The sequence below is a fragment of the Pithys albifrons genome, chromosome 8 (assembly GCF_047495875.1).
Source record: "Pithys albifrons albifrons isolate INPA30051 chromosome 8, PitAlb_v1, whole genome shotgun sequence".
NCBI classification, from domain to species: Eukaryota; Metazoa; Chordata; class Aves; order Passeriformes; family Thamnophilidae; genus Pithys; species Pithys albifrons.
Window position 1 is genome coordinate 15,675,727 of NC_092465.1, and position 72,089 is coordinate 15,747,815.

Consider the following 72,089-nt stretch of genomic DNA (forward strand, 5'->3'; position numbering starts at 1 on the left):
GGCTATTTAGTGGCAGGAGTTGAGTTTCTGAGGTGGGTGAAAGAATAAAACACTTTCCTATGAAAGCCATCCTCTTAGGCAGGGGTCAGGAGACAGGCTGAACAGTTTGCAGAATTGTGCTGTGGGATTTGGTTGGGTTACCCGGAAGGAATTGGCTTTATAACTGGCCTGATGCTTCTTGCAGAAAGATTTCACCACTAACACTTTGCAGAATTACATCTACCAATTATTGCCTGGTATTTCCTAGCAGAAGTAATTTGTACTTGTTTTTCCCCCTTTTTTAAAAAAGGAAAAACCACTGCCTTTCCAAGGGAACATCAGCATGCTTAACCAATAAAGCATTTTCTTTCCTTCAGGGGAAAAAAATATCCTTCTATTTCTTATAGATTTTACATGCATTGCAACACCTTTTTAACTTTTCCAGGCTTAGATTACAGTGCCTGCAGTCCTGGCATTAAAGCTGATTTGCACCCCAGAGTAAAGTAAAACAGTGTCAAACTAAGAGCTTTGAAGGCTTTGACATCATGGAGGTTAATGGAGTGCATCCCGTTAATGTCAGCTCAAGGATGACTCAAGGGAGAATGGAATAATGTTAAAACTAAGCAAATTACAGGAAAAGTGATGCTTGGTAGTTTGTGAGGATTATTCCTGGAACAAATATCAAAATGTGCCCTTTGCTATATATGCTATGCATTCCTTCAATTTGTTCTGAGATGGCTAACTCTGTATTCTGCCATAACAGAATGGAGATGGAGAGATGGGGATTAAGCCTCCATGTAAATGTTCCATTCAAACATCCATAGTGATTGCTGTTCTGAGAATTCACTGAGTACTTAATATGGTCAATAAGATGACTTTCTGATAAAGGTTCTGTCATGGACACTTCAGTTTGTCATCTTATTTAGTATTTGTTTCTTGTATAAACATGATCATGTCCCTGTCTCCTGACTTTTTCACCACCTTTTATAGTTCTTCACCTCAGAATAGAGCCTGAGAACAATTGCTGGCCAAAAAGCAAGTCTTTATTAGTCCCTTACCTCCTATAACATGTGTAGTGACCTTAAGACTGAGAAATTAGGTCACTGGAGAGTGATAACTCCAGATTTGGTGAAAATTTCCTTTTGAGTTGTTGGAGAAGAGGGAGAAGAAGATTTGGAAATATTGTGACCACAGGACCTCTGTTTTGAATATGGCATTTCCATGTAAGTAGTTTGGCTGTTTCAACTGCCAGGCAATAGACATGCTACAGTCCCTATAGCTTTGATGTCACCCTCCAGTGCTGCCATTTCTTGAGTTGTGAGGTGACTGACAGCAGAAGGTTGAGAGATCCTCATTTTGATCAAAACTTCAAAACTCACGGAGCAGTATAAGGGTTAGCAAGACTGGCTACCTCTTCCTCCTCATATTCCCTAGAAGTAGTCCTAAGAAATTACTAGGTGATTCAGATATTTTTCAGTACCTTTTTTTTTTCACATTTACTGCTTAAATGGACTTGAAAACAGAGTCTAGGAGGGTATCTATGCCTCTATCTGTTTTTCTGGTATATTCCTCTTTTATTATTCATGGGCAAGTTTGTAAAGGATAAGTTCATTTCATTACTGTCAGCCAACTGATTCTAGTGCATCAATGCTGTACCTGAGCTTTTGAGTTCTTGTGGTCTTTAACAGTTTGTTAAAATCTTGCCATCCAATGGGACTGAAGTTTGTTCCATGTTGCCTTGTCACTATTATTTCTTTAGCACGGACATTGAATGGATGACCTTGGAATTGGCATGTCCTGGTCCTTAAGCACTCCCCAGACATTCTTTTGACATACTTAACATGAGCAGGAAGGTTGTAAAGTTAAGTAGTGTAAGGAAGGAGGGTTTCAAGAATTTCTGACAAAGCCTCAGCAGATGGTGGGAGTCAGATTGCTCTAGATGCATCAAGATTATTGTGAATTTATTTTCCTCCTAATTTTCACTTTATAGTGATTAAGTTGGATTTGTCTGGGACCAATTTCTTGCAGATGAGTCGTACATACATGTTTTTGTTCAATTTCACTTTGATTCACTTCTTTTCTGTTTGCTCTTCATTAAATATTCTAGCAAATGATGTTTGATCCTGTGTTTATCCAATCTTAAGAGTTTTGGCATTCTTTTATGTGTTGAAAGGATGAAACCTATTTGAAGCTGGAAAATAGTGAATAGAGAGCACTCACAAAGAGTGAATTTTAAATTAATCATATGACCAAGTTGCCCATTGAGAAGAGACATAAATCCCAACAACAAATTGCCCATGACCAGAGGAGGGATGGATGACTTCACAGCTGAACTCACATAATATGTACATTTGAAAGCAAAAAATGAAATGCAAGTCATTGAAGAAACAACCTCCTATGAATCATTGACAAAGAAATGTACTTGCAGCAAGGAGTCTCAAATAGCAAAATTCTTGCATGAGGTAGCATGTTTCAGATTCAAGTCTTACATGGGACCAAGACTTCGGAATGGACCCTTACTGTATAATGCAAAAAATAGCCTCCCATAGCTTTGTACTTCTAATGGTTTATATCTTTTGGGCAAGACATAGGGATTAAATCCCTCCTTTCCCTGATCTGTCTAGTGACTTTTTTTGAATGTTGATGGTTTTGTAAAATGGATGTCCTTTTCATCTCTTGGAGAATGTCTGGGCAAAAGTGACCAATGCAGTACAAGGAGTGCAAGAAGAATGACTAAAATCCTGTACATAACTCTGAACACATCATCTAGGCTAAGTCACAGAGCTGGCTTGCCAAATGGGCATGAACGAAAACCAACTTCTCTTCCTGCTGGCAGCCAGCTTGAAGGAAAGATGATCTGTTTAAGTCTAGTCTCTTTCCTTGGGCCGTCCCTTGTTCAAAATTAAAATTAAAATACACCAGTGTGCCAATATGTTTACTGAAAAGCCTTACATGGTGCAAGCACTATGCTGTCCAGGTGACTATCTGCCAGAGAGTCTGCATGGAAAGCCACAGCAGAGTTTTCCAACACCATACACTTGCCTGCATGCTTCTCTTCTAGAGTATCTGTGCCTCTGCAGTCTATCGTGCTCCAGAAGTGATGGCTCTATAGACCTAAAAACTTCCAATTTAGATTTCAATGAAACACATTTCTTCCAAGAAAGCAAAATATGGAGCAATTCACAACCAGTTTATCCTTTTCCATTCCTTTTTATGGAGGCAGTCTGTCTGGCAAGGGCAACATAATTCAGCTTGAAGGAAGGATAGGATAGAGGCTGAGTTTTATTTCAAGTCCATTTCTAAAATCTGATCATCACTGTGAAGCTCAGTATGGGTTTTTTTTCTTCACTAGGAAAAAGTACTGGGGTTTTTGTCCCCAATATCTTAGAGGACTTTTCTGGGAATGAGAGGACACTGGGGTGAAATGTCAAATCTTTAATGGCAAGTTACCCAGGCTTTTTGTTAGGGATATGCAATATATTTGCATATCTACAGAGTATTTGCTACACTCTTCCATGAGGCCTTGAAGCCAGGCTTTTGAATGCTGAGTAAATCTTTATTCCTTTCACACTCCCGGTTTAATTCATTCCATCAGCACTGACTACATAAAGACATAAATCTTCCCATGGAACAGCACAAAACAACCAACATCAATTTGTAATTTGCAATGATTGAGCTGCAACTGCCAGGTGGCCAGGAGTTACTGTGTTTCATCTTTTCCTTAGTTTTCATAGGATAAAATGAATGATTGGGGTAATCAATTTGAAAAAATCTGTTTTGCTCAGAGAAGAATTTGGGGAGTAGAATCTACTGGTTAGAGACAACAACATCTTGGTTAGTAAGAGGACTTGATTGAAACAGAAACAAAGAGAGGTCATGAAGTTCATGGAGAAAGCAAACCTGTTGAATGTTCAGCCATCACTTCAGAGCTTCTGAATCATTTGTCTCTGGAGATCTGCAGAAAGATGAGGTCTCTCCCGAGTTTTCAGCTCCACCGACGGGGTACTGTGACAGAAAATCACGGGAAGAATCAAGTGTGATCCTTTCTAGCCCCAGCCTTCAAACTTGGCATAGAGCTATTTTCAGCAACTCTGAACATTTGCTTTAGCAGAGTAAGATTTGAAGAATTTAGGATGTTCAAGGGAGGAAATGTTTCTAAAATAAGCATCTTAGCAAAAGTGCTCTTGAAGTAGTCTGGATTATCTTCTTCCCTCTCCTATTTCATGTCTTCCTATAAGAAAACACACTGGAGGGAGCAAGCCTGTACTGGGTCTGGCTTCTTCATGGTTTTCAAACAGTGGCTGTGGGTAACCAGTAGCTTGAAAGAGTGGAGCCCATTGATAACCTGCTGAGAAACTAATCCATATTGGATGCAAGAACATATTCAGAGAGTCCTCTTCCCAGCAGACTCAACAAGCTGGAGCCAACCTTACATTAAACTTGGGTCTTTAATTACTCTAAGTAAAAGTGCATGCTAGTGAGAGAAAAGATGGTGTGGCAGAGTGGGAACAAACCTCATGCATCAAACAAATCCCACTACTTTGAAAGTACATTGCTATCTGACATGTGAACTGAAGGAGTGACTGGCAGAGGTAGTATGTTGTTATTATACAGAAACAGATGGTTAAGGGAGATGTGATACATATATGTCTCTGATAGCCAGAAAAAATATATATGGATATTCAAAATCCTGGCTCTTCTTCCTAATTCTGGGAGAAAATGTGGCCTAAGCCAGTACACCCAACACAGTCAATCTCTTAGATTTAGGATGCAAGCTTTCTAAAAGGCATATTGTCATAGAAGGGATCTTAACTTTGTACCGGTCTTTTAGAAAACCTTTCCATAAACTTGTATTTAAAGTGTATGAATGGTCTCTGTCTGTCTCCTCAGGCAGTGATATTGCGCTGACTTAAGTAGAAAACTGAAAAAATGAGGAGTTGAGACTAACAACTATGACCCTCCATGAGACTGGCAGCTCATTTCACTTTTGCTCAAAGAACAAATAGTGTTGTGACCACCTATACTGCTGGTTTTTGCAGTTATGCTTTCTATTTAGGATTTCAACTCATCTGCCTGCCATGTGGAAAGTTTACAGTACAGACTGGCACTTTTTAGAAGTGCAGAGACTTTGGTGTCTGAACCATATTCAACTTTTACAAGCTCTAAGGACCACATGCACATTGCCATGTCCATGGATTTAAACCCAACATAAAAACACCTCCTTCCTTCCCAGTTCATACCCTCTCAGGTTTCCTCCTGAAAGCCTTAAGATTTTAGACTGTTTCAAGAAAAACAGTTAGGGAAAAAATGTCTGGTTTAGAAGAGTAATTTATTTTCCTCCATCTCCTTTTTCAGAAATGGCCAGACTGTTAAAACATTAATTACAAAAAAAAAATGGCCACAAAAAAAAAATCCCTTCCTCCCCACCCCCAAAAAGCCAGTCTGAGGCAGAGCATGAACATGGAAAATTTCAGTCCAAATGATTAAAATTTGACAAAGCTATCAATCCATGAAAAGAAGAATTTACACTGGAGAGCGTTAAGACAAGTTTAATTCCCATAATATTATTCTCAATGTTAATTACATAATGCATTAATAAATGGGTAGGGGTTGTTATTCACAGAGGTGGATTTGGCTTACTGCCCCTTAGGAATTCAGTCTCTCATAGCAGCTGCTGAAAGAAATGCTATCTGTTGGGCAGACACTGCTGTGTTGTTTGGAACTGCCAGAAAGGAGTAAGATCCCATGTAAGGTTATGAACCCCTTTTCACCTTGTGCTATGCATCATCAATCTTTAAAGATGATGTTCCTGTTCACATTCAAGCAAATACCATACTGCCATAAAAGTCTCTCAAAAATATTATAAAATCATGAAACCAGTTATAAAAGTAGTGAATAGAGAAGATGTTTCATTGTAATAAGCTCAAATGAGAGATAATGATCCAAATATCTTCACATTTTAGGAAAATGTGCACCTGGAATCTACCCAGGGCTTTCACAATGGGCTGAACCAGCTCACTCAGACTCTGGGAAAGTTCAGACCCACATTCCCACTCTCTGGCTCGGAACCATCTCAGCTTTGATCTTGTGCATATTTCACCATGTTGCACACCACTGCTTTCCTATTGTGGCTCAGGTGGATTGCATCATTTTCGAAAAGTGCTACAAAAGGTGTGGGGGAAAAAAAGTATGTGGGAGCACTTTTGGTCCCCACTCATCACACAAACACACATAAAGTAAGAAAAAAAAATATAAAAGAAAGAAGAGAAAGGAGAGAGAGAGAGAAGTAGGAGGTAGCACATGATACCATGTGAGCCATTTTCCATATGATGCTTTACTGCAAGGGTGAAATGCTGCCATCACGACATTTACTGACTCTCATTGAGAAGTCATGGGCCTGAAGAAGGATTTTCCCATGAAATTTTTTGGCTTGTGTTTTGCAGGAAGACCCTATCAGTTTTAAAGGAGACTGAAATCTTTAAAGGTGTTTCAGCAAGCTCACAAGACACACTCACAGGAGTTTCACTGAGCAGGCAACTACAACTTAATCCCAGCAGATGGATACTTTCCAATGGCTTCACATTTGTTAGGGCAAAAATCAAGACACGGGCTCCTGGTTCCTGCCTCAGACTGGAACCAGTCTGAGTCTGTGATGATGCTTCCAACAACATATTCGCTTGGTTTTCTCCATGAGCTCAGCGTGAATTCTACTGATTTGGAAAAGTGAGACAGAGCAAATGGCCCACCTTGGGGGTGTTTGCTAAGGGCTGATATGAGACACAGAGAGACGAGTGCACTTGCCTGAAGGAGCACTGACACCATGAGTCTTTGAGCAAATTTGTCTACTATCTGTTCGGGGCACCAAGACTAAGTTTGACAAGTTCTAGACACAACCTTTACATTGCCCAGTTAACCTGGACTTAATCCCATCATAAAAAAAATGAAAAGAGAAAAACTCTCTTGAATACCTTACATTGTTTAACTCAAGTGGCTCTTAGTTCCAGCTGCCCAGCTTACAATGTTAATTATGAAATGTTTTGTGTCAATATTTTCAATGGACACCAGAAGAGATGGAATCTCCACTGGTGAGCACTGAACAAATGAAACAGTTCTATCTGGACCATGCCTCTTCTTCTGAAAATGCTTACTAATCTTTATGGAGCTTGTGGAGCTATGAAGGGAAGTGTCACAGAGAGCAGGAGACCTCCTCTTCCTTGCTTCATTCACCTTAATCCCTTCATGGAACGGTAACTGAGGCCAATACACTCCTTAAGTTGTGATTTGAAAGGAAGGTAGTCCTACATCCATAGTACAACCTGGCTCTAATGACTCCTTTGTAAAAAAGCAACAGGAGTTTCTAAGTAGTAAACAGTATTAATCACCATTTCCCATCGCTACAGACTATTATGAAGCAATTAAAGACTGTTTACAGGGAGGGAGGGAGGGTGTCATGACGGTGGTATTTGCTTTGGCAACCATTCATTTCCCAAAATCCCTGGGAACCATATTCCTGGTTTAATTACATGGAAATTTCTGAGGTCAAAGGACTGAGACAAAGCATAATTTCTTTCTCACTTTCTTGTGCCACAAACTCCTTTCTCTGCTTTCATCAGCCAGTGTAAGAAAGTGACACTGTCTGCAAAGAGCCTTAACCTTCTCTAAGAAGGTAGTTGCTCTCCAGTGATGGGGATCCTGTGCCCTGTGAGAAGGTTTCGGAATTTGGGTGAATATTTAGTTTACCCAAGTTCATTTAGTTCTTCTGGCTTTGGGCACAATCTTACGTTTCTGCCATCACTCCTCCGTTCCTCAATACAAACATTTTCAGGCAGTTTCTTTGTAGAATAAAATGCCTAAAAACCATGCAGGTATGTTGCTTCATACCTGGCAAAATTCCAACAGCTAACCTGTGGCCTACTCATATTTCAGGACTTTGCTTAAATAAAATTAATTTTTGCTGATGTGGACTTTTATTATCAAGGCAAAAATATAGGGATCAGAGAAAAATAATGATTAGAAATAAACAGAGCCAAGGTGATTATTAATCCACTTTACTTGTCTTTGGAATTTTCTGGTTGCTGCAATACAGAGTGAAATTGATTTCCCACCCTTCCCAGACCTACATACATTTACCTTGTTGCAAATATCACAGCTCTATAGGTGTTCTAAAAAGAAAAAAATTAAAAGCACAAAATTTCTTTCTTTTTTTTCCAAATATGAAATATAACTGTTTGATATTTGTGGCAATATTTGCCACTTTTACAGGGGTTTGGCAGTAGTGCTTGTAAGCAACTTGGTATAATCAAGACTCTATGAAGACTATACCACAGTGGCACTAGGATGTATTCAGAGGAAGAAACCATTCACTGGGCAGAAGAAGCTGTCTTAGTAGGTGTTCTGGGGAAACAAAAGGAAAAAGAGAGAAAAAAATGCTGTTTTAATCTCACAGAAGGACAAACAAGACAGGGATGGCATATAAGATGTTTGAAACAGAGTTTAAATACCATAGTTTAAAACCTGTAAAATTTGGAAAAGACATGATCCACACACCCACTCTTCCTCTATGATCTCCAGCTGACAAGCAGGAGCTGAAGATAGACAGCACATTGAAGGATTTAGCTCAGACTCTCCCTGCAAAGCAAAGTGGGTTGAAATTGAGATTTGTAATACATGTTCTACCACTGCACAAAAAGTGCTGAGAAAAGTGCAGTACTGTGCTATTTCCAAGTCTTGTAGAGAGCACCTTGCTTGCAGACGAAAAAAATGTGATTGGGAATGGGAGCAATATGCAACATTAGAAAGAATTAACTGCAGGGATAAGATTTAATGGTTTTTTAAAGTTTCCATCACTCAGGCATAGGGAGGGGCTTTTTTAACATAAACCAGTGACAAATTGCTGCAGAGAACAGGGCCAAAGTAATGGCTCTCTTTTAACATCAGGAGTTAATCAACTCAGCATAATCATACACTTTGGTTATATTTATCTAATATAATTCACTGAGAAAAATTCTTGAGTCAAAATAGCAGGTTTTCAGAGTCAGTCAGGGAGCCTGTTAAATAAATACCATGTTTTAGGGGAAATATATCAAAAAGAAGTTTCACTTTTCTCAAGTGAAAGGTCTAAGCCCTGGCATTTTTCTTTCTGCTGTTCAATTCCATGAACATCTGAATTAAGACAATCTGCTTGCCGGTGAAAAGTCCCAATGAAACCAGAAACTGAGGGAATACCCCCAAAAGAAAATACCGGATGCTCAGGCAAGGCACTGCACAAAAACTGCCCTGTGCATGGCTACCTTCTGAATTTCTGCTCTGGCAAAAATTTTAATGCCAAATTGCTCAATTTGCAGTTGTCTTTGCTCCAGATAGGGCAAACTAGGGATATGAACAATTTTAAAAGATAAAATTGCTTAGGTAAAAAAGAGTGTTCTTTAGATATTATTCTGGAATGATAAGTTTATGTGCCCAAACGTCTGCTCTTATATCTGCATCTGAGGCAAATCAGCTGCTTCTGAGGAAAGCTGACCAGGTCCTGGCAGAATTATTGGAGGGGCTCTAAGAAACCTGGTGTAATAACTTACACTTGCTCTCAGGTACGTGAGCTGGCATGAATATCTCATTTCTGCACCAGATGCATATGTAAACTTCAAGTCTCCTTTAATTCAGACAAATTTTTAGATAAATTTTTCTTCAAGAACTACTACCAAAAGATGCAGAATAAAGCAAAAGTCCTCTGTACATTGTTAATGTAGGAGAGCACCATTCTGAGAGCATTTTGGTGGTTATTTGCTTTCCATTACGTAATCCACTGAAGTGGGCTCATCAAGATTGCTATTCCATCAGTCCCTGTGTTACCCGTGACTGAAAGGGCGGGCACATCCAAATATGTGAACACTCCATGTGGCTTCTCTTTCTCTTACTCCTTTGGTAAACCTCAGCTTATGACCAACTTCAAAGACTTCTTGAAGTGATTTAGGGTCATGTATCTTTAGCTTGGCTATTCTTGTGTTTTTATGAATAAGCTCTTCTTGAGGATGGCAGAGAAGGAAAGCACCTTTGCTGGTATTTCTGATCTAGGGCTATATTCAAGGAGTATTTGAAGCTGAGATGTTTTTATATAGGTACTAACTGAAAGAGTTCCTGAAACATATATCTTCCACCTTGAATCCAAGGAAGTGCCTAAAATTTGGACTATTTTTCTCTGCTGGTAATGAATACAGTCACTTGCACAGAGCCTTTTCTAGAAGCAATGCAATTGTAAGCTAAGCAGATGATTATTTCCAATGGTGGCGTAGATTTTGCATTAAATGGAATAACAGAGGAAAAGGAATTTTGGAGAGATTAGAAAAGAGGTATTGTGAGAGGCTTTGAACGAAGACAAATGGAGTGGGGAAGAGCGCTATCTGGGAGACTGACAAGGATACCAGAGGGGAATGGAAAACAAGAGAGCTGGCCAAAACAAGTAACAAAGAGTGTGTGAATGATGATCCAAGGACTTTGTTAAGAGGCAGCCAAGGTCAGGGAGACATGGAACAAAGGGACCCAGGGAAGACCCCTCCAAAGTGCTGACAAGGAGGGAGAGAGGTCAGTAAACGGAGACACTCCTGGGAGCCTTGCCTTGGACCCTGCAGTGAAGATCCAGATGATGTCTAATTTGAAGAGATGGAAGAAAACTGTTCTGAGGGAAAAACTGTAAAAGAGGTTTCTTCAAAAAATCAGGAACAAAATTTCCTGAAAAAAAAAAAGAAACAAATGGCTTTGCCAGAAGGGCCCCTTGAAAAACTTGCATAGAAAACTTGCATAGAAAAAGCTTGCATAGAAATTTCTGCAATGAATTTTTTCTTTCTTCTGGACTCCTACAAAGCATGTTCTGCCTAGGAAGCTCTCTGCAAACCAGCCGTATCTCTTTATTTTCACACATTCTGTGGTTCTGTTCCCTAACACATAGCAGAAGCAAAGAGTGGAGGACTGGGCTTATCCCTCAGACTCTGGCGAGTATTAATCACTCTGCTTGGCCCAGCTTGGTGCCAATGGCAAATGAAAAAAACACATTCATCTGTGCTTGAAGGAACTGTTGGATTTAACACTAATCTCTTTTGATTTAAAGTTCTTCACGCTGCAGTGGAGGTAAGTGCATTTTGACAAAACTAAGAAACACTCTGCAGATTGGAGAAAAAGCTGGACCATCTTGAAACAGGCAATCTTTATTTTTCCAAAACCTCTAGAGACCTCAAAGTGTTTTCCTGGGCCCTTTACCAGCATTATTCTAATGGGTAATCCCATTCTCCTACCTGGATATTGTTGAGCTATTGTCCCTTCCTAATGTCCACACTTCTAGAGAAAGATTGTTGGGGATTTTGCAGAATTCTTGCAGCAACTAAGTCAAAGAATACCTTCATAGCTCTTGCAATAAGGTCTGCTCATCATCTTTGTCAATATACATTTCCTTTGGTAAGAAATCAACATTTTCTCCTCCCCTCCTCTTGCTTATCTCAGTGGATTTATTGTTGTCAAGGGACTGAAACACACCTTTCTATCTCTACTTAATTTTACATTTGCTGTGATGCTGCTTGAGAGCTTGTTGCATCAGTAAACATTTGAGAGTCAAGGAGCCTTGATGCAAACTAGGTCCATTACCCTTTTTTGTTTATGGTAGAGATCCATGTGGTGTGCTAAGGGTTACCTAGGGAGAGCTTTCCTGGTTCACACAGCCTCCTCCTTTAGTAAATGCTGCAAAGGGTTAAATACATAATAAACCCTGCAGGGAAGAAGAAGAGAAGAGAGGGCTAGCCAAGCTGTTTCTTGTGCAGCAGTGCCAAACTGGTTATTTATAGCATCCTGGACCAGCATCTGCCATTTTCTTTTTTCTCACTCCCTGTGAGGTGAGAGGCATTTTCACTTTCCCCTGCTCCCTCTCTCACAATTCTGGCAGCTCGTCTCCTTGAACTTGACCAAACACAGCCAACCTCAACACAGCTGTTTGATAAACAGAAACAGGGGCAGCAGGCCGGGCTTTGAAGAGGTTTTTGCAGAGCAATAACTGAAGGTTTGAATAATGGTGCACAGTTGGCTGAAGGCTCCTCTCATTTGGAAGGACATCAGGCACAAGTAAGAGTTTGTCAACTAATTAACAAAAATGGAGAAGAGAAAGATGCCAAGACAAACAGGAGCTTTGGAAATGGTGCTCACTTTATGACCTCTCCTTCAAATATTCAGTTATACATATGCACATGCACACATAACTAAAGGAATCATCTCATACATGTGTGCTTAAGCTACCTAGTATCATGCTGAGGCCTTGGAGAAAGCTCTTGACAGATCCATGCAGAAGAGAAAATAGGATAGAAGTGAGAAAAATTGCCCACTTGCGCAGAAATCTGAACATTTCCCCCATCTTTCTTCTTCCACATTTTGCCTCCCTGTATACAATTACTGGTAAAAAATGGGGTAATGGTATTAAAGAAAATAAAATTAGTAAACATTCAAAGTTGCAGGAAAGTGAAAACAGTAGACAAACTATCTGCTACTATTTGCAAACCCCCTGGAAATACAAAACACTGTCAAGAAAATTGCCAACTTTACTGTGCATGCACAAGTTTCCATCCTCTTATCTGGCAAGTGTTTTAGAAAAAGAAACTCCTTTCAATGGGATGGGCAGAGGAAAGTACTGTCACATTTTCAAATATGTTCCTTTCCTTACCCGGGCTTTTAAGCTTTTGGGATTGCATCAGGAAGTGAAAAAGGTTTAAAAGGAAAGGCTGGTGCTCTCAGAATGGGTCAATATCCACATTCTAGACATCTGGGACATCTCACACAGAGATCAGTTGTAATTTGCTAAATTGGCCTTTTGTGTTAGAGTTGACCTTGGACATCTGGTAGTAAAGGAGTTTCATCCCTGCTTATTTAGATATCATCCCTTAAAGGGGAAAAATACCTAGTGAAACTGAAAGCTCATGTTAAGACATATCACCTTAATGAACACTTGTTCTTACTTTTGTACATTGTCCAGTCATGTTTTAAGTATCTCTGGAAGTGGATTTCCATTCTCCCCCTGATAGCATTACCCACTGATCTGGGAAACACAACACCAGACTGTTTTTTCCCGTCCACCTGTAATTTTTTTCAATGGAGGGGAGGAACAAAATAATGAAGGACCATCCCATGACTATATTTTTTCCTCAGCTTCTAGAACAGACTGCACTTTGAGGTTCCACAAGCAGCTGGAACAATTGCCTTCTGTGAACTCGACAGGGGATTAATTTTGTACAAGGTGTTTCTGAAACCTTCAAATAATTTCTAAATTTCAGTGTCAGTAGTGCTTCTGACAACAGGTTAACAGGAGTGTCAAAGACAGAAGGCTTGTCTTTCTTCCACAGGCTGACACAGTATGGTCATTTGCAGTCCTGGCTTTCCACCGACACAGACCTGCCCTGGAGTTCTGGCTCCATCACCTGATCACCCCCAGTCCCTTTGAATGTATTTATTTCTGCTCTCATATTGGGTCATGACAGATCTGTAGGACTCTGTCCATAATGCAAACATTTTACTTAGAACCCAGATTCCCTCTGTATCGTGTTAAGTGCTCCCCTTACTGAAGAAGCAAAGAAACATGTTAGTGTACAGCAGGACCTGGGGTCAGACTCTGCATGGATGAGAGCTTTGTGGCTGGGCTTTCATTTGCTCCAAGCAGTGATATTTAAAGGTGTAATCAGACCTTGAAAATGTTGAACCCAATGGGATTACAGGAGAATTTGTCTGGCACCATTTGAACTGTTAGGGGAAATGTAGTATCCACCATCTGCACCAGCGGCATGGGGCCAGGAAAGGGTTTTTTGGGTGGTACTCAAGAGAAAGACAAAGTTTTACTCCCTTCTAGGCCTCAGCATTGGATGTAGACACAGGCTGTGCTGACAGAAGGCAGCTTTTACTAACACGACAGGTTGTGTAGCCCAGGCCTAACACTGGCAGAAAATATCCAAATTAGTGCCAGCAACAAAGGTGTTTTTTGGACAGTCATCTCAAAGGAAGAGGACTGGAGTCCAGTGATTTGCTGAGCAGCCCTCAGATACTAATCACTTTCAGATCCTCTAGATATGAACTGAATTTAGGCTGGCAGTTTCTGAAGTAAAGCACTCCAAAACCCATCACTCCTCTCTTCACAGTCCCACCCATAAAGGTCAGCCTGATGTGCAGCCCCACATGACATACAAGAAGGGGCTGCCATTTTAGAGTCATGGCAAGTCTGGTAGTGCCATATTCTTGGACTGTCTCTTTGAACTTTACAGTGGACTAGCAAAAAATGTTATCTAGGTGTTTTCCCTCTTTTCAGGATTTATCATGGGGACAAATTGCTTCATCCATAAAACCCTGCGGAAACAAGCAAAATTAAAGTGTAATTTCTCTTTTCTATCTTCTAAAACCATCACTCACTGTAGTGTGGCAAATGTCTTTGCCACACCGTTGGTGTTATTTTTGGGACTGCTTTTAGAAGCAGCATTCCCTTTCAGAGCAGGTGCCATACAGTGCAGAATTTTCAATGTGTTTTCTTCTTTCTCTTGGCACAAGGAAAATTTCACTCCAGGTACCTACAGAGGTCTTGATCTGCTTTCTCTGCAGTGCATAAAATACCAATCCTCTCCAATTTTGTTTTTCAGGTGTGCAAGACCTACTTCAAATCCAGTTCCATTGCTGAACCAGAGGGAATTACAATAAACAGAGCAGTTGGGAAATTTGGCTGAAGTGAGGGAATTCATGAGCAAAACCATTGGACAGATGTCTTATCACTAGCAATGTGCTAGCCTTTAAGCCCTCTCAGCAGGGAACAAAGGTAGACACCTAGAATATACTTCTTTCAAAAGGTATTTTAGAGAACCAATAGGTAACTGTCAGCTGTGGAGGACAAGTGTAAAACCCTCACCTGTCCATAAGTCATGAGGTGGATATGTGGTATTCAGAACTGCCAGGAGACCAGTCTAAGTGTGGTTCTCTGTTTACATACACAGATGAATACATATCAGAGTCAAAACACTATGCAAACATCATGAAGAGACTCTGTGCTGTCTCCATGTGTGATCTAGTAGCTGCAAGGTAGGTAGAGCTTTTCACTCTTAAAGTGTTTTAGAACCGACATGGTGCAGCTTCTGCAAAGTCACAAGGATTGTCAAACAGCTTAAATCAAACCTCTGTTTGTGTCTCTTGCAATGACTGAGGTGGATGTCCTCAACACAGAGGTTTGACTGCTTATGGGCAGCTCAGAAGCTTACTGAGAAACATAGCAGGGACACATTATTTCTGTCCCAGGGGCATGACAGGTTCAGTTCAAGAGGACACTCTATAAAATGCCATGGTAGGTAATGGACAACAAAACTTAGGCCCAGTATTGTTCCTGGTGGCTTAAGATCCAGGATAAAATGCTTTGGCATTTCTCTGCCTCCATGCAGGTTATCTAAAAATGCCAGATGGTAAAGTAACCCTCTCTAGAGGACTGGAAGCATTTGCTGAATGCTGACTCATGGCTTCAGTTCCCTGTTGACAAACACACAACTCTGATTCCCACTGTGTGAGATGAAAGCAGCAGAGATTTACACTGTGGCTACCTCTTTGACTGAGTCAACTAATAATCCAGTCCATCTGTGTCTTCTCCTGTGGATAAGACTAAACCATATTAATAAGCCATTATTTTTTGAGTAATCAAAACCAGCTAGCGTCTTCTGTCCCTCACTGACCTCTGTAAGAACAGTGATTCCAAATATATGCCCAAATCTCACATAACAAACATGACCAGGCAGTCTCTTGATGTCATTCCTGGTTTATGTAGAGAACAGAACCATAGCAATCCATTTCTAACCTGTTTGCAACTGATCTGTATGCTCTACCTTTATAGCTAAAGATTCTTTAAAGTGACTCTGTGTGCACGCAACAAAAAATCACGTAGTAGTGCAGCAATATATGTGCAGTTCTGCTGCAAAGGACCTGATAGATGCTTTTGTGTTTGGGATTGGGGTTTTTTTGTGATTTCAAAAAAACCCCTTCCCCAAGACCTAAAAACTGAAACAAAAAATATTCTGTGTTATAGGAGAGATATGTAGCAACCCATTGAAACTCATGGAGTGGATGATGGAATAAAATTGCTCACTTTTGCACTTTGACTAGTCTAGCAGAGATAATGTCATTCTTCAAACATGACCAGCACTTCTGTGTACCAGACGAAGCCTGCGGCATTGGAGCCAGAAGGGCTGGGTTGTTCTCCCAGTTCTGGTGTTGGCTTGCTGCTGGATTCTGGACAAGTCCTTCTTCTCCTTTTGGAAAGAAAAAGCAAAATAATAGCATGGGTATGGAGAGTTTGGAAATCATATAAAGTAAGAGGAGCTGAGTGTAACTGCTAAAAAGCAGTGTCTATGGAGCCACTGTGGTATGTTTGCATGGGCCCAAGCCCATGCGTGTGGGCATGGACATAGGCTGACTGCCAGGGAAGGAACTTGCTCATTGCCTTAAATTGGGCCCAAGCTCTTGTCCATGTACATCTACACAAATGGGAATTGTAGATGATGCCTTAGGCTACAGTCCATCCCATCAAGACTTATTCCAAGTTTAGCCTGTCCTAAACCCAAGCACAGACATTTTAATCTTCAGCTGCAGCCAGCAGTGTGATGAAGCTGTAAGCTATAGGGTGCTTAATTCTGTTCTCAATCTGCTTTTCACCCTGTTGTGTGCACCAAACTTACTCAGAGACCATTGTCACAGAACATCTGCAGGAGACTCCCTCACACCAATGGGCAGAAGGAATTGCAGAACACAAGGAGGAGTGTATGAGCGGGGAGAGCAGCTGTGCAACCCTGGCCAGCCTGGCAGTTCCTTCAGGTCAGCAAGGAGAATATGCAATGTGGTCTGAAGACCCACCATCTGGGCTGTCAGTGGTTACTGACAGAAAGATCTGTGCATAGTGTCAGTCACTCTGCTCCACTATAGGTCTGCGGGCCATAGAAGCAGCCAGCCTTAAGCAGTGTCTTCCAACTTGCTGTTCAGCAGAGCCAGCTCTTGGAGCAGAGGTTTTCTCAGATAACACCCCTGGCTGGGGAAATTTATCTGATTTTTTTTTTGCTTTGGATAAACACTGAACCTGGGTTTCAGGTTGGAGGACTTGTTTCCCATTGTATTTGTTCTCTCTTGTGCTTTCCTACAGGAATGACATTGCAAAAGGTACCTTTTCCTTCTTTCTCTTAAATGCTTTTCCAGATTTGCACCATCCCAGCCCTACAGGCAGTCTGCCTACTCATGTTTAAAGGCACAGTGCACAGAAAACAGAATTACAGCTGTGCAGCCCACGCACTCATGTCTACAGGACAAATGTGCATCAGTAGCGTACAGGAGGCAATGAACAACCTTTTTCCTTCCTTTTGTTTTCTTTCAGGTGCTATATGATGAAATGGAGATATGTAACAACCAGAGGAAGCATTTATTATAAGTACAAGCTAATGTCATGAATGTTATTTGCATTACATGACAACCCAGTAAACCATGATATAAATAAGGAAAGGAAAAACTAGCGTTTTCCTGAAGGGTAAATATCTCTGTTGCTTTCTCAGGTTTCCTATCAATACCAATTTGCATTTCCTTGCAGACCACTAGGGATGTCAATAGGTAATAATGAGGGCACAGAATTGCAAGAGGGCTTGTGAGTAGATGCTGACATATTTTTGGGGGGCAGGAAGTGGGTGGACAGTAACTGAGAAAGTAGGTGTTGGTCTGGCTGATATATATTTCGCTTGATGTATGGCTGGGAATTTAAGTTCATCAAAGAGAAATCAGTTTTGATATCATGAAAACAATGCTCTCTTTGTTCAGCTGCAAAAGAAAGACAAGCAGTCGAGCAAAAGCAAAGTATTCTGGCACAAATACCCTGCTGGCTATCAGGCAGATAGAGAGCATCAGGCAGAGGATAACTTCTGTTTCAAATGGTCAGTGTCCTGGCAAATATCAGCATGAGTGACTAGAGTTCATCAGCCTGTACTTAAAATTGGATAGAGAATGCTCTACCCAGACACGGAGTGTTATCTTGCATTAAGCTCTCAACCACCTGAGCACCTCAAGTGAAGTGTAATTAAGTGTCCTGCTGACCAGCTGGTCCTTCCAGCTGAGAGTAGCCTGCTTTTCAGTAGTGGGTAAAAATCACTTACATATAATGTCAAGTTGGCATGCTGCCAGAAAATAACCACACGTCCTTTTGCTCAGTGAGTCACAGATCCTGTCACAGCACCTATGGCTGGGTGGCTCACTTGGTCTCATCTGAAAGTTGCTGCCTCCCAGACATGGTTCTGGAATATCACCAGCTGATTCGGTCATAAATTCCTGCTCTCACTTGACAGGATTTCTGTCACAGCTTGCCTGGTTGTCTGCTTGCACTTTCTGCAGCTTCACTCAGGCAATGCCTGCAGAGGAGATGTGGAGATCCCAAGTGGCTGGAGTCTCCATAAGGAGCATGGAGAAAGTGAGCCAAGAGAGGCCACCAACTCTGCTATATATCCCACAGTAGGAAGCAAACTGGAAGGCCCAGAGGTACCTTCAAGAAGTCACATAAAAAACTGGAAGGTGAGTTGGTTGCGTAGGGCATAGGCAAGTAAAAAGTGACCTCTCAATTGATATAACTTGAGCAACAACCCCTTGTTCTCTCCCTACAAGGGAAAGGCCACCCACGGAGAAAAAGAAATAATCATTTTCATTAACCACAGTGCTAGTTTAGTCTCTACTGTTCAAATTGGATGACAATTTCTTCTGCATCCTAAATTATAGAGAGGATGTAACTTTTGGATTAACTGGGTTTTGACATCCCCACCCCATTGCTCACCCCTTCCCTCCAGGCAAGGATGACAGCAACAAGCACCACCCAAACCCTGCATTAAGGGTTATCCAGTACAAGGAACTTCAGTGGCTGTGTGAACGTGGTTTCTATGGTATGAGAGAAGAGGCCCATTTAGATTCAAGCCAGAGTCAACATGACTCATTGGCTAATACATCCTTCACTGCAGGGCTCAGGAGGTCACTGCAGGTTCAAGTCTCACGCTGGGACTTGGAATGGTACTTCACACTGTGGGGAAGGGAGGGGAGATGCTGAGCTCCTAGAGGTGCTTCCTATTGCAGGAGAGAGAGATTTTAATCTGAGATTCCTGCTGGCAACTCTTCCAAAGGGGAATTAATTACACCAGAGCAAGTTCATCCCTAGTGGGGGCTCCCTTAACTTCAATGTGGCTCTCATGGGGCTGATTCTCTTGTTATTTTGGAGGAGCACTGTGTGCTATTTCTTTCTTTTTGTTGTTGTTCATTTCGATTTCTTTATTATTTTTCAGGGGGTTTTGAGTGACCTGGTCTTCTGGCTCATGTCCACTCTGGCAGTCGAACTGGTTCCAGCAGCCAAAGGTGTGTGTGTGTTTATATGAGCCCTTGCAGAGTTGTTGCACAAGCTTCTGGCCTGGCTAAATCACTGCTTTGTTGCTTTGTAGACCTTTTTCTTTCACCTTTCTGCTGGAACTGGAGCAGTGGGGAAAGTTGAATACAATCCACCCATGTCTCCATTTCCCACCCCTACAAATCCCTAACACAGAATAAGTGATGGGAGTGTCACTTCTGTGCCCCCTTCCCTGCAACTCTATTTACTGCTTTTCCATCAGCAGTTCTGATTTTAACACTGCTTTCTCTTTCCACAGAAATACATGAAGCTGCAGCAACCCGGGTAGCCATTCTCAAACAAATACAGGCTCAGCAGGGGTCAAGAGCTGATCAGGTAAACCCTCGCCTACTGTCATTTCAAATGTCTTGCTGCAGCTTGATTAAATGAGCAATGATAACTGAGAAATGCCCAGAAAAGATGGAGAACTGTCTCAGCAAGCTCTGATGGCTTAGGCTTTTTTCTTTTCTTTTTTTTTCCTTTTTTTTTTTTTATTAATGAAGCAGAAGGAATAATTCATCCCTCTAGATCAGCTCAGTTGGCAGTGAAATGGAACCAGCTCAGGGTGAAACCCAGGACTGTGTACAAGGGAGGGATGAAAGTTCTCATTCCTGTGCTAAAGAAATGACAAATTGAAGGGAAAGTGAATGTCAGCGTTGTCTGATCACAGCTGGGATACTTCTGCTCTGGGAAAGGAATCTCCATGGAGTTAATGACAAAAGGTTTGCAGTACCTGATCTTAAAGCATCATCTAAAAATGATATCTCTTTGTAGAAATATGTTGAAGTATGAAACAATTTTCCTTACAGGCACAACATCTGGGTGTAGAGTGACCAGTAAAAAGTATCCAAGCCCTCAGCTTCTGCTGCTTCTCCCTCCCAAGTGGCCTCTTTTATCTATCCTCTCAAAATGATCCCAGTGAGCTGCTTCTATGAACACTTTGAATTTTCTTACTTACTGTTTTTCAAGCCAATGGGAATTACCATTCACTTCATCTGTTAGTCACCCACTAATAAGGTTGAGTCTGTCCACTGATCAAAATTGACAGAGGGTGAAAAGAAGTATTGCGTTCCTACTACTATTAGGAAAATAGGCAAATAGGATAGGGGGGAGAAAAACCTTTGAAAGGGAAAAGTTACAGAAGGGAAAGCATTATTTTTAAACACCAGAAACTCCAGCCAAATAACATTATGCCTCAGAGTCCACACTCAGTCACTTCTGCTCTTCACAGGACTCATTGATTCTGAAGCAGTTGCACAGCAGATTTGTCTGGTTGCTGCCTGACTGTCCCAATCCTCATTTTTCTCTTAAAAATCACTGTTGCTGGACCATGAGAACAAAAATAGTTCAAGAGAACAATCGAAGGGACTACCACTTTAGGAGAGACCTTGTGCTAACTGGACTGCCAGTTCATTTAAAAGGACAATGAAGTGGGTCAAAGTCATCAGCCCTGAGGTAATTTCAGTGGGAAGTAGTAAAGATGGGTCGAGTAATATGTTTGCATTAAATTTGTCTGCATTAAATTTGTCAGTGCTCACAGATGATGCTGACTGGAGATTTTTAAAGTCTGCCTTTTAAATCATGACAGCCAAGGTCAAGGTGAAATGTGATAATGTTAGTGCAAAAAGACCTATTGGCAGGATTTTTCCAGACCTGTTTTCCTGTTCGATTTGCCACAGGGTAGGTAAAGGAGGATCTTCAGCGAGGCTTGCTCTGATAGAGTTAATGTATTTCACACAGAAAGCTGCCATCCCTCAAGGTCGTTTTATCTCTTAGTTACAAGAATTCTAGGAAAGTAAAGATTCTTTCCAAGTAAGTTGCTGGTTTATCCAAGTGAGGGTGTTACAGAAATTGTTGTATAGGATCCAGGTCTTTCCAGGGTATAGTGAGTGTGTGTGGTGTTTAGATTTAGGCTGTGTGCTGCCAAGCTACTGACTCCCTTTTTTCTTCCTTTTTTTCCCTCATCCCACCCACTCTCTCCCCCAAATCACAAGCCTAAGAAAAATTAATAAGAATAATAAATAAACAGATGAAAGTGGAAACATTCCCAAGCCTGTTATCACACAGACAGTTTCTGTCCAGATCATGCTAGTTTCACTTCGAGTCTTGGAATTGTCAATTCTCATTACTTTCCAGTGTTGAGTGCGGGAGGAGAGATTTTCAATCTCTGCTTTCCAGAATCAAACCCTCTGTTTAATGCGGTGGGGAAAGTTGAGATGAAATATAGGTCTCAGGGGACTTTTCCTGTGTGAAAGCTTATTACAGCTGTAACGAAACCTTCTAATCGGAACGGATTCTGTTACATGGAGGATATTCTGGTCTTGGGCAGGGTGGGGGGAAATGAGAAAAAGATGACGAAAAGCTTTAAAAGCAATTAAACCTCATTCATTCCCTGCCACCTCCTCCTCACTGCTTGCATTTGCTGTTTACACAGAACATTTTCTCTTCTGCGTTTTCCAGTGATCTTGTAAGAGCTGTAGGAGTTTTGCTGGGTCAGGTTGTTGAAAGACACTGTGCAGCAAAGCAAAATTTACAAACTTGGATTCACCCACAGGAATGGAAAACTGTTTAGTGGTGTTTGAAATACAGAATCCATATTGCTATAGCAAGAGAGCCTAATGGGCTACCTAAACACTATATTCAGTTACAGCTGAAGACAGGGAGCCACTTAAAATGTGTCATGATGTGCAATGCAATAATAAAGTCGCAGACAGAATAAACACAAAGACAAAATCCCTGCCCAAAGCAAAGTGCCTCTGGGCCTATGCTGGTGATGCAAATGGCTTCACTAAAGCAACCGAGAAAAAGATATAGTGCCAGCCCCCAAAGCAGACACACAGAAGTAATTTTCCTACAGTTTCACTTTAATGAATTATATTGGCTATAAAAGAGACACAGAGAAACTCTGAGGGCAGAAAGAGAAAGATATGAGAAGACGAAGTAACTTGCTCAGTCTCAGGGATTAAGTCGCTATTGTGTGCTATGTCCATTGCATTGCACTACCTCAGTTTCTTCTTCCTTGAGATGCTTCAACAGGAGAAGTTCACCTCACTGATTCCTTTGAACATCTTACCATGCTATGGATGCTCTGCAGCAGGGTGGTTCACAGATCAGAAATAACATCTCTTCAGTTAGGAGTGCATGAAAAGGAACTGTATCATGCAGGGGTTTATTTTAAGACTTGGAGAAAAGACCTGTGAGACCAACCTTTGGGTTCTATATACCTCCCTGACCATGATTTGCTGAATGAGGCAGAGCATACACTGACTTGATAGTGATGAAGTGTCTACTCAGTGCTCACTACCTAATGTGCTGGGAGTTTTGAAAACCATGGTGGCACAAGGTGAGTAGGCCTAGATTACAAATGGGCTTTCCAAATTCTGATTTTACTGTGTCAATGGCTCCCTGAGCCATTTTGGCTGGTGACAAACAACTGAAAGATGTCTCGGTTTATGAGCCAGTGTTTTATTTCCACAAAATGGTCAGTTTGTATCCTCCAGAGAGGCTCCTCAGGATAGGACAAAGTCACTCAGTTCTTGTGCCCAAACATTAGCAGGTAAGAAACAAACTATGAGGCTTAGTACTTCTGGAATAAGGGTCTTAGTCACTCCTCTCTTGTTTGTCTTAATGTGACCTTCCCCTGAACATTCTGGAGGATTCATCAAAACTTTTCTGGGGCAATTCCACCTCCCTACTCTTCTTAAACACTTACTCGGGAAAAATAGACTGCAGTACATGCCACTGGTGTTGTTAAAACCTGCTAAAAGATGCTTCTGGCCTCTTTAAGATTTAGATTCCTACCTGACTCTACTATTTTGTCTACTGTAAGTTCTTCTGGATACACATTATGTCTTGTTTCACATGTCTATTGGTTGATATGAATTTGGGACAGATGAGGAAGCTCCTTCTCCAAGGGCTACTGTGACACTACAGAAATAAAAGCAGCAAGTGTCCTAGTGTTCAGAGGCAATCCTGCAATGATGATGATCCAGGAAAGAGATTAAAAATCATCTGAACCTCCTGCTACTTGTGTGAAACACTGTCTGTGGGCTGGGGCTTGAAGGATGAAATGTCATTTTCCTTCAACTCTCACATGGATAGCTGCCCTTTTTCTCTCCTCTCCCTCCCTGCTAAGAAATACAGGGTAAGAGTGGTAAAATCATAAACCTGCCTTTTAAAGCTGCTTCATGCTGTGAAATGAATCTCAGATAATGAATGTTTCCAGACAAGCCAGGGATAACTCTGAGGGATATTTTTATCTCCACTGTGCCAGAGATTAACTGTACATTTGTCTTAATGGTATCACCCTTTAGTGTTAATGGAAGCTCTGTGTGTAAATCCCTGACCATCCAAATGAGAATACACACTGAATGATCACAATAAATCAAAGTAAATGGAAGACCCCTGCAGAACAAATTCATCCCCTGAGCAACTCCTGAGGCTTTTAGGAAACTTATGCCAAGCAGGTATAGCAAGAACAAACAGAGTAGATCATGTCACCTGCTTTATGATTTCCAAATATTCATAATGATGATACTTCCAGTTCAAACATGGCAATTTGCTATTCTAAAGTGATTTGCAAAGGAAAAACATAATTGGGTTTGGTCATTTTGAGATCTCCACAGTATTTGGAGAAATGGACTCACTTGGGTTTTTTATAAAAAGGTTTACATATTGACATGCTTGTAACTTACAAAAGTATGTTCTTTCCAGCCTACTTTCCTCTCAATAATGACAATGAAGGTCTAAAAAAAGTGATGCCTACTGGAGAAAGAAAATACATTTATTTTTAACTGCTTAGATCTCTTTGGGCTGATGAAATTTTGTGAAAAGGGATCCATTTTAAACACAAAACCTATTAAATTCTCAGTAACAACTCTAATTCCCTTTTCCAAGAAATACAAGCAAGAAAGACATAAAAGAATAAAGAGACATAATGTTCCTGTGTGTGGAAAGTAGAAACAAATATGACACAGTATAATATAATATATAAAGTCTTTTGTGCTCCACTTAGGCACTATGGAAGTGAAAGACAGACAAACATTGTCCTTTTTTCTAACTTACAGATTTGTTTTTAGGTGAGGGACAGTAACTTAAAGGACACTGATGAAAACAGGGATGAGTGTAAAACAAGAAATGAGTTTTTTCTTCCAAAAGAGTCAGCAACTATCCATATGCAGAGATGACCTAGAATTATACTTCAGACTTCATCAGCAACTCTGTGTTTCTTAAAAAATATATTAATTCCTATTACCCATAATTCCCAAGTAGAACTGCTTGAGCAGAAAAATGAGAACAGGAAATAAATAATTTTGCTGGTTTTCACTGTGAAACAAAGCAAAATGCAGATGGGTAAACAGAGACCATTGTTAACTAAAAGTAGAAATATAAGTACTTAATTGCTTTGAAGGAGGTATAGAAAATGTTCCCTTTTAAAAAATTTCTCTCAAGTCCTCCTTCATTCTGGCTATTCTCCTTCAGTCTTCTATATCACTTAGCATTGAGGACTGCTGTGCCTTATAGCTGACAAGGTCAATACTAATCATCAGCTTCCCCCTGTTATGTAGGATCCATCCAGTTTCGTGTAAGCATCTTTAAAGAATTCCTCACTACAGCTTTGCAAGGAAGAAAGAAAAAGCCCCACCTCAATGTATCCATCCTTGGATCTCATACATCAGATACAGCACAGTGCATTATGGAGTTAAGAAATCATCAGTCAAGTACCTGCCAATTTTAAGAATAGAGTATTTCTATGCTGGTTAAGTCTCATCTGGAATATTCAGCTGTCCCCCAGTGCAACTCTAAAATTAATTCTTTTGCTATTGACTGCTCTTCAGAAAGATTGTGGCCATTTTCTATCCCTGAAGCTTTTCCATTCTTGTTTCTTTGAGAATTTCTCTGATCATTGTGCTATTAAATTCTTCCTGTTTTCTGTAGAAACAGTTCATGCATTTCCTTATTTACCCTGGCAATTCTGGGCCACCAAGTTGTTCCTGACTCCCTGATTCCTGGAGAAATATGAAGTTGCTACCAAAAGCAAGAGGAAACTCTTTTGCCCTTTTGAACAATAGTCCCTGGGTTATATCACTGCAGAAGTGAAACAAGCCATTGAGTTAAGATCTGTGTCCTAAAGACACCCATGTTACAAACTATTAAAATCTGACCTACTACTTTTGAGTTAAATAAAAGTCTCTGGAACTCAAAATATTTTGTTATTTTGTAATTGTTTCCATCCTTTTTCTCCACTCCCTGAGTGCAACCAAGACTGAAAGCCTGAGACCCCAGAGCCAGAATGGACAGTTCTTGGCCCAAGAGACAATGAGGAAACACTGAATTTGTTATGAGACTAATTAAATTTCCAACCTGCTTCTGCAGTGATGAGAGAATCACAGAAGTCAGCTGGGAATTTGATGGTGGCCTGCATCTAAACAGAAAGAGGTTGTTCTGGAAACTAAGCAAGGCAAGTGCTGTTCTTGTCCCTCCATTGACTCCAATGATATTGAACTTAAAAAAAGCATGCTTACACACAGCTCTTTTCTGAAAACCCCAAGACCTTGGGGACAAAGCTGGAGGAGGAAACAAATGGGCCTTTTCCCAGGAGGAGGGCATGCAGTTAAGCGCAGCTCTCCCATCCTGCTCTCGCTCTTTGAGCTGGCAGCCCCACCTGTTACAAGCCAGGAGTAATCAGAGAGATGAACGGCACAAGCAGTATTTTTACAGGATGAACCCACTGGGTCAGCTGGAGGCCTGCTGTAACCCAATATCGAGTTGTGGCTGCAGACAGGCACAGTGCAAGGCTTGGGGGAGGAGAGTGGTGAAGGATGAGTGAAGGGAAAGCAGGGCAGTCCCAAAGGAGGCAGAACTTTGCTTCAGAGACTTCTGTTTCACTTTGGTGCCCCTGGAAAATGAATAGTGGGGATTGTTGATTAAATGTGGGAGCCAGGGTTTGCAAGAGGGACAGGATAAGGGAAAGTGGTGAGGCAGGGACAAGAGCAATAGGAACACCACTCGGGAACAAAGAGCACATGTGTGTGCAGGCACTGTGTGACCAGTCTACAGCGGAAGGGGATCACACAAAGGTATCTATTTCATTCATTCACCTGCTTCTCTCTGCTTTTGTGCACAGTAAACAAAGAACCATGTCACTTCAGACTTTCCCTTTCCCACCCCTCCTGGTGCCTCCAGCCCTTTTCTTCCAGGGAAGCCTATTGTCTGCCCATGACAGAGTTCCCCCTATGCCTCTCATGCAGAGTCAGAAACTTGCTGCTGAAGGGGCTGCTTGGGGAATAAACACCTGCAAGGAGCCACAGCTGTGGCGTGAACTGCTCTCCTAATGCTCTGTTTAGGATTACAGCACTCCAGAGTATCAAATTACCCCAGTGGCTGCACAGAAACCTGGTATTAATTCACATTAGCAAGGATCAGATTTAGCATGTTGGGAGGGGAAGCACTGTTATTATTGTTTCTAAAACTGCTGGAGCAAACTCCTAGGATTGGTCTTTCAATAATCCTAGCAATGGCCAGAGAAGCTTCTTTGTTCCTCCACACTCCTGGCCACTCACTCTGTCTCCCCTTGTATAAATGCCTCTAAACACAGGCACTTGTTTCCATGATGGGGTTACTGGCTTATTTTTATTTTTGATGTCCCAAAGTTAGTAACTTTCAAAGCAAGTTTCTGGATGCTGTGGAATTGTTTTGGATTGCATTGCAATAGAACACAGTCTTCCAATACTGGAAAGAGAGCTACAGTGTGGCTTGGGATCACCTTTGTCCATGCCCATGATAGATTATACAAAGACTGGAAAAAGGCAAAGATGGTTTAAGCAATTAGAACAGTGAAACTCTGAGACAGATTTGTGCAAGGAGAGTATGGAGTCTTCATTGCTGGGTAATTGCATATCTGTTGGGTTGATGTGATTTTGTCTTTGAGTAGGGACATTCCACATGCCCCTTCACTGTCCCTTTCAACCTGCTTTTTTGATGCAGCCATTATAAGGGTGGAGTTACTTTTCTTCCTTACTTTCCCTACCCACACCACCTGTGCTTTACTGAGTGTTGCTGAGGCTGTTTCTGTGTGAGTAATGTAGGTGCACCCTAGGCTTATGTGTGGCACCTAAAGTGCTGTGTTTAGTTGTCCCTGAAGGGCCTCATCATACAATTCTGGTGTTTTTCCAAACCAAGGGCTATTATACACATTTGTAATTGACCCCTGATTTCAGGGGCTTCTTGAATCTAAGGGAACATAATCATCAATATCAACAACCACTGTTCAGTACAGCTAATGTTAAATAGCACCAGAATGCCCTTATAGAGCCTTGGAACAGACATGAAAAAAGAAGTGAAAAAAGTATTGGACTTGAAGCCTTCAGAGGTTTCAAATCCCATCCATGTTTGTAGATTTTATTTACAGTTTCAGAGTTATCTTGAAATGTCATTATTATTGGCCGTGCTACAAAATTCAGAAACGTACCAATGTTTAACTGGAGAGGCGTGGAACAGAACAATAGGGACAGGGATGAGACATGCGGTCTTATGCTGTACACAGTGCCAGGAGGGAAGAACAAAGACTAGCACATCATCTACTGACTACTGCATGACATTTCTTTGTACAGAGGAATTTTGCTGTAGTTAGAATTTCAGCCTTCTGCATAGAAATCTTCCACAGATCATCCAGATTTGTGAAACTAGAAGAGGATATTTGAATATCAGGTTTCATCTCCTGTACAAACACAGGCCTTCAAATTTCAGCTTATTACATCTCTACTGAGCCTCAATATTTTGCTCCAGAAAAGGGGCCAGGAGATGCGAAATCAAGTGTTTTCTGTGGTGCTTTGTTACACTTAGGCTGATGAGTTCTGATTCCCTTCCCCATGCCATCCTACTGTGGTTCATGCCATCTTGATGGGAACTTGTATGCATTGCAGAGGATAGCCCATCTTCAGAAGTCTTATTGACATCTCAAGATCAACACACTGTGAGACTGACCATCCATCTTATATATACCACAGTGCCCCTCGCAGATGGCAAACATTGCAGTCATCTTTGTCACCAATCAGTTTGGGATCATGTTTAGTTAGTTACAGTGCTGCAGTGTCAAAGCCTGGTTCCCTCTGGTATCAGTAAATTAACTGCTGCCTTTTAGTGCAATTATGGTGAAAAGTCTGAATATAACTCTTTATTCCTCTGAATAATTCCTCAGTCTCCTGAGCCATAGGTGGGGCTCCTGTTGTTGCTGTGTTGTTAGCATTATTGCTTTCCCCGCCTGTGCTCTGACACCCAAACCTATTAAAATTAATTTTAATTCCCCTGGAAGAAAAAAACCAAAAATCCTGCCTTCATATACATGTGTTTTTCTGAGGTCTCCCAGATTACACTGTTGTGTGTATAGGTTGATGGCAAGGTTCTGCTGAACAGGTTTATCTCTTCAGCATGTTATCACTCTGTGGACAACATGGCTTCATATGGAGTGGAATTAATGGGCTTCTAATATGGTCACAGTTCAGCTTCTCAGAAGGCGTTCTGTCTGGGAAACTCCAGATATTTCTGAGAAACCCTGAAAGTAATTACATGACTAGGAACATCCAAGGGGTTGGAGACTCCATTGGGCTCTCCAGATATGTTTTTCTAACCTGTGTTTGGATATATCAAAAAATTCATACTTACCTCTAGTCTCTGCAGATCTAGGGGTCTGAATACAATAAGTGATTGGAGGGCAAGCATGGAGCAACATAAGAGGCTTAGTCTTAATGGAGTCTATTTTCTCTCAGGCAGCATCGGACTCAACAGGGTGTTCCTGCCTCTGGATCTCAATGTGTTTGGGAGAACAGAAAGTATTCCCATGGCAGCCGGGGCAGTTCAGCAGAGGGCACTGAGGAAGCTTTTCTGACCAGATGTAACTACAGCTCCAGTTGCTTCTGATAATTTCAGATTACTAGGCATTTTCTGCAAGAACAGTAGATGCCCAGTGTCTGGGTACTATTCTTGTTAGATCACTTTGTTTCTTCCTTGAAGTTTCTGCTTTCACTGTCAGCTGCAGGCACATCCCCTTTGTCTTTCCTTTCCTGTGCTTTTGCAAACACTGTGCTGTGAAACAGCTACTTCAACTCATCTCTACATTTCATCAAGCAGCAGATATCTCCCCAATGGAACTCTTGGCTGAATTTGCTCAGAATGAAAGGTATTGATGCATGATCTCATACAGAGAAATACTAATGAACCAAACAAAAAGAAACTTCTCTAAACATGCTGAGAAAATAAGGTGCTGTAGAAATAGTGAGAATCATCTAAAAATGAAAAACAGACAAAAATGAAGTCAAGTCATTATTTTCATTGAAAATTACACAGTTGAATAAGTTGCCTGACTTTGTCATTACACCATAGAAAATCCAACATCTGTATAAGTGATGAAATTTCATAACCTCCACTGTGTAACCTTGTTGGATTTTGACGCTTGTGACTTATGACAGGTTTAGAGGTCAACTCTGAAGCATGAGTATTGTTTCAATCATGCTGCTCCCTCTCATGAATTACGTTAGCAAGGGCTTGGTCACAGTTATCTGCGCAACAAAGAAATATTGTAGTAGAAGTTGTAGCATGGTAGGATAGTTACTGTGGTGATGTAGTTAAAATGCCTGGGAGAGAGATTTTCATTGTTGAAAAGTCTACATAATAAAGTTTAATGTAGTCCATGGGACACATTTTTTTTTTCTTAGGATTTGTGAGTGGAGCTTGGTGAGTGCTATGTATTTTGGTCTGGTCACCAAAATGGAAAATCAGAAAGGAAAAATGGGCTCAACCAACACGATAATCTTTTAAAAGTTTGGATGAAAGGAAAAGGTTGATTTTGGATTTGAATGAAATGTTTCATTGGACTGAAATTGAAAGGCTTTTATACTTATTAGTTACTTAGATAATTTGGAAATTTTTTTCATTTCTTGCTTTTAAGTGTAATGCCTGTTTTTAATTGTAAAGTTTGTTTTGAAAATACCTGAGAGATTTTAAATGATGTCAACACTGATATGTTCTTTGGCCAAAAATATTCACCTCACTCTGCTCAGTTTGGTGATCTCTTTTAGTCCTACTCAAACACCAGCTTTTGGCACATTAACTATTATTATTATTAATAATAACTATAATATCATCACCCAGCTGTGCTTAGAAGGCTTGGGCACCAGTCCCAGATCAGCTATGACAAATCTTTTCAACTCTCTGGGCCTCTGTTTCACCACCCACTCTTTGGCTCTCTTATCTAGTCAAATTTAAAGCCATAGAGTCAGGAACTCTTATATACAGAACCTCTTATGTACACACTGATGCTTGCATTACTGCTTCTGCTGCAATGGCTTCATCCTCTTCCATCTATCAGCCCGTTACAGAGATTTTTGAAGTGTCTCATCCTCCTGAGGGAGCCAGCTCCATGAGAGAAGGGAAACTGAGGAGGCAAAACCAGAAAGGAAATGTTTTTTTTTTGCATTCCCAATGCAGAATATTGTGTGGTTAGTCTGGGAAGCAGGTGAAACTGAGCTGTGACTATAAGCACTGCAGCCAGTCTTTGCTCAGGTATGATAACCCTCTGTGTGAAACAATATAGTATATACCCAAAATACTGTTTGCATGGAAGACCAGCAAGAATTTCAGGAGACTGAATGTAAATACAAAATAAAACTGAGAGGAAGGGAATGAAAATGTGACCTTTGGGTTTTTTTTAACCAGGACACCTGTTTTGAGGGGGCTCATTTGGTCACAGCATGTTACTGGGTAGAGGGATGACCAAATGCACCTTTTTTCCCTTGCATCTATAGCTATGCTCCTGTCTAGGGAGTAGCTTGAGGGCTCAGATATATGGGAGAAGGAACTAGCAGTAAACAAGGCACAGAGCATTGGAGCCCGTTTGAAAGCCAGCATTTTCAGAGATGCTGGTAGAAAACCAATACACTTTGAAGGCAAAATGCTGAGAAAAAAAATCTCAGAAAGGACTCAAAGAACCTATCTCATGTTGTTTAATTTTATTCTGCTTCTGGGTCACCAGGATTTTATGTATGTCTTTAGAAAATCCATTAGCATAGCATCAGAGATAGCTGACTTCCTCATTTTCTCCTTCCTTACTGTTTGACTACTTGGCAACATGATTGTGGAAGGTGTTTGGACCTGCAGCATAGCATATTTTGGAGCAGGGTGCCTTAGAAAGAACCTGCAAGAATGTTGTGCAGAGCAGGAGAGTGTGAATTTGATAGCAGACAGCAGGGCTGACCTGCTCTATGTTTCGGGTCTTTTTTTTTTTCTGACTGCTTCCCAGAAAACAGGATTAAATGGTTGGGAATTTTTGTGCCAAACCACATGGAGATTCCAGTTCTTTGGCCTCTGTGACTAGATGGTGGTGCATCTGTCAAACAAGTGTATCTGCACTTCTGCCCTCCCTGCTCCACTTTCTGCAGCTCCAAGGCTTGGTTATCCACACTTCCATGTTTGACAGCATTGCTGAATGCCATTACCAGCATATTGGAGAAACACCTTGCCAGAGGAAGAGTAGCTGCTGGTGGCTCTGTTGGCAGTGATGTGAAAACTAAGTCAGAAGCTGTTTCTAGCATAAGGCTGGCTACATGGTCAGCTTTCAGAAATTGGCCCTGACAAAGAGATTCTAACTGAGCCTTGGTTAAAGCTCTCTCATCCATACTTAAGTCCAGACCTAAATCCTACTGTGTTAGAGGGTGCCTGTTTCTTAACTGTTGCAATGTTTCTCCTGGGGCTGGTCACCAGGCCTGGCATCAAAAGGATGCTATTTGAATTGTAGAAAACTCTTTTGCAGGTTTTGTGCTGAGAGTGACTGCAACTTGCTACCGGTTCATTTCAGCTGCATCCACCGAACCATAACTCACTACTGCATACAAGTTCAGCAGGAACATTCCCAAAACCCCCGTAGAAGAAATTTACGGTTGCTCAATGCTCTGTTACTGGCGGCCACAACTGTGTGCGCTCCACATGTCTTTGTAATCACTTTAATGACTCATTTCCTTAATCTCTCATTTCCTATAGCCTTATTACAAGCCATTCATAAACCCAGATCCATAGCCGTTCTCTGACTGTAGTCAGGAAGCACTGAACTGACTGCATCTGGTTGGTTGGCTGAAGTACCCCTGTCTATTCCCCTCTGAAACTTTCCACTGGACCCTGTCTTTTGCTGCAGTGACACCTACTGATGAGGTAAGAGTGTATTAACTACATGGTCCCTTGTTGCCAAACCCAGCCAGCAACCACTTCCTGGTACTAACCAGATGTTTCTGCTCTTTTGGAGTAAATTTCACACTACGCTGGGAGAAATTTTGCACGATCTTGACTGTAACATGCCGGTGGCCAGCAGACCTGAACAGAGATCACTGCAGTGGGAGGAAATGGCACTTCACGTCCAGGCTTCTCATTCAGCCATCAAACAACTTCTGGCCTTGTGAAGCAGAGCTTGCAAGTCAGCATCCCTGGGGATGCTGTGTGACATTGACCTAGGAAGCACCCAAACAGCCAGCATGCCTTTGTTTTCCTCTGTAGGTTCTTTTTTCTGAAGAAATAACTACTGCCAGGAAGTCATACCCTTGATACCTCCTCCTAACACCCTGTAGTGACTGGTAGATAGGGAATGATAGCCTGAGCCCCATTGCTTGGTGCAGTCAGGCTAAAGATTTCTCTTTTATTGAAAGGTATTTTCCTTTCAAACCTTGGTCTTTTCTCTACACAATTATTTGTAAAATTTCTGCTTCTGTTAAAATACTACAAAAACTTATTGCAGCACATCAAGAAAAGAAGGGATAAGGTCAATAATACAGAAAGGCAAGAGAAAAGTCGAGGAAAGAATGAAGAAAATAAGGACACTTTGCTGACCAGTTCACCATGAAGGTTATGTGCTCCTAAATATACCAAAACATTGATTCATATGGAATAGGGGATGATAGGATAGGATAGGATAGAATAGGATAGGATAGGATAGGATAGGATAGGATAGGATAGGATAGGATAGGATAGGATAGGATAGGATAGGATAGCTTAGGAATTGTCAAAACATTCCTCAACCTCCCCTCTGCTTTGAGATCCTATCTGACTTGCATTGCAGGTTAACATCTTAAATCTGAGGCTAGTGAGCCAGAGTCAATTGATAAGTGTTGTGAAACAGTGCTGTAAATCCATGATCTCTCAGATTGTCTGTGAAGGAAAGTGCTACAACATGGAGGCTTCAGGACATAACAAGTCTGCACAAGAGAAGGGGTACTGAAGATTTTCCCTCTCACACTAGAGAACCTGGCTTCATTTTAGCCATTGTTTTGTAGGATTAGAGTGCCTGAACATGAATTCCCCCAGTCATTTTGATGCAGAAGAAATGCATCTTTATCATCCATCATCCATTTCACCGTTACCACAGCACAAATGGGGCAAACACTCAAAGAAGCTAAAGGACCTATCCAATGTATCAAAGAGAAGCTTCCTGAGAAGCAGGAGAAGTAAAGCAGAATCTCCCTACAGCTTGCAGCAAGGCCTTTCCCAACAGGGCCTCTTAATAGAAAGGGCCTCAGGTACTTATTATTAGCTACTGGCTGCACTGTGTCAGGTACTGTATGTTGTAGCACCTCTTTCAGGATGGATTCTGGTCACCTCTGCTGCTCATTTTTTGTGTCAATTCAGTCTTCTGGGCATGAATCTGAAAACTCATTGTTTTGTTACTGTGAATTCTGGAGAACCCTCCAGAAGAGAGGCCCTATTTTTAAAACTTGAGTACCTCTGAGGATGGGAAGTGCTATGAAAAGGAAGAAATTGTGGATGCAAATCTTTACATCTTTGCTGAAGCTCCATGGTGAGATAATTTGGGGAAGCAGGTTGAAAAAGTTTTCAGCTTTTAACGAAATTCTATCATGACCGATGGGGACATGAACAAGGACATTGAACTGCAGAGTTTCCGCAGTTACAAACATGAACAGCAAGTTCCTTTACAGATACCAGGTTTGTCCCAAGTAAATCAGAGCTGCCAGAGCTCAGGGGAAGAGAGAAATGCCCTCATGGTGGAGCAGACAGATAGGCAGACAGACAGCAGAGTAGCTTTGTAGAGTCTAATTTGTTAGAAAAATGCAATAAGACAGATCTCCTAACATGAAAACCTTATCTAACTACCCCTGTGCACAGCCTGACCTGGTGTTACAAAGAGCTCCAGTGTTGTCAGCTGAGAAACCACAGTGTTAGCACTGAGATTGCAATGTTTGCTGCAGTCCTCCAGCACAAGAAGCCATGGCATCGCAACAGATTATCTGTGATTCTGAGTTTTTGCAGGCACAAGAGGTCAGTGCCACAGTTCCTGCAGGGAATGTGACTTTTCAGCTGTCTTACTCTTCTCAGTACACTTTGACCTTTGTGCAATCTAATATCAAAGAACCAATTATTCTCAACACTCGTATATTTTCCTCTATAGATTCAATGCCACATGGTTGCCAGGGGCAAGGCATCATGCTAATCAAGGCAATAACTCAAGGGAAAGCTGCAGGGGGCTGTCATGAACAAGAGCCTGGGGTTCCACTTCTGCCTCTCAGCCATGAATATGCACTCAGTCAGTCATGCCTGCTCCTTCCTTCCCTCTCCCCTAAGTCTTGCCATGATCCTCTGGTGTAAGTTATACAGAGAAATCAAAGGAGATACACACGGTATGCCAGTATCTCTTGCCATATGCAAGTTTCCCTATCACCTATGAGTCTCCTCTTAATAGAGGCACTGCTGTCAAGTACTTTTTTGTCTTTCCATTCCTCAGCAGCCAGAATTAGTTCTTAGTCCTTGTGGCTGCATCAATTGGAGCCACTGGTAAAGTGACACTAGGAAAGGATCTCTGCCTTGGTGGGACTGGAGAGAAAAAAGGAGGCTGCAGTCCCACATGACTGTACACACGACTGACCCATCCAAGTATTGACCGCCTCCTTTGACCTCACTTTCCACCACTCCATACTGTAAGCTCACAGCATCAGGATCAATGAAAGATCAAAGACCCATCCAGGAAAGGATCTTGCCTCCAACAGCAGGAATAAGGAGCTGCCTATAATTTTCCCACACCCAAAGGCGTTAATGTGCAAGAAAAATGTCACAGAGTGCTGACAATTTGGCTAATTGTGACCACTAAAATCCTGAAGCTAAGGAGCGGACACATTTTCCAGTTGAACTGAGTATTAGTGCCAACTCAGGATGTCAGTACAGATATATATATATCCCAGGGTATACCTGAGCCTAAACGAGTTAGAAATTCATTTTCAAGAGCATGAAGACACAGACTTTCCCAGGCTAATATGGTCCTGCCTCAGATAGAGTAAGATGAGCAGAACCCTCCTTGGTAACTTCTAGGAGAGAGATGTTTTACAGATATTTTACATGTTCTAATAGTGTTGTTGACTATTCTGTCACTAGGTCTCAAAGGCTTTTACAGTGGAAAGTGTGGACTGCTGAATGAGTGTGCTGGAAATTTATTCATCCCCTGCAGACAGGTGAGGTTAATTCTGTCTAGCACAAACCTGATGGGGGGGATGGAGAAAATGGATAAACACGTAAAAGAAATAGAAGTTTAAAGTTAAACATGACAGGTAGGACTGTGATTCAGCATGGTTAGTTTTCCTATAATTGTTCCAGATTTCTTTGTTGCAAACTAGAAATATCTCCAAAGGGCCTGCAAGCTTCAGATCCCACTTGTACTGCATGGAGATGGAGGCTGCACTTTGAAAGAGTTCAGGATTATTCAATGGCACATCCCAATGTATTATTCAGCTGAAATTTAACCTTAAACACTATAAGTAATCAGGGGAAAGGATTCAGTTCAGACTACAAGAGAAAATACAGACAAGACTGAAAATACTCAAAGCTTCTTAAGGAGTAAAAGTGTGAGGCAGGGATGTTTTTAACTAAGACAAAAGCATCATATTTCACAAAAAAAGACCAAATGTTAAGATGATAAAGCATTTAGACATGCATATATGAGCAATCTTCTTCTTTAATAGTGGGATGCAAATGCTTCCTTTCATTCTTTTTGTAAACAGAAGAGACAATTTCAACCTGATTAAGTTTGATCTTCAATTATTAAAAAGACAATAATCCACCTCCCCAAAGAAACTGCAAAATATGACAGCAGAAAAGCAAAACACTACAACTGAAATGCCTATTTGTCTTCTTCAACATTAGACTCCTTAAAGAGTTAGAGCTGCTCTACACCAAAAGTATTACATACCAGTGCTCTTAAAAAAAATAAGAAAGAAAAGAAAAAGAGAAAAAAGGGAAAAAGTTAGAGGTTGAGGTGTCTCTTTTTTTTTTTTTTTGCAACTGGAGACCTGAAAAGATAGAAACCATATGCTTTTCCTTCTTGATAAATATGTGAGTTTTTTAAAGGAAAGAAGCTACTAGAAAAATTGAAGAGGATGACCCTGCTACTAAAGTGGAAGATGGAAGCTAAAGTTCATCTAATCAAGACTCTATGGAATGTGTGTGTTGGGGAAGGAAAGAGGAGGGAGAATTTTTCTTATCCCAACACACATGTGGCTGTGCTTGTGTGGGTCCTGCTGGGTAGTAGAATCCTCCAGCCAATAAAGACATTGAGCTGTTGGTCCTGGCCCACATCATCTTATCTCTCTGGGTCCATGGGCTTACTCCTTCAAGGGTGGGTGGATCTCCATGGAGTTCTGGTCATGTCTCATCAGTTTCACCATCACTTATGCTCCCCAGTCTCCAGCTTTCTGATGTAAGTTGTGCATACACTGGGGCTCCTGCATGTGTGAATGCTTTAGTACATGGCTTGGAAGGTCAGGAAAGCTAGTCCCACATGATTTATACTGAAAGCCCTCAACTCCTATATTTTCTTACATCTGTTTCATAGTTCTTTGTTTTTCATTAACTGTGTTTTATTAATTGCTTTGCTTTTCATTAGAAACCTAGGCAAGAAAAAAGCAAGTGAATCGCTTCCCATGGAAGCAAATAGTGCCTCAAAGTTGTCCCATGACATGGATCATTTCCAGACTTAGGAAGAGCCAATGAATACATCCTGGTAGGTGCTGAGGGTGGTGCAGTAGCTGGGTTACTCCCAATTAGTATACCTCCCAAAATCTTGTCTCCTGGATGGATCAGTCCTTCAGGCAATGCAAGAAGAAAACTGTTGAAAGGAGGAGGTGGGTGAGGGGGATGTGTTTCTTACTTTGTTTCAGCATCAACTCCATAAATCTCCACACATTGAGGTCTTTCATATGCAGTTTTTCAGTATCAGTTTGTCATGCTGTTTGTCATGAACTGTTGGATGTGTCGCTGTGTTCTGCAGGGCTCCTTCGCATCCCATCCAGATGCCAAAAAAGGCTGAAAAAACAGTGAAAAATGTAAAAGATGACAGTTTGGAGCATTGATGTTTTCCAGAGTTGCAACTTAATTACCCTATTTTCATCAGTCTCAGTGGCATAGACTAAGTATCAGGATCAGTGAACATTGACAGAAGGAAAAGGATAGTCTAAAAAAAAATCATTCTCCTAGTGTATTTGAAGTGGCCAAATACTACCTTCCTCAGCTCTCCCAGATCTTCCTGAAGGTCTGTCATCCACCTAGGACTTGGAGATTTCTGTCTCATTTCACAAAAATATGTTTTGGAGTTCAGCAGGGGAATGACTTCTATTATCAGTGTGGCTTTATGGTGGTGGTTTTGCTTTTTGTTTTTTTTTGTTTTTTTTTTAGGGGGAAAATATGAATGTATACAGGTTTATAAACCATTCCGCTCTTACTGTTATGTTCCTTATTATACCATGTTCAAAAGTTACAGAAGCAGGCAGAAACAGAATGAGAGAAAACCAGCATTGCAAACTTGAAATGGGCTTTGAGATCTACTCAAAGAGGTCTCAGAAAGTTTACAAATTCACACCTGAAGCTCAGCTTTGCAACTGATTCTGCTCTTTATGGGAGGCAAAAAATTGCTAAATCCTGGCATTGAGCATTAACTCTCCTTCTGGATCCCACTCCATATCTTGGATTCATCTAAGCTCTTGGGTGTTAGGGAAGGAAGTAGACCACTGTATTGTTAATAAGCACTGGGCACCACCAAAGAAACTTACTTTTAAGTGTTTTTTCCAAACTTCTGGGTTTCTGGAAACAAATATTTATCAAAGGCAAAAGAAAATTAAAGGCAAGGTATGTTTTGGGAGAATAATTCCATTGGTAAATAATACAATAGTCTAAATCCAGGCTTCAGCTTGAAAGGTTCCTAAAAAAGGTGATTGTTGAGAAGATATAAGAGGGAAACACTACCTTTTATGTGATCTGATTTTAAGATCTCCCTTTACACATACACTATTGGTCATACTGCTGAATGAGTGTCCTGGTAGAGATGGCTCATCTCAGATGAAACTCAGAGTAAAGTGAGGATAAAAAGCAAAACATGCCCTCTTTTTTACCCTTTAAAGAAGTTTGATTCAGATTAGGAACAAGTCAAGTTCAAACTGGAAAGTTAGGAAAAACTCTAACTTCCTCCAAATAGCTGTATGTAGGGTTAGGAAAAAAACCCCAAGCAAATATCACCTTCCACAGGGTCTTTTTGCCTTGCTACTCCCATGGGAGCATGGGAGTGATATTTGAGAACCTATAGTTGTTGCAGTTAGGACTCAGCTGTGAAAGTGATGATTTGCAGTAGTGATTAGGAATAGCAGGGAATGAGGCTTCAGAGACCCAAATGCGTCTTGTGGTCCTCACTTCTTTGTTTGCCTACTACATTAACAGATATTTCCCTTCAGTACTGATGGGGTGTATCAGGGGTGGCATGTGGCTTTTACCTGGGGATAGATGTATATTTTACATAGATTTTTCTAGGGTGATACAGGTTCTTTTGAGCTCTTCTCAGCTTCTGCCAACTACTATCAGTTCAAAATTAAAAAAACAAACAAAACCCCCAAACCAAACAAAAACAAAACAAAACAAAACATAAAAGACTTTTACTTTGCTCCAGTTGGCCTTAGCCCACCAACTGGTTCTATGCAGAGTCAAATACAGCTGTCAAGCAGTAATGTGTTTTGTTTTTTTTCCTCTCCCTGATTATTCCTGGGCTGAAGCTGAACTGATAACCTCAGAGACCATCTTTTTGGGCTGGCTGCAGACCAAGAATGTAATTTCAAAAAGAAATGCTGACGTTTCAGAAACAAGGTTTCACTGCACCATGGGATGAATCTGGGTTGTTTTAAACGCTGTCAAGCGACAGCAAATGCCCTTAGTGCCTTGTACCCCTCACTGAATCCCTCACCTTCCTCCTGGACTGCAGAGTACCAGTCTGCCTTGTGGAAAATAGAGATTCAGGGGGCTCCTTTTCTACTGATTTTTAAAGTTTGCCTGCCCCAAAATTCATTGGACTGTGGGAGACAGTGAGTAAAATGCCTTTATTTCTTGCATGCCAGGACAGATTAGAGAAGCAATGATTTGACATAGCTGCCCTTTGACAAGAGGGGTGAGACTCACTGGAGCAAGGGCAGAAAATCTCCAGCTGATTGCTCTGAGTCTTGGGTGTCCCAGTCAGCCCCACAGCACCTCTTGATTTCCTCTTGAAATCCTTGAGGTGGTCCTTAAAATACCCTTTTTTTTTTGGCAGGGGACAAAGTTGCAGCAGAGGACAGTCCATGCTTCCCCATCTTCCCTCTCTGTTGCCAAAAGGCACAAGGGAAAAGCTGAACATTGCAGATTACCAGCTTAATCAGAGAGGCACGCTCCTGTCTTTGCTGATGGATTCTCTATCCTCCCAAGTATAGTGCAGCCAAAGTGGGGAATAGGGCTGCTAGAAAGCCAGGTGCTAAAAGCTTTCCATATCCATCTGGATGCATAGTGGAGTGGTTTGCATATGTTTCCTGATGATGATCTGCTCTCTACTAGTCTGCTTAGTGGATCTGTATAACACCAGCCAGCCTTGTGTGGTATTGCCACATTTCCAGACAAGTAAAAATGAAGCTAAAACTTTGAAGGTTTGTTTATAGCTCAAATTGTTCCTCAGTACATTTGTTCCTCTTCTTGTGTGCGTGCAAATGCAGGGGGGAGGGAACACTTACTAAAAGAAACAAAAAAGTTTGTGGAATGTCTTATCTGTCAGTGGTTCCCAGCCCCAGTGGAGAAACCCAGGTTTAGACATCATAGTGTATGTGGGGGCTAGGGGGGGGTGAACGAAAGGCTAAAAAGAGAAAAAAAATGCAATATTGTGCTTTAAATGGCTGATTTCCTTCCTCTCAAATAGCAAACAAAATTTTAATGATGAAACCTGCTAACAGCTGTGGCTAATTTGGAGGTTATTTTTATGGCAAGAACAACAAGACAATAAAAGGCCAGTCCCAATTTCAGATCTGCTCAAGTGTTTGTCCAAGCAGACCCTCTAAAATATTTGTGATCTGAACTCCTCTATTCCCATTACATCAGCTCGGCCCAGTAGCTGTCTGTCATGGGGATGCAATCACACGCTACATCTCTCCTCCAAAGGATGGGGAGACCATTGTGTCTCCTTGCTTTGCAAATCAAAAGGCAGGGCCAAGGCCTGCAGGGGTCATTTGGGGACTCTCTGGAAATGTTGCCAATGCTTACATTTATATGTCATCGGATTTTGAAAACTTTTCCACTTTGCCATTGGTTAGTCCCTTTCTGTCTGGGATCTTCTTCATCTACTATGAAGAAAGACTTGTCCCAAGGTTGATCAGGGCTCGTGGGAGTTTTAGAACTGTTTATTACTGTAGATGTATCCCTAATAAGATGGAATACAGCTCAGTCCCAGGACTTTGACAAGGGCTAGACTGCATACAGCAGCCCATGCTGCAGGACCTGATTTTGGGGGGTTGATAAGGACTGGATTGTTTGGGAAAGTCAGTTTCCTAGCCCTTAACCTAGTGCATGCAGCTTCCCTGAGGAGTGTCCATCATGAGGCATGGAGTGGGGCAGGAGTCCCACCAGACATCAAGAGAGTTTTTTACCCTAAGAATCACCTTTGGCAGGGGGGAAGGAATGTGAGAGACACAAGCTTAGACTTCTGGCACTGCTTGGAGCTTAAAAAACTGCCATAGGATGTTAAACCAAAGCCACTGGCTCTGGGGATAGAGGACACCAGCCGAAGGCCAAAGAAAGCCTCCTTTCATGAGCAAAAACCAGCACCTCTCGTGACACTGCCATATAAATTCATACAGCACCTGTTAGATCTTTTCTTGCTCTGGTCTCAAGATTCAGAAACAGCTTGGCTCTATAAAAGCCCTGATGTGTTTGTTTTCATTCTGAAGAGTTAATCCAAACCCCTCTCTTCCCAAAGGACAGAGAAGGAGGGGCTGGAGGGGGTATTTTTATTTTTTTCCTTCTGCTGGGGAAACAGGTTGGAGCTGTTAAAATAATTGGCAGCGGTAGATTCCTGCAGATTTTGGCTGCATTTTAAAATAGAGGTTTTCTTCTTCTTCTCTCCCCTTGTTTTTTTCTCTTCTGATTTAGCCATAAAATTGCTACTTATTACATTAGCAGTTGCAGAAAGCAGGAGTTTTCCTCATTAGAATGGCTCCTGCTTACAGGCTCTGGTAATATCATTTGGTTGGAAGGACCTTGCCAAAAGGCTATAAAAACAGCTGAGGACTCACACGGCAGTGTCAGAAGGTTGCTTTCTTGGTTACTTTGGTAACTTCCAAGCAAAGCTTCCCTCTCTTTTCAGGACAGTGAGATGGGTTTGGTTTCAGATCAACTTCTACCTCCTGTCTTGTGAAAGTTTGCAAGCAAGTAGCAGTGGGGGATTGAGTAGGACAGGAAATGGCCCACAGCATGTGTCAAGTCTGTTTCTAATGGCTGTGGCTTTCAGGGCAGTTCTGCTGTGTGCATCCCCACCTGCCTCCTCCTGAAGACCATCAGGGTCTAGCAGAATGCAAGCATCCACCTTTCCCAGTCCTCAAAGCACATGTCGCATACCACAGACGCAGATGCTACTCACCTAAGGCAGTCACTGTCACCCAGTCTAGGACTAGGCCCTTCTAACAGTGGACAGATGGCATGGGGGTATTGTCTTCACAGCCCTGGAACATCATTTCTGGTGGAAACAGTGAGCACTCCCTGCCTTCCCTCAGGTGCAATCAGCCAGGCAGCTCAAAAAAGAAAAATCCTTCAGTTCACCAAATTGTTCCTGAGGCATTTTTACCAGATTAGAGTGTCAGCAGAGACCTGACCTTCACTGGGCTGGCATTTCTGCCTTGAGTTTTACCTCCATGGAGTTCAAACTGGCAAGTCAAACACATGCTGTATTGCAACTGAACAAGCTTTCCTGTGAAATGGACCTAAACTTTACTGTGGGAGCTGTATTTGTCCTGCTTTGGGGCCAGATGTGGGGCCCCCTCCTCAATGAGGCCACATGTGGTAAAGCCCAGGAACTGCAGGTGGCCAGAGATGAAAATGAGAAATATGTCTTCTTTATTCCTTGCTGTGAAATTCTAGGAAATTCCTCAGTTTCTGAGAATCCTAATTTAAGGAGCAGATAGATACTTGCTCATCATTAGAGATGACATAGCATCTTCAGTGGCTGTGTTTGGAGCTAGATTACAACAAACAGGCAAAGGACAGACATTTGGCTGTACACCCACAGAATTCAATCCTCTGTATCTCAAACTGGGAAAACTCATATCAGAGTGCAAAACTGACTGAAGCTTTCATTCTGATACTTTGTCCAATGTGGCCATTGTAAACCTCCATTTGTTACAGCACCATTAAGAGCAGTCCTCACACCACCTCCGTATGTTCAACCATCCAGTCAATTTTCTAAAAATCAGACTCTCAGCACAAAGTTTCAGCAAAGAGGTCAGAAAGACTGTAGAGTCCTCTGCTCTTTCCCTTGCCAGCTCCTCCTACCCTTCCCTGAACTTTCCTTCTCTTTGGCAAGAAATTTCAGAAGTCAGTTCCATGACTTTATGGACAGATCTATATAAAACAGTGACTCAGTCTGCACTCACTTACTGGCAGAGATGTATCAGCTACAAGCAAGTTTAAAATGGTGAAACAGAAAAACTACAATTAAACAGAAAAAGAAAACATTCTGGGCCAAAACTCTGGGGTGTAAAGTCTTCCATATGTGTCAGCAGTTTTTGCTATTTAATTTTAGAGATTGACCCAAAGAGTTTCTTTATGAGTCTCTTCTCCTTCAAAGCCCAAAGACTTACTCTGGGGACGATTTCTGTTGATTTGGCAGAATGCATTTCTACCTACTTTCAGTGTAGAGCTTGCATTAAAATAACAAGGTGGTGGTGGTTGGTACTGTGGAAAAGGCATAATCTACTCATTAGATATTTCTTAGCATCAAATTCACAGCTGCAAGCAGAGATCTTAGTTGAGGATGGTCCAGAAAGGTTACTGTTCTGAACACCTGGAGGATATTGCTCTGCTCATTGTCAAAAAATGCAATCATTTTTGGTTACATTAAATTAAAAGTTCCAAGAAAGAAAGAAAGAAACTGGTAGTGATTTTAGATGCTTTTTTTCTCAAATTAAAACCAGTGCCTGGACTGGTGCCTTTGAATTCATTTTTTTTTTTAAATTAAAACAACCACTTTAAAAAAAAAAGGCAGTAGCTACTGGCTTTTCTTTAGCTGAAAGTTTCTGGCAAGTGTCATGCCAGGATTTTTTTTTTATTGTTGTTGTATGGGAACTTGAGGGGCAAGTTGGTGTGAGAAACTTGCCCAAATAATCTGCATAAACCACACCAAAACCTGACAAAAAACCAGTCTGTAAAGGGCCGGGAGTGAGGAAGGCACATCTGCAGACAGGCTGGGGATATCAGCAGTTTTCAGCTGGCTGCCAGCAGCAACAACAGCTTCTGTATCCCCTCAGGCGACAGGGTGTTGGATTTAGTGGTTCTGGAACTGGCAGAACACCTGGTCTGGGCAGCCTTTGGCTTCTTCATGGAAGATTTGAAGAGAGCCTGAGGAACTGGGGCACTCCTTCTTTGTGGGCAGTCTGGGCACCTGACTGCTGTGGGCTGCTGGGGAAATCCCGGCCAGTGCCTCTCAGTACTGCAGGCAGGTGTCCAAAACTTTGGGCCAGAGGGCAAGTGAGTCCTTGAAACTTTACCACGGACATGGGAGAAATCCCCATGGAGGGCAAGGCTGGAGTTTCTCTGCAGCAACGGGTGAGCATATCTCCAGAGGGAAGTGGACAAAATGAGACAGATCAGCATAAGCAACTGAATTAGAAAGGAGCAGGTGAACGACTGGTAAGCACAAACTCCCTGTTAAAATGTGGCTTTTTATCATGGGACCACTCAGACAAATAGCCAATTCTCAGTGAAGGTCTACTTGCTGCTTGCCTTTGGACAACATACTGCCCTCTTCTCTGAGCTCCTGTATCCTCATCACAGGAACCGCAGCATTTCATGCCAGCACTTGGTAGAGCCTTCCTTTAGCTTTGGGAAGGGTGCCAAGTGCTTCCACCTACCCCCACAGAGAGTCTGAAGCCTAAATACCCCCAACATTAGCCTTGTAGGCACCATCACATGTCTTTTCTCCCACCTCCAGGAGATGGGAAGCATGGTCCTAGCTGTTCAGACCAATGCAAGTCTCAGTTCACCACCTTTCTCTTGGAGGTTGAAGTACCTCAACATGGAGACAAGCCTCTTTGCTGGCTGCCACATCTTTCTCCCACCTCTTCTTCCCAGTTCAACCTGTTTCGTTTCCTCAGACATTTGCAGCAAATGTGTGTCTCTCGCGTTGTCCTGTAAACTCTGTGTGACCATGGGAACAGTTCCTGACCCAGCTGGCAGTCCCCGTGCTCTTCTCATTAAACTTTGGCTCTCACCTCAACTGGATCTTTATGCAACATCCAGGTGAGCACAGCTGGGAAAGCACTTTCATTTGTCTTGAGGATGCATATGGCATCACTTCCCAGCCTGCCTTTTGTTGGAGGAAGCTTCATCCCATGTGTCTGCTAAAACATTGACCCTCTCCTCATTCCACTGTCTCTCCTCAGATCAATCCTGTTTACATCTGCCTCCCCAAATCCTTTTTTCAGGGCACACAACCAGAACAAAACCGGAGGAAAGTGGCCTGTGCAGGGAAAGCCTGTACCAAATTACAGAAGGCCAAAATTTATGGGCAGTGGTATTTTGTGAAGTCTAAGTTTCTTATTGGACCTGTCAGAGCATCTGAAATACTTTTGCCAGTCAAAACCAGTGGTGTACAGGGTCCTGGTTCCTGAATTTCAGCAGAAAATTTCAAAGCACTGTTATGTGGCTTGAGGGGCCCCATGGACTCCATCTGGTTTTTTAGCCAGCTAGGTGATTAGTGCTCCTCAGACACCTCCCTTACACCAGCTCACAGACTGAGCAGGCAAACAGCACTGACTGCGGTCAGCAACCACCTCTTGTGCTTGCATCATCCTGGGGCCCATATGATGGGCTTCAGCCCCTGATGTGCAATCTTCCTCTATGCCCTGCCAGCTCACTCCAATGGCACAACCTCCATGCTGGCCCACCAGGAGAAGAATGGCAAGGAGGTAGGAGAGTTTTCAAGCCAGGTCCATGTTAAGAATATATGCAGTGTTTGACAGAGGAACAGAGAAGCCTTCAGCCCTTCCTGAGAGCTGGAAAGAAAGCCAGGGTGCCCACCTGAAGGGATTGGCATCAGGTCACCTTGCAACCTAGCTCCACACTTCCAAAGAACCAGGGTCATCTGGGAATTTGCCCAAGACCCTCTGCCATCCAGACTCATGGAGCAGCTGGGGGAGGTGGCCCATTCTGTCAAGAGGGCAGACCACCTGGGAATCATTTCCTTAAAGAGAAGCAAGCAAATCTTCCCTTAAACGTGTGGAAGACAGGGCAAGTTATCTTTCCAGTCGTCCCAGCTGACATAGTGTGTCCAGCTGAAAGCTGCATTGAGTAAACTGGGTAGAAGGTGACACAGGGGGAAGAGTTTTGACCAAGGAAATGAGTATCTCTTTCTGCTTTCAAAGGGTCCTGAGAGTAGCCCAGAAGAAGAATCTGAAGCCTGCGAGAGTCTGTGAGAGCCATTTTTTAACCACTGTATGAGAGTTACTGTAAAATGAACTCTTATGGCTCTCCCCTGGGAGGACTGAGCAGCAAACTGCTCTGTGTGTGTGCACGCACGGGCATGAACAGAGCACATTGTAAAGTGTCAACGGCATTCTGAAGAACATGGTTTTAGGCCATTCTGGGGATTTCCCAGCTCTGAAAAAGAATTTAATTTCCCTCACAGGGTGGGAAAATTCAGCAGGGTCTTGGTTGCTCAGGACACTGAGCAGAGAAGCTACAACATTGAGCAGGGTCTCCTGCCATCAGCAACTGTGTTGAGTCAAGTCACAGCCAGGTATTTTAGGCCTGTGGAGAGCACTTGGGCTCCTACTTATATGGATTTCACCACCATGAATCCAGTATTGACACAGCTGTAGCCAGGTCTATCTACTTTATGTGCAGTAACAGCTTCCAAACCTCACACTAAAGCAAGGAGAGGATGGCAGAAGGTCATCTCTATGGCTTAAGCTGGGGACACAAGAGCTTTCACTGACAGGACATATGGCAAGGCCAAGCTTGCCAGACCTCTACCCATTCCTAACAGAAGAAAAATATGCTTTTCAAATCAGAAATCTTCCAGGTTTACACTGAAAAAAAGCACAAACAGAAAACATTTGCGTGAGGGGAGAGAGAGGGAAAGTATGTCCTAACTCTATGAAAGATAATTTCTCACAAAAAAAATAAAGGAAAAAAAAGGAAGAATATCTCAAAATGTGAAAAATCCTTGGCACCAGTTCTTACAGTCCACTTCACTGGGTAACTTCTGAAAAGAATTTCACTTGCTTTGCAGAGTGAGGAGATCACTGGAGAGAGCTTTGAAGACAAGGGTGAGTCCTGGTTCACGCACTTTCTTGCAGTATCCCAGGACTGGGAGATCTCCATGAAGTGCTCTGTCACCAGTGCACTGTGTGACCTTAGGTAAGGAATTTAAATCACCTATGCCACAAGCTTCCTTGATATAATGGGTGATAACAGGATGAAAAAATGTTTTGATTTATAAGCCAAGCTTAAAAATCTACAGTAAAAATATGTAGGCTGGGAGTCATCTGAACCATTTCCAGTAAAGCATCAACAACAAAAAGCAGTTTGTTTTATTGGGAGGTCAAATATAAAAGCTCCAACCAGTCCAAAACAAGCCTTTTTGTTTAATTTTCATGGTCTGGAAAAAGGTGGGGAGAAAAGTATTATCTCTATTTAAGAAAAGTTAAATATAGATACATCTGTGTAACGTTTCAAAACAAAAACATGAATAATTTTTGATATGTCAGGCCAATCTACTTCTTAACCCAAGAAATTCAACATGAGTGATGTTAGTTGAAATTACTAAGTATTTTTGGAGGAAATTAATAAAAAGGTATATTGGGAAGAATTCATCAGTGCAAAAAAACAACAGTACCTCCCAGCCTTGCAGGAGTTGAGGGATAGTTAAGTAGACATATGAAACCCACAGAAACTATGTGACAAGATGCCAGATAAGTGTCTCAGAAAGACAGGATTTGATTGTCATGGCCCTGTTCTCATGAAAAATAAAAGGCTTCAGTTTCTGTACAATTATGTACAGACAAGACATGTGTTTTCACTGCATGGCACCAAGCCTGGAGTATATTTTTTGCTCCTGAATTACAAAGAAAACTTGGCACTCAGATGACCCACACAGCAAGGAGTGGGCAGATTTAATACAGATGCATGGGACAGCCTCTCAAATCCAAAAACTCTTAGTGTCATAGTTGTTCTCCCTTTGACCTATCTACATGATACCCTCCACAGGGGCCTCCTGAGCTTGGGCTGGGATTTTTGGGTGGTAACATTGTAGATTTATAAAGGAAAAGCAATTTGTCTTAGTGCCCTTCCATCTATGCCTGGTATTTTGCAATTAGCAAGGCTTTTGAGTTACCGTAGTCTGTGAGAAAAGGTCAGGTTGGACTGGAAAAGGAGAGGATTTTCTGCCTCTGTCTGTGATTACAACAGCTGTTGAGGTTTCTGCTTTGGGTACTTTTTCACTTGTGGCCTCCATTTCCTTCCTTTCAAGGCTGCAGGAGCTGGAGAGTGGAGATGCTTTTTTGTCATGATCCTGATCAGAACAGTGGAAATTCAGAGAGATGGTAATGTATTTATGCTTCTTAGCAGCACCTGCATGTCTGTGCAAGTCCTACAGCCATTTGGAGCAGCCACCTGGCTTGGCGACTGTAAGAAATGGAGCTTTTGACCTTCTCTCTGCTGGGTCTTCCTTTCTTGTCTTCAACACAGAGTCCCTCAGGACCTTTTTTCAGACAAGGTAGCCCAAATCATAGTACCTCCATGACCAGCAGCACTGCCAGGCCCTGATAGCTTTTCTCCCTTGCAGACCAGCTTCTTCAAGACATGCCTGTAGAGTGTTTGCACCAGCAGCCTTCACTGCCTGTGGACCTTTGTTGGCAACCAGCCCATTCACCATCTTTCATGAGTGGTAACATAACCAACATGGGGAATTAGTGTTGCTCATTTAAAGAGAAGGTTGGCAGTTAGTACCAGGAACAGCTGTGCTCCTTTCAAGATTGAATTAAGGCCTACAAACAAGCCAGAGGAAGAGACAACAGGCTTCATGTAACTAGCTGACTAGTCTGACATTTTCCTTCTGCATTCTCAAGGAAGACCCTCCCCTCAGGGAAAGCAGTCAGCATGGTATCAATTGAAAGTGTAAAATAGAAGAGCCTCAATTTTGGTGCAGGTCTACAGGTGATCTTTCCTTGTGAATGTCATACATAGCCATACCACAGAGAAGTGTCCTGTGAGAGTTAAAAATATCAAATCTGTCTCACTGAGGACAAAAATTCAAGTTTAGTTTGTGTTCCAGAACATCACGAATAATAGCATGGCTCTGTCCTGTCATATGAAGTTTGAAGCATGGAAATTTGCTCGTGTGCATTCAGAGTGACCATTGGTGTGAAGTATCACACACATTAGCATGTATCTATATATGTATATAGTTGCACACACACATACACACACACACACACACACACACATATATATTTACACACATATGTACTGCAACTGAGATGTACTGAAAAATCAGACCCTCAATATTTATAACTTTGGCTTGTATCCCAAGCAGAGCAGCCCTAGTGCAGAAGCTCTATTTGTGGCAATAGGATCTACATACTCCATATTAGTTCTAATCCTAGTCAAGCTGGCAGACAGAAGGTTTTATGGGAAGTAGAACAACTAATCCATGCTGAAGCACAGTGCAGAAAGTTTCCTAAGTATAGCATCCGCTCAGAAATATGACGGCTTAAATTAACCCTCTAAATCCTCTTTATCAAAGTCAGCCAAGCCTGTGGATGGTAAATTGATTATGTGGCCAACTCCAGCAGATGAAGTACTTATGGGAGAGGGCTATTAGGAAAGTGTAGAAAAAGGACTAAATTAGCAAAACTACTGACATGGAAGTCTCCTGGGGCTAAAAGTCTGAGCATAGTTCTGCTGAATCTGCAACATTCACACCAGAATTTGGGAAGAATTGTGTCTTGCTTGGAGACCCTGATTCTTTTGTGAAAAACAGAAAGGTGAGTCCCTGATGGAAGCAGCCACTTGGGTTTTCCCTGAGTTTGAATTCTTATGACCCCACAATGCTGTTCATTGCCCCTTGGCATTATTGCCCAGTGTGGGTAGCAGTCTTTGGCCCCCAATATTCCCATTCGAATCCACGGGTGTGATCAGCTCTGCTCTAGTTCCTGGGCTGCATGAAATAATCTAAGAGAGGTTTCATTCTGCTTTGTTAGTATTGGCTTGAGACCAGCTGTAGAGTGGAGGTCTGGTTACAAACTTTCTTAAACACAGAAGTGTGGCCAGGTCCAGGCTTTATGTTTGGACACATCTCTCCGAGTCAAGGAGAAATTTCCAGTTGTCTGGATGCTGAGTCAGCAGAAACATTGGGAATTAGCACAGGTTCTATTTTTTTTTTCTTTGCTTCCCCTTTGAACCTTGAAACCGGCTCAAACTTTTTTGCAGCTTTGGCCAGTTTGGCGTGGTCTCATGTCTTCCCAGCTGAGAGATCTCTAACAGGAGATTGCCAGCTGCCCTGGGAGTTTTCTGTGACCCTGACAACTGGCCCAGAAAAGAGGGAGCTGACGAGGGAGCTAACACCTATCATGCTCATTTCATATGAGATCCTGGAGGGACTTACAACCAAAGGTCCCTCTTACCAAAGTGCAACTCACAGAGTCAAAGGAGCAAAGAGGGGAGAGGAATGCAATGAGAATATCTAATGTAAAGGAACTCTGGAATAATATTTCTTTGCTGAACAATCACTAGTCTATAGGAATTTTTTTCTTTAATGAGTAATTCTGAGAGAGTGAATATTATCTAGGGAAAAATTTTCTGATAAAGAAAAACATAGATTTTGGCACATAAATTCCATTTCATGAACCCTGATGTAGGAACAGGTTCACCAACTTCTCCCTGCCTAGTGCCCATGGAGTAAGGAGAAAGACTAGAGCTGGGACTTGAAAATTCAGTCTTCTTCACTACAGATGGCTACCATAGATTGTTTTTCCTTCAGCACTGATCCAAAACTGAAGATCTGACCCAGGGAACAGCTCTGGACTGAAAAATACGCCCCTTATCCCCTCATTCTTCAGATTTAAAGTCTTGTGAAGACTCCAAGTAGTCCCAAATTCACCCAAGTAAGCCTGGGGAAGCTAGGGAAAAGATATTTCAGACAAATTCAGGAGCTGATTTGGGGCTACTAATAAAAAACACCCCAAACCTTCAAGCAAATTATAACATGGAGAAAGGAGAAAGGTCTTCTTGAAACCATTTATCAAGGATCCCAAACAAAACCCTCAATTCCCTCACCCTAAGTACCTAGGAAGACTGGTTGTAATTTCCTCTAAGTTCAGGTAACCAGATTAAAAAGGGATGAAAGTAGGTTTCCCTTATATATTCTTTTTGCCCTCTTTTTTTCTCTTCTTTTGTATGTAAGACTTTTCAGGGAAAAAAGTGTCTCAAGCATCCTGTGAGCGGAGGAGTAGTTGGGGCAAAAAATATATTGAAGAATTTCTGAGGTCTCTGGTGGACTGGAAATTCTGTGAACTGTAGCCTGAACAGTTTTCATGCACCCTCAGAAACCTATAAATGTTTTCAAAGAATATTTACTAGCAACCTTTTCACTAACATTTGCCAACCTCATTTGAAAAGAGAAGAGAATTTTCTATCAGAAAGCAATTCCTAGCAAGGGAGTCACAAGCTTCTTTGAGCTATCTCAGGAAAAAAAAAGAAAAAAAGAAAAGAAAAAAAGGAGCAAGCAAGGAGAAGGAGGAGAGGGAAAGAGGGAAAAGCATCTGTAAACCATAGTCTGCAATTTTGGCTTTGGAGCTCAAGATAATAAGACCACGGACTGACAAATTCCAAGAGTATTTTCCTATTTATATTAGCTTATATTTATTTGTTCAATATGTGAGGATGTGATTCCTTGCATTAATCATTAGCTTGGTAGAGCTTTTCCTGCTTCCTGTCCAAGACAAAAAAAGAAAAATAAAAAAATAAAGAAAGAAAAAGAAAAAAAAAGACACACACACTCATTCCATGTGGATTTTAGTATTACATGGAATAAGCCCCAATTGTAGGAAAGGGCAGGACAAGTTGTCAGGACAGCTCCGTAGTCTAGGGTTTTATTTATATCATTGTTGCTGGGAGATTTGCAAAAAGGCGTGCAGATGCTCTCCTCATGGAAACAAACAGGCCAAGTTTGTGTCAGATTTCAGAGAAGGTCTGGATAAACCTCTCTTAGCCATATCACCCTTGAACTCAGTCCTCTATGTGAAATAACCCAAATTTCCACTTTGGTTTCTGTTTAAGGGTAGGATGTTTGAGACCACAGCCTTTCAACCTGCACTACAACAATGACCATCATCATGATATGGCCTGGCACATCTGCCTTCCCTACCTATAGGAGTTTCTCTGGAGATGCCCACTAGCCTAATAAGGTGTTTAGTGCCATACCTGAGTCCTGTGTTCTGCAGTACAGTGGAGCATGTTCCGGTGTACAGGGACACTGTTCTCATTCACACATCAAAGTGTCATTCTGGCATGGAAGTTAACTGAGATGTGTAATATGAATCAGTCCCCATCTCCTGAACAATTTGCCCTTTCTCTGTTTAATGCTGGAATTAATAAGAAGGTCCACTCAGTGCAAACATGAGCAATTGTTTCCATCAGTTACCAGCAGGACTAGGAAGAAGGCAGCAGCTGGAGAGTTGCCTTCCAAGAAGTTGTTAATGAAAAAGAAAGGTGAAAGTAAATATCTTATACCGGGATTTATTTTCATACTGGCTGAATTATAGCAAAACCTTCAAAGAAAAGGAGGTTCTGCTTTGCACCTAGAAAATGTCTCAGGTCAGGAGTAGAATCAGGCTTGGATTAAATAGGCAAGGACAGCTATGTGAACTAGTAATTTAACAAGAACATAGGGTTCACTTGAATTGGTTAAGTGGTGAAGTTTCCTCTCCTGAACAACACATAAGGTGACTGAGAGAAAGGAAAAGCTATAGGTGTGACTCAGACTATTGAATGGAGGAACTTTTTAAAATGTTTTCAATGCTGTATAGGACTGTTAAAAGTTGCTTCCTCAGTCTTCCCAGGCACTGAAACATATTTGTCTCCTCCATTCCTATGTATTTTATGACTTCAAACAAACAGTCTCTTCTGCACCATAAACATTCATCAGCTGCTGGGATCAGAAGGAGGGAACATAATATTTTTTGTACTTCTTTTGTGCTGGTAGGTTAAGATAGTTTAACAATTGATGATTTCTGGTATGCTTTTGGAACAGGTGAAACTTTAGCACTATCTAAGCATTGACATCTTCCCCTCTTAGCAGAGACATGTATCCTGGCAAGCATCACTGAGTTTAACCCACCAACTTAAAATTCATCCTGAACTTTGAAGTGAGTCATCCAAGTAGTGAACAGAAATCTCCAACGTACTCTGGCTTATCCCTGCCCATGTAGAATATCTTGCCACAACAGTCCTTCAGACACAGGGCCAGTCCAGGGCTGTGTGACTCAAACAATCAGGTTTCCACCTCCTGCCTTGGGATACTGGTTCACTTATAGGAAAGTTTTCCTCAAGCTATTTTTTCCTCTGCTGAGTCTCATCCCACTGCTCTTAATTCTCTATGTCTTGCGTTAGATCCCCTCCACCCTGGACCTCCCTGAATGACTGATCTTTCTCCTTGGATGATCTTCAGATATTTGCACATCATTATTTTTCTCTCCTGCTAAGTGGTCTTGTAGCCCATGGTAATATTTTTGTGTAAAATGTTTTAGGTCTAGTGTTTACCTGAAGCAATTTTCTTGTCTTCAAGGAAAAAAAAAGTCAAAAAATGTAAATGGACATCAAAATCTAGCAGATTCACTCACGAGTCAGGATGCCATCTGTCAAAGTGTCTTCCAGAGTGCTTTTATTTATGGCTGACTTTCAAAACTGCAAGTAAAGCAGCACAATGGAAATGTTGGCACCACTTTATCTTTTTTCTATGCTAATGTAGAAACATATGAACACACCAGCAACTCATGGGTGTGATCCTTTGACCCTGTGCAAGTCCAGTCCAGAATAAACAAACATCCTTTCGTCTTAACTTTCTTTTTTAGAACTTCCTTGGGTTCATTAGTAATCATCCTCACCATTATACGTCTAGAATGTCAGGGATTCCAAAGGATACTTTTGTCCTGAGCGCAGTATCCATCTGTTCTTATACTTGGAGAAGCAAATGTTATAGCAGAGGAGCCCTGCATCTTGTTTAACAAATATCAGCTTCTTGAATAGGAAGATGCATTAACAAGAAGGTGAAAAAAAACATGACAGGGTGAAGGAATCCCCAGGGAAATGGTTAAACCGGTATGATTAGACAGGGGAATCACCTCCTGATGGCAACTTCTCTCTACTTCTTGCAAAGACGTTTGGATACCCCGTATCTCAGATACCTTGGCCTTCAGTACCATCCTTGGAGACAACTAAGATTAGTGTAGAAAGAAACATTAAAACATGAGAGTTGTATTTTAACTGCCCTCTGCGAAATGGGTAATTAACAACAAGTACCAAGAGGAGAAATATATTGTATAAACATTCTGAAATGCTCAGATACTTCAGACACAGAAACCACAGAAGTAGCTGAATTAGATGAACTGGATTGTAACTCATTTCATCTTTTCTTTTTTTTCTATGGGTCTTTTGACTTAAATCCTTTGTAGAATGCCACTATGGAAGCACTCTGTTCCTTCCTCTGGAGTAGATAATGATGGCTATTTTTCAACCAACATTGAGGCTGCATAGAAGCTCTGAGGTATGGTGCTGCAATTACAGGTCCATGATTTCCAGCCCTAGTTCTGTGGATTTCTCCTGAGAGGAGTGTAAATGATGACTGAAATAAAATAGTTCATCTCTGACATAAGACAACCTTCTCTTGTGACATTTCTAACAATCAGTGCCTTTGCTGGAAAACCCATAAAACAACCCACAAACTGAAAGGGACGTCACTACTGTAGGAGGTATGGGGAGGTGACAGTGAGATGGAAATTGCCCAGGATCTGAGAGTTAATGATGCTGACAACTTATAATTTTCAGCAAGAAATTTTATGTCCATTTCTCCCTATTGGCTGCAGTGACCATACTCGTGGCCTGAGGCTCCAGACCCCATCTGCTTAGACATTATCCCTTGCTGACTTATTTTTCCTGCAACATATTGCATTCTTTCTAAACATCTGTTTGCACAGAGAGATGTGTTGAAAAGACTGTGGTTATTCATTTAATCACATTTTGACATGGCATCACTGAGGGATTATATTAGCAAGGCTGATGAGTTTTCTTTACAAAGGGAAGCCCCATGGAACAACATGAAACAGGCATTGTTGTAATTTTGTTGGAAAGAAAGAGGGGAAAAACTCAACCCCAAAAAAAGCCTTAGCTCACGGCATGTCTCCACCCAGTAACGAAAGGCAAGCCAGAGATCTCTGAAGAAGTCCTAATTAAGGCAATAAGTTCACAGAGCAACAGGCAGTACCAGGGGGCCAGACTGCCTGGTCTCAGAGTTGCATGGCTGAATTCGCATGCCTGATGGTGTAAACCCCCATTATTCCTTTGGAAGGGAAGTGGCTTGGACACAGCACTGCATGATTGAAGCTGGACTTCTGCACTCAGATCAGACATGGGGAGAGGCTGCGAATCATAGTGATCCAGACTTCAAGAAACCTGTGCTCTGCTCCTAGTCTGGTAATGAATTTGCTATATGTAAAAAAATAAGAATCCCTACAACCCATCTGAATACAGTTTCAGCACATATTCTGTATTCCATACTTCTGTTTCCTCTCCCATACAGAGGCAAGGAGGGTGATTTGAGGCAAACCCCTGAAGGTCTTGTACTGTGGGGATCTTCCAGCTATAAGAAACGTGAATAATTACCATTAACAGCTTGTTTGATTGTATAGTTCGCTATTGTTTCAGGTCTGCAGCCTTGCTGTGGCCTCCAAGCTCTGCGTCTCTAGGAATTTTGCTTTCAGAGTATATTCCTACCATTACAGAGAATGTCCAGAAGAAACTCTTCTTAAGCTAACCCTCCTCTTTATTTTTCTCTTTTCTTTTAAGTTGAAATGTAAAGCATATATAGAAGAGCTTTGTTTCTGCTGCTTTCACTGTGAATTTATTGCTCATGAAAGGAACTAGGCTGATAGCTCCAACAGCTTCGTTTCATTTTCAGAAGAGTAACAGCAGAGGCAGGCATTGGTGAATTCCCCAGGGCTGAGCTCCAGCACTCGTGCAGAGAGTCAACAGATGCCCATCTTCACCACAAACTCAGCTCTCCTTCTGAGCTGGCAAGCTGGGCTGGGACAGTCACGTCAATGCTACGTGCCATGGCACAAACAGGATTATGTCTCCTGCAGTTGTCACCAGGAGGGTTGAAGCAGGGGGACTACTTTATATGTGCTGAAATCTACTTTAAATCAAGTTCCTGGATGGTCCTTCAGGGCGAAAATCTGAGACTCCATGAAGTTAAGACTATCTTGAAAGCTTGTCCCCAGTTCAACCATAAGTCCCCTAATTCTTTTGTGTTGTCTTCTTGAGAAGAAGAGATAAATATGTTCTCTGAGAGCATTTCAGGCTAAAAACTATGATTTACATAGTGCTAGAAGCCACAGTAGATAATCTGCTGGCTTTCAGAGTGAACTGCTTTCTCCCCACTGCACCCCTTTGATAATCCTAGTAGAGATTAATGATGCAGACAGATGTGACCTCTGCCAAAAGCTGTGCTGATAGGAGAATCACTTCTTCTTGTACTTGTCACATCTCTCTTGCCAGCAATTTCTCCCACTGGGTGTTCCCTTACCCGTTGCAGCCACAATGAGCTGGATTAATAATCTAATTAAATAACAACGTCTCGGCAAATTTGGGTCAATCAGACTGGAAATAACTTGGAGAACTTTTACACAAGGAACTCTACTGCTGCATGGTAGAAAACAGATCATGAGTCCACAGCCTGGACATCTTTTCTCCTCCAAGGGGCTCATGCTTAAGTAATACAATAGATACAGGTCCTTGGAAAGCACATGAGGGGAAAGGTGCTCTGCTGCTAATTGCTTTGTTTCTTTCTTGTCTTGGATTGAGCTGGCAAAATGCCAACTGTCCAAGACAAAGTGAAAAGGGAAGAAGGGGAGAGGGAAAAAAAATTCTTAACCAGGTTTATGCTGAAACTAACTATATGTATTTATACAGAAAAGAGAAAATAACTTCCCACTCCCCAATTAATACAACATGTATTACTCTAAATCTATAAGTTCTCTAAAAGACACTCTGCAAGAAAGAGAAGGTATAACAACAAAATATTTCTACTTTCCTGAACTCAAACAAAATGCAAGTAACAGCAGCAGGAGCAGGGGCCTAGCATTGTAGAAGAGATGTGGCACATTCTTCTTCTAGTGCAGCCATGGTGGAACTGAACAAGCCACTCCCACACACTGGATTTTGCCCCTTTTGAGATGATGTAATATGGTGTGGAATACAACATTACTGGCTAGAAGAAGGCAGTTGTTAGCTAGCCCAGCCCAGCTTAAGTCAGCTGACAATCCCAGGCCTGGTCTGAACTTTAAAGCCCAAATTTTAGGCCTACCTAGCTAAACCCATAACAGTGAATAAAATCAGAAGACCTCATTGGAGTGCAAATCCCAGCCCTCTTTGAGATAAATTGAAAAGTTTCCCATGGACACTTGTAGCGCTAATTTGATGTCCTTTAGGAGATGGCTTCATAGCTATCCTGGATTTTTATTTATTTATTAATTGTTCAGCAGTGCAAGAGCTTTCAGGAGCAAAGATCATCTGAGACAACAAATTTGCAGCAGAATGTGTGTGCAGTTGCTTCATTTCTTGTAGAGTACCCAATATATGGAAGACACACCGAGCAGGAGGGATTCTATGTGCACACAAGTGTGCCTTATGCAGTCTCATGCTCTATGCAGTGGTGACAGTAGGGAAACCTGCAAGCCAGTGGATAGTGCTCATGGCATGAAAACCTACCTGTCTGTACCTGAAGCAATGGTCTTTCCTGTTCCTTTAGTCTGTGGGTCAAGCAGACCTGTGACTATGCAGAATTCCACACTGGGGGAGAAGCCACGTAACTGAGGGTGTGCTAGCCAAGAGTCGCTGGCTCATGGGATCTAATAAAAGCCATTTCTTGCCCTCTTTTCTTAGTATCCCAATTCTTCCTCTGTCATGCCTTGAGAAAATTCTGTTTCATGCATCAAAGTGGAGCAGTTATTCTACATATATATTTGTCTTCACAGACAGCTTGCGTCACTTAAAGTTTTCTCAAGGCACTAAGGTAGCAACTGATATCTCACAGAAGAGCTCCAGCTTGCAAATGTAGCACTGGCAAGTCAATATATTTGCACCTCTTGGATGCATGTCAGGAACTCTCTGTTTTGTGAGGCTTGGCTAAGGCTTCCAAACTCTCTCCCAGGGAACTCATCAGGTTCACTCCATGTGCAAGCTTATATTTTGCTTTGGCCCCAGCGTTCATATTGATATCATATTTGATTTTTTATAAATCAACCCCCCACAGGTGAATGGATGAGACAGAAGGAAGCTAATTGCATCATTTAACTGCTTTTCCTCCTCATCTGTCAATCAACTCTCTGCTTTTGTGACCCAGAGTTCAGTTGTCTTCAGGTTTATTTTCATTTTAATTTTTGTACTAATTAAATTTGTATTCCAGGTTTAAAAAAAAAGCAAAAATGGTATTGCTGAGGCTGGGATTCAGGAGTTACATTGTTATCTGAGTCCAGCCAGAGGGCAAGTGATACCAACTTTGCTACAGGCTCAACAGGCCAAAAAACAAAAAAGGGAGTGAAAACCAACATACCTCCCGACTTGCAGTTTGCCTAACTTGTCTGTTTAATTTTGGAGGTGTTTCTCTCTGTGCTCTGGCACTTTGCAAGGTTTATTTAAATCATCATATGTTTCCCCACATCTGTGTATCTTGCCATATATGTGCCAGCATAACAGGAGAAAGTCATATGTTCACATTATTAGTCTGCTGTTTCTTTACCTATGTGTGAATGTAATACTGGATGTGTAAGACACAGAAAAGAAATGGGGGAATATGACCAAGCTACTCTTCTCTGGTATACCATGGAAGCAGTTAAAGCTGCTGAATAAAGTTTGGCGCAGCTATGACATATGTTCTACATGCATAGGAAAAAGGTTAACTCCTAATTACCTCCCTTCAAAAGTACCTCCTCCCCTTTTGTTTGGCTTGTCATTATAGATTTACTGATGGTCTTCCATTTGGTTAGATGCTGCACAAGTCGTAATAAAAGGGCAATTCCTGTGCAAGAATTACCACCCTGACTAAAGAGGGAGGGAAGAGATAGTGTTAGAGGAGCTCTGAAATCATCAGAATGTTGATGGCTAAACAAAAGCTCCTGGCTACATGTGCCAGCTTTTTATCACACAACCTTCTTTCTAAACATACAAAACATGCACATGCCTTTCTGAGCACACATATGAGTCAGAGCAAGGCAAGACACTCTCCTCCAGACCTCACTGTGCGACCTGGAAATGTCAGACCCCTGCTTTTTACCAACCAAAAGGATGATATGAGCACTCCTTAAGCTGCTCCAGTGCAGAGTCAGCCAGCACTGCTCAAGCAGCTGATCCAGGTGGTATGAGCTAATTCAAATGACTCTTGCTTGCAGCAGAACTGACTGCCAGCAGAGCTGCGGGGGAGGTAATCTTTTCATGGAGGGCTGTGCCAAGCATCTGCAAGCTGTAATGGCTTCAACCGGCACAGCCACTTGCTGGCTGAACATCTGCTTATAGCTATTTATAAAGGATAAAACGTACATTGGCGTGGTCATATGCCTGGCTGTGCATGACACCAGGCTCCACCTGCCACACTGCTCCCTGAAACTTGTGTTGTCTTTCCTCTTCTTTCATTTATTCTCCCCAGCCTTAACAGTCAGCTTGGCTGTGGGAAACCCACTGCCTGGACTCAAGATGGAATGGGATAAAGTAGAGAGGGGAGCAAAGAGGGGATTGCACTGGGGCATTTCTCAACCTGTTCTCTGTCTCTGTGGTTCACATGTGTGCACATTGTCTTTTGTGAGGCCACAGGTTGTAGTCAGGGAGAACCTCAGATGGAGCTGATCATTTGAGAACAGGTCTGTGGCAAGGTTTGTGTGCAGTTGCAGGATGCTTCTCTTAGGTAATTGCTCAAGCTCCAGCCAAGTCTCTGTCTGCAGGGAGATGCACTTCCAGTCCATAACACCTTGGCATTATTCATGAGTCAAACCATTGCACAAGTCAAAACCAAAGAAACATGGAATGAATTGTCTTTATAAATCAGCTTGTTCAATACCTCCAGCTTCCCTGACTTTTCCTTGTGGGGTATTTCCCTTTCAAAATTATGAAGATTATTAGGCCTGTGGGCAAGTCACGATGGCTCTCTTTAGAAAGGGCTGAGACTGATGAATGACTTTTCCATGTCTTCCTCCTTCTCCAAATTAATAATTGTAGGTACAGAAAAAGAAAGGTGAGCAGTTCAGATCTATATGGACCTTGTAAGACTGAAGCAGATACCAGCTAAGAATAAAGAAGGCCACACCTGCTGCTGAGTGGTAGGTAGGAAATCACTCTCCAGGAGTTCACACAGCATTTTCTCACAGGACACTGAAGATGTAACTGAAAACAGTCAGGATGATTTTAGCAAAACACTGGACTTGTGAGATATGGGTTATAACCAATTAGGATTTGTAGTTTGATGGTGTGAGATTCAATTTAGCCAATAGAATGTAGCCTTAACCCTATATAAACTGTGTGCAGTGTGTAATAAATGGCTTTCACCATAAACCTCAGAGGCTTGTCGCATGAAGTCCTTTTCTTCTGCCTATCAAATACTGTTTACTTTAAATAATGGTATACCATGATTTGTCTCCCTAGATCCTTTTTCCAGTCTTAGCTAGATCTCAAAGAAATGTCTTTGCACTAGGAAAAAATTCAAGTCCTTCCTGAGAAGAAGGCATGTAAAGAATAACAATAATAAAACATAGTCTGTTACTGACTGGGCCTTCTAGGCAGAATAATTGACCACAGTAGGGGCCTAAACCCTTCAGGAAAGAGTTAATCAGCACAGTGTCTTGGAACCTTGTGATACTTTGGAAGAAAATGACCATTATGCAAGAAAGAGACTGGACAGGAGCTGGTTGTTGGATAGTAGCAACACATGGATCACATAGCATTAAGCTTGGATCACTCCTTCCGCTGTATATCCTGAGCCCATCTGGGCTCCAAACTATTAGCTAAAAGATGAGCAATATTTATTTTCAAATATTGTGCAAAACACTTTGAGTATTTTTGGAACTCCAGGGTGATGGGGAGGGGAAAGGCAAAGCATGCTGGATGCTTTCCTCTTTTGCAGGGTGTCCAAACTGTCTTGTTGCTGAAGTTCCAGACCAAAATTTGCTTAAATTTAAGCAAATATTTGTTCTTTCTTCAATCAGGAGGGGTGAAGCAGAAATAAAAGCATCAGTACTTGACCTCTAGCAAGCAAGTTCAGGCTGTGCAAAAACTGTATGTGGTGGATGAACCAGACTCCAGACGAAAGCAGAGAAAGCTAGGGGAGTACTCTCTGGTGGCCTGGAGTTTGAACTAAAAGCAATATTATTCTGTAGGAGCTTTTAAACGACACCTTCAGCTTGTGCCTTGTCTTTGTATGGGTGCAGAAAATGACAGCTCCTCTTCCAAACTCACCATCTAATTCTGACGCTGCTGAACTGAACATAGTTTAAATGAGCCTTAGTTTGTACAGCAGGACAAGGACTCATTGGAATTGGGAATTTGACAGTCTGAGAAAGGGTGTGAAGGAAAGGCATTCTTTGCTCGTCGTATTGTTTTTCACAAGAGTGACCATTAAGAGCAAATCCTTTTGGACAAAATGTCCAGCATACAACTGAATAAACACATCATGATGTGGGTGAGCAATTGGCTCACAAGTTGAGCACAGAGGGTAATAGTGAATGGGGTAACATCAGACTGGTGACCTGTCACTAGTAGGATGCTACTGAGCTCCATCTTAGGCCCTGTGCTCCTCAACATCTTCATAAATGACTTGGATGCCAGACTGTAAGGGATACTAAGCAAGTTTGCAGATGACACAAAACTGGAAGGAGGTGTTGACTCCCTTGGAGGCAGGGAGGCCCTGCAGAGAAATCTGTATAAAGTAGAGGACTGGGCAATCACCAGCCATGTGAAGGTTCAACAAGGGAAAGTGTCAGATTCTGCACCTGGGATGGGGCAACCTGGGGAATGAGATGCTGGAGAGCAGTGCCACAGAAAGGGACCTGATCAATGGGAAGCTGAATATGAGTCAGCTCCTAGAAGCCAGGAGGGTCAACCATGTCCTAGGGGGCATCAGGCACAGCATTGCCAGCTGGTCAAGGAAGGGGATTGCCCTGCTCTGCTCTGCACTGGGGCAGTGTCACTTTGAATATTGTGTGCAGTTTTGGGTTTCACAATATAGGAAAGATGCTAAGCCCTTAGAGAGTGTCCAAAGGAGGGCAATGAAGTTTGTGAAGGGCCTTGAGGGGAAGCCATAAGAGAAGTGGCTGAGAGCACTTGGTCTGTTCAACCTGGAGAAAAGGAGACCAAGGGGAGACTACATTGCAGTCTGTAACTTCCTCTTGAGAGGAAGAGGAGGGGCAGGCACTGATCTCTGTTGTGACCAGTAACAGGACCCAAGGGAATGGCCTGAAGTTGTGTCGGGGGTGTTTAGTTTGGATATTAGGAAAAGGTTCTTCACTCAGAGTGTGGATGGGCACTGGAACAGGCTCCCCAGGGAAGTGGTCACAGCACCAAGCCTGACAGAGTTGAAGAAACATTTGGATGATACTCTCAGGCACATGGTGTGACTCTTGGGAATAGTCCTGTTTAGGGCTAAGGGTTGGACTTGATGTTCCTTCTGGGTCCTTTCCAACTCAGCATATTTTTTGATTCTGTGAAATAATTACCCAGCAACACCCAGGGAAGATGGCTCCTTGCAAAGATTTCATAAAATGATTAACTATTTATAATATAAGTATTAAAGCTATGATTGCTTCTAAAGATTCAGGCTTCCTTAAACTATCCAGTGAGGATACCCACCTTCGAGGGAAGGGGTTGCTGAAGCTAACTCAGACTTGGAGCTGTGCCACTCATGTCACCATCCTGACTCTTAAAATTCCCCACAGCCTTCTGATTTCAATATACCATTTTATGCCACTGTTTATTGTGGAAGACTGGGAGAAAAGCTGGTCCTACACATCATGAAGAATACAACTGCTCTTAAAGCTGTTATGATTTCCAGAAGGTTTGCCCTAGTTGGTAGTGTTTGCATGCAAAAAGATCAAACCTGAAGCTCATTTGAAATCTATGCCTTGATCCCCATGTTCCTATGAGTACTTGTTACTTCTGATGACCAGTTTGAGTAGGAGCAACAGGTAATATTTATTCGCAGTCTTATTCAGTCCCTCTAGTACCTTGTATTGGATTGCTGTTGATTACTACTACACATAAGTCCCCAACCTCTGGAACTCATTGTGGACTCAAGCACCTCAAGTCTCGTACTAACACTAGTCACACTGTAGTAAGTAGCAACCTGATTTTTACCCAGACAACAGCTGAGCATTTATGTCTACACAACTGTAATAGAAAGTTGATCAGTGCCTCTGTTTTTCCAGCTAGAGGAATAACCACTAGAGTAATGCACAATTTCTTTTCAATTCATAAGGCTTCTCTTTGGAGTCAAGGTGGGATTATGGCCTTTCTCCAAAAAGCCACAAAAAACTGAAGACCTTGCCCATCTCCGTATCCATTTCTCAGGAAAAAATGGGACAACCTGAAGGCATTAGGGTTTGGTTCAAGGTCACAAGGCTTAATCTGGAAGCCTGCACTAGCTCTTCTTACAAGCAGAGGCAACATTAAAGTTTTAAACTTGAGTAAAATTCTTCATTGTCATTATGTCCTGGACCTACACAAAAAATTCTGCTGTCTGACTTTATTCACCTTCGGAAAATTTCTAGTCTTGAAAAGGTCCAGATCACACTTATAAAGGCTTCCACTGGAGCTTGATTCAAGCCTTTCAGTTCAGATTTCAGTCTCAGCTGAGATATTATACCTCAGACAGTGTCTCACACGTGGGCATCAGCAGATCTTACAGTCAGCAGCTGGCCTGTGCTAATCATCAGCATCTATTGACACAGATCTCAGTATAACTGCCTTTTCTGATGTGAACCGATCTGTTTATATTGCAGTGGTGACAAAGACAAAGGTATTCACATTTGGGGAACTCCTCAAATACTTCCTGCTCTTGACTGCATGATTCATATGAGCTCAGAAAGAAATGTAAATTAAGTATATAAAAAAATAGATGTTGTAAATAATAATATATTTTGGAGACTGTATTTATAGAGAAAGCCGCCATTCCATTAAGGAAGGGAGAAGCCTTCATTCATTCCTGTCCTATTTTCAGTGAAAGTAAACTGTTTAACTGGTTGCTTTCATTTACTGTGTTGCTTTCATTTACTCTATTGCTTTCATTTATGACAAGGATGCTGACATCTCAAAGCCCCTTATCTATCTCTTCCATTTTTTACTTACAAACAGTACTTCTCTTTTTTGCATTAAAAGCATTGTTCAATACTAAAGACACAGAGTAGATCTAGCAATTTTTCTCCCAAGATTTCTGTGGCACTATATGTCCTTATTGCTGTTTGTACTACAGGACCACTGAACAGTAGATCCACACATTTTTTTTGTGAGAAGTGTGAGCTGGAGTGTTACAGTAGGCAGCTGACACAGGACAGATCTGCAGAAAGGATAAAGACACTGCAGTACTACTCAATATTGCAGCCTGGATCTAACCTCTGAACTCTCTGGAGGTTTTTGTTCAGTTGCTATCAGTTAGCATGATTCGTTTTGGGTTTTCAAGTTGAATTAAGCAGTCCCAGTTCAATAAAATAGCTTTTTCTATCTCGATTAGAGAAGGAAAGTGTGTACGACACTTTGGAGGAGACACTGTAGGACCAAAGAGTTAAAAAAAGTCTCTGAATCTGTGATATTTATCCTGGCAAAGGCAGTCTGAATTATGCTGCTTTGTAGCTTAGAAACTGCTGCCTGTCTTTGTGAGGCAGAGAGGTAGCGGCAGAACACAAGTGTACCCCGATACCATGTTCTTCTCACATGGAGAGTTAGAAGGTATTTTTAGAGGGGGTGGTGCTTTCATTTTTATGGGAAAGAATATTTTGGAAGCACGTAGATTTGATTCTTTCCCTTTGAGATACCAGTATCAGAATTCCAGTTCCTTTCTGAAAAGTTTCTCATAATCCCATGAGGAAAGTGTCCTTAGTGGAAAGTTTTCCTCTCACAATTCTTTTTACTTCCCTAGATGATCTTCTTTTCCAAGCTGCAATGCTGGCAACAAAATTTTGGGGGACATAGAGTTCAACATACATTATTCCAGCTTCTTATTTCTTGCCCCTAGGCTGCAATATCCAGCCATTAAAGAAAAAAAAGAATGTGGGATAAATCTTAAGATGATCACATATTCGGTGTTGCACATATTGCTGCCAGGATTTGCAAATATTTGTGTGATCAGTCTCCACAGGGTTTTGAGCAGTAACCACTGAGTTGCACTCCCTCAACTCCCCTTTTCCCTCCCTCCCTCCCTATTACTCCTCCACCCCTGCTGTTTCCCAGTCCTCCCAGGTTTAAGGATAAGATACAAAAAGTTTATTATTCAGTCAAAACACTTGGGTGACCTTGGAGGCAGAAATGTCTGGCCAAATGACATTATAGCATTTGCTCAAGCACACCCTTCCCTGTTCCACATCTCCTGTAGATCCTGTGGGTTGCAGTTATCCTCTTAATATTATTATTTTCTTTTCTTTCCCTGCTCCACCCTAGAGCAATTAAATTAATTTTTTCCCTTTAAAAGTTTGTGTCAATGAACAGTCAAAGAGTGAGACACAAACTAGCATAGAGGAACCTCTGGCAAAACATTTCAATGTTGTGCATCTGTATGAGAAGAGAAATGTCAGGAGCAGTTAGCAAAAAATGAATAGTCCTGATCCAACCCTGTGATTCTTCTCCTGCCAAATTCTCCAGTGCTTACTGGATTATGCAGCACAGCTTTGACAAGGCTCTCTGTTAAATATTTCTTCCTCCTGTTTACCTGCTGTCCGGCTTAATTGGGAAACTTTGAGTTCAATAGGAAATGGTCAGCAAGTGCTCAGGTCACGCTAGCAACAGCAGGCTAGAGTCAAAACAAACCTAGGCCCACCACCACAACAAGGTGATGTGGCCCTGATCCAAGGGGGAAAGTCACTGCTCTGAGTTTCTTCTGAGCTGTTCTTGTCCCTTTCTGTTGAATGTGGAGCTGAGCCTCTGTACAGCAAAGAGAGGACCTGGCACTGGGGAATGATGAAAGCAGGCTCCTTTCCAGTGTGCACCACTGTTCAGCCCCAAGCAGCTTTGCCAGTGCATGTCTTGCCACATCTGTAATATCGCTTGGTCTTTTGTTCATCTACTCCTGTGACCTGAGTTTTCCAGTTGTTCCCGGCTAACTGGACCCAATGCCATCTGTGTACAGCTCAGCCTGCATACAGCTACCATCTCCTTGAATTTTCTTCCACATCTGACAGCCCAGCTTCAGACTTACTAATGCCAGTTAAAAGATTTGTTATTTGGGAAGAAAGGACATATTTGTATGCATACATTTTAGGTGAACTAACTTGTCACAAGTCTTTTTCAGGTACTTGACAGTACATAACTTTTATTTCCTCCAACAGACTCATGCTTGACCTACCAAGAGCACATGGATGCAATGGGAGCCAAGTCAATGTGTAACAAGCAGTTCACATGTGGAAAGTCAAGGCATTGTTCAGTCTATGGAAACTACTGGTGCAGGAGAAGCAGACAAAGGTCCCCAAATTTTCTTCTGCTTTCTGTCCCCATTTGAATACTCTCTTTGCTTCTCTTCATTACATCTAGTCAGAGCCACAGAGAGAGGCAACAATAGCCAAGAGGCAGCATTTGACCAATTCCTTATTCAAAGTGCTCCTATATTACAAAGCATTTGACACTCCAGGCTTACCTTGAGACCTGACTCAGTCTTCCAAGTTACCTCAGCTCCAGGGAATAAATCAAACTTCCAAACTGGGTAGAGAGATTGATTTTAAAGGAGACAAAGATAGTGCTGAGCTTAACTCACTTACTTGAGATGAGGCAAAGTGCTCGTGTGATTAGGGCTCAGATTTTGATTGAGATGTGCTCTCCTTCATCCTAAACCCTCCCCAGCAAGGCACAGCAAAGCAAAGGGAAGACCTATAGTAAAGTGAAAGACTTATTGTGCATCACTCTTTTTTATCAATTTTCTTCACTCATTTTCTTTCCCCTCTCCTTCAGGTTGCAAAAACATCATGCAAGGCAGAGCCCTGTCTGGTATCTTTGGGACATGTCTAAGTGCACTCCAGATCCTACAGCAACCTTAAAACACACAGTGGGAAAATATGTTTAGTGGGGGAGAGTTTTCTAAGCTAGCCAGCAAAGGCAGGCAATTCAGTGATTGCAAGGTGAACTAGAAAATGAGCTGCAAGTTTCTGACTTTCAGCATGAGGATAATTAACTGCTGCAGGAGGTTCACTAAACACTTGGTGAAATCAAGGCAGGGAGTTGTCTTAAAATTTGCATGCTGGTTCAACCACAAAATTACAAGCATAAAAGTGGGAATTATTGAGTGAGGCTTTCTAGCCCATGAGAGGGAACAGAACAATTAGAGAATTTTTTTTCCTCTGGCTATAGAATGCATAAATATTCTAAAGAAATAGGAACAAAATATTTGAAAATATAATCTTAAAAAGATAGGTTTAAAGAAGCAATTCTGAAATACCTCCAGCTTTCTGAAAGCGTAGGGGAGAGGCTATGAATGGACATCTTAGAAAAATTCTAGTTCAAAAATTATGAAGATGGGAAGATGGGGACTGAGGTGAATGGAAGACCTTTCTTCTTCAAAATCTGTATAAATTGTTCACCCAAACACCCCCTTTCAATAACATCAATTAAAAAAAATGTGAGCTTCGTTTCTACTCCTTTAAGCAGGAGGGAGGGGGAAGGGGGGAGAGGGAAGGGGAGGGGAGGGAAGGGGAAGGGAGGAGAGGGGAGGGGAGGGGAGGGGAAGGGAGGAGAGGAGAGGGAGGAGAGTTCAATCGACTAAGAGTTTTGCAATCTCCTTTTATGTTTAACTTTTGTTTCACACAGATGCACAGCAAAGGATTTCCAAAAACTGGGAATTGAATAATTATTCAGTTATTACCTTCAACACTCAGATTATATTCCTTATGCCCTTTCACAGGAGCTATACTTTCTGGAGTTTGCTTTGGAGTTCTTTCTGAAGAGACCAAACTTAAGGTCCATTCATGTGCTCCAGCTCCTGCATGCCTGATCTAATTTTGTGGGTTTGTACATGTGCATGCTAATGTAGCTTTCCAGGGCTCATGGCTTGTCAAGGTACATTGGAGTCAGCATTGTCTGACCTAGGGAGAGGACTGACTTTGTGTTGATCACTTCTGGGGCAAGAATTAGATTGGCTGTGCAGTGAGAATGCAATTCCCCCTGGGTTCTGCAGCAGCAGTGACTGGTTGTCTTTAGGACTGACTGTTATTGCTGTCTAGTTTCTTGCCAGATAATTTGGCCATACCTCCAGATTTCTGTAAAGGATAAACTGAAGGTGTTCATGCTGCTATACCAAGAGTATCAGCTAGATTACACCAAGATTAGCACTAAGCTCTTTCTGCAGACAAGTAATGTGGACAGACTACATATTTGACCTCAGGATCTCTCCTACACCTTAGTATAAACACAATCACTGTGCCCTTGAAGATGTCCTTCAAGAGGCTTGTTACACAGGCTCCTCAGATCTGAAGGATATGATTCACTTTAAGATCTATGCTGCACTGCATTCACACTATTGCAAGCACACCATCCTCTATGGTACATTGTATTTTGCAGCAAAACCCTGCACACGTGCTTTAATGTCTGGGTTGAAGTCTTAAACCGGTAACATTCATAATCCAGAAGTTTCAGGCCTCCTTGCAGAGCACCCACTCAGCCAGACAGGGTTCCAAATCATCAACACACTACTCACTACTTGAATTTACCAAGAGGCCACAGGGGAATTGTTTTAGGGAAGAGATAGGAGAATACAGAGAGTCCATATAGAACCACGGGAGGTGCCTGCCCACATCTGTGCCAACCCTGTGCCTTGGGACTGCCACAGAAAGACAACCTGTGGAGCTGACAACCACGTCAGCATGTCACTCAGCTTTAAAACAGCTTTGTCGTTATTACAGGCAATAACTTGCAGAGAGATATTCAAACTTTGTTTCAAGCTTAGGACATTTGTAAGGAGTATTGAGATTCTCAGAAGCTTTTTTTTATATTAAGCTAGAAAATCAAGGCGTGAGATGGAAAATCATTGTGAAAGTAAAAAGGTGAGCAGGGGATGCTATCAGTTTTCCCAGTAAACAGCCATGCAAACAAAACAATAATAATAAAAAGAAAAAGACAGAAAGAAACTGGAGATGGTATGAGCTGAAAAGAACTCAAGAGATTTGATTTATAAAAGGAGGGCTGTGTGTGTCTGCCAAGTGTGTCTGGAGTGTGCGATCAGCCAAGAACAAGTCTCCTGGAGTAAAAGAGCTAGGAAAAGTGGCCACCTTAACTATCAGTATAGCGAGTCCTGAGCAAAACCACTGTAAAGGTGAGGTGTGATAGATTCCAAAAGGAGGCAAATATGCACAAGCCCTGGTGGTGCTGTGACTGTACCAGAACAGGATCTGCAGACTCAGTTTGGCAGTTACTGAAAGGAGAAGCATGACTGTATGCATGCTATGCATACTGTAGGTGCTGAAGTTTCTCTTTATGTCTCCATTTCAGAGCTACACATTTGAGTTTCATTTGCAAAGGAAATGGTTGCATTTGAATCCATCAAGGCCCAGACGAGGTAGACTGAAATAGGGAGTGAATGAAGCTGTTCTACTAAGTAGTTCATGTGTCACCACCTCCTAGGAGTGCTTGGCTTCTTACATTTTACTGGAAGTTATCCTCCCAATGCCCTGATGAAGTAGGGAAGTATTTGTAGTGTTTTTCCAGACAAACAAAGCGTTGAGTAGATTCATTAATTACCCAGGGGAAATTCCTTTGTTGCTACCCACATGTGTTTTCAACATGATGTTGGTTTCTGGCTGGCCTTGGTTTTACTTTGATCCATCAGACCATCTCCTTCAACTTGCACCAACCAAGAATTGGGATCTTACTTCAGTAGGTTGCTGCAAGTTACTGGTGCAGCAAAGGGTTTATTACTGGATGTTAGTGGTTTGTTCTGTGAAATTTTGAGTAAGGGGAAGGAAATTCCAAACCAATTAGGTAGCAGAGAAAAGGAGTAAAAATCATCAAAGAAACAAAGCTTTGTAAATTAATCACTCAACCAATGATTTTTATAATTTTTTTTCTCCACTCACGTGGACAAGGCCCTACGTGGCTAGGGGAAAAAAAGTCCCAATAAAAAGCACTGGTTTTGCCTACACAGCATAGAATGATTAAAGACCTTTTGCTGGGTTGTTACCCTTTTATTAGCATGAATCTAATAATAATAATATCTCCACAAGTATATTTACTTTATGGATGCCAAAGGGCCTTCAGGCAACTTAATAAAATGCAGCTCAGAGAGTGCTCAATCATTAATAGGACAATGTGCTGAAATAAAACTGAGAGTAAGGGTGAACGAAAAGCCAAGGATCCATTTCCAGTGCATGTAGGCTGATAATAACCCAGATAAAATGTCTGTCCTCTTTTAGCAGCAGCTTCAGAGCACTGTGTATGTTGAACACAATGAATATGTTAGTTATTGGCATCTGCAAAATAAACAGATCCGTATATCCCAGTCTCAGGCTTCTGAAAACAAGATGCTAATCTGTCTCTGCTCCGACCCCTCTGGCTCTGGGATTTATCATGGGGCCAAACCCACAAAAGGGCAGAAAGCAGACCAAATCCAAAGCTGTGGAAGGCATTAGAAAGATTCCCAATTTTTCAGGTGAGTTTTTGTCAAATGTTACTTTCTCTTGCCTTTCCCTCTTACTTAAGCAGAAAGGCAAACCTTTGGCATGGGATGCTTTTGAAAGCAGTTTCTTGCTGACATTGGGAGCTTTCTTTCCAACAGCCCTGGAGACTGAAGGTGATCTGTTGTTACTACATGACACAGAGAGCACATTTCCAGGTTCCATGTCCCCTATTTTTCAGCCCTTACTCACTGCTGTTTACACTTCATGACCCTTGAAAAAATCCTGCTTAGGCAAGGACAAGGACCTGCATGGACTGAATTCTCAAGCTGCATTTAGCTGGCATCTGCCACTAGGCAAATGAAAGAAATGTCTCTATTGTAATATTTTAAGCAGGGTGTATGATTTTGCACCTATGCACCTGTTTTTGCTATGTCCATTGGGATGTGCTCCCAGTGATACATATTGGTAACCCAATCTGCTGTACGAGTCTGTGTCCAGAAAGAGCTCATTCAGAGAAAAAGGAGGTGAAGTCTACATTTTCAGAAATAATACAGAAGTGGATGGGAAAGATATGATAAAGAGTCAGATATTCATGGAGCTGAGTGGAAAGAAGGAAAAAAGACATTGCTCCTGTGGAGATTCAGTTCTCTCTTAACCTCCACCTGCTGTGGACTTTTCTAGCTTGTCCTACATTCCCCTTGCCTTTTGGATCCCACCCCTGTCCTCTGTGGGAAAGCACTGGCGGCAGACAGCTGCTAGGAATCAGATCCAAGAAGTGGGTCCATGCTCAAAGCCAGATGTGTGGCAACAGAATGTGGATGAGGAGGTGGAGAGGAAAGAAGCTAGGAAGGATAACCTTGAACAGCTGAGAGTGAGGAATGCCGCTGTTTGTCTCATGCCCATGAACACAAGCAGTGGGAGGACAGGAATCCTCTGAAGCTGAGTTCTGGTATCAGGAAGCACCTCTACATGCTGCTGGGTTAGATGTTATGGCTCTCCAGGAGCTGAATGGGCACTTCACTCAAAACTCT